This window comes from Haemaphysalis longicornis, unplaced genomic scaffold (genome assembly GCF_048455015.1).
Source record: "Haemaphysalis longicornis isolate Haplotype H1 unplaced genomic scaffold, Haemaphysalis longicornis Haplotype H1 scaffold_10, whole genome shotgun sequence".
Taxonomy (NCBI): Eukaryota; Metazoa; Arthropoda; class Arachnida; order Ixodida; family Ixodidae; genus Haemaphysalis; species Haemaphysalis longicornis.
The window spans coordinates 118,050,156-118,122,244 of NW_027526204.1; the positions used below are offsets into that span (position 1 = coordinate 118,050,156).

At 45.5% G+C, this 72,089-nt stretch overlaps 2 protein-coding genes across 2 annotated transcripts; both read left to right on the top strand.

Annotated features, from left to right (window-relative positions):
- The first annotated feature begins 36,160 nt into the window (after positions 1-36,160).
- Positions 36,161-42,938, top strand: LOC144160051 (uncharacterized). The gene is made up of 3 exons (XM_077691670.1): positions 36,161-36,466; positions 41,075-41,350; positions 42,621-42,938. Exons 1-3 carry the CDS (start codon positions 36,161-36,163, stop codon positions 42,936-42,938), a joined length of 900 nt encoding a protein of 299 aa, XP_077547796.1.
- Positions 42,939-49,063: 6,125 nt separating this feature from the next.
- LOC144157930 (uncharacterized) lies at positions 49,064-59,037 on the top strand. The gene is made up of 4 exons (XM_077688643.1): positions 49,064-49,337; positions 51,869-52,126; positions 54,661-54,980; positions 58,524-59,037. The coding sequence occupies exons 1-4, from the start codon at positions 49,068-49,070 to the stop codon at positions 58,837-58,839; spliced, it is 1,164 nt and encodes a 387-aa protein (XP_077544769.1). The 5' UTR covers positions 49,064-49,067; the 3' UTR covers positions 58,840-59,037.
- Positions 59,038-72,089: the final 13,052 nt, after the last annotated feature.

The following is a 72,089-nucleotide window of genomic DNA, read 5'->3' on the forward strand; positions in this document are numbered from 1 at the left end:
TGAGTCCGAGATTGTAAATCGAAGAGCCCCATTGTTTTACTTTGGCCAGGTGGCTGAATCGGGTCACAGACATACAGACAGACAGACAGACAGACAGACCACAATTTCTGGGTTTAAGTAGCCCAAGAAAGATTATCGGCTTTAAAAAACGTTTCCTGTGGCCGGTATCCAACCGGAATCCCCCGAGTTTAGGAAGCCGGCGTCTCTCCGACTGCTGTATTTTCACGAAGTCGAAGTGAACGCAAAGCAGCAGGTGCCGATTCGCGCCGTACAACCAGAACCGAAAAGTTAGGTCTAATGAGTAAACACCCGAGAACTGCTGTGGGTATTCAAGAAAAGTGGTCCGTACCTCCCTAACACCACATACTCGCCATGTGCGATTGCCCAACTGAAGAATTCATCACAAAAGATCGTCACGTTCAACCACCATCGTCGCTAGGCGGATGGTTGCATGATTTTAGCAGCGATGTTTGGCCGGCGAACGTGCTCAAAAAAACCTCGCCAAGCGATGATGTAATTGTGCGAGCCGGCACCGCAACTTAACCGTACCTTTGCCTCGCCGTGCTCGGGCGGAACTCGTGTCTCCACCTGTCGGAGCTGCGATACAACTGGCACAAACGCGGCTTTGAAAATGCGTATACGCCTCGAGCTTTGCGATCGCTGCGCCGCCTGCCGCCGCTTCTCCGCGGAGTTGACGGGATTAGCGCTGCGGGGCCCATAGGGGCTCATGCAGTGTTTTGGTTCTCTTTCGCTTTTTTTTGCCCTTCCAAGCGCTAAAAAACTTTTTATATGGTGACGTCTGTAAGTAAACAGTACGTTTAGGTCACTTCAAAAGCCGCTGCGTCTCGGTAGGGTGCTCAAACACCAACAATAGCTTTCCGGGAACGCGGCTCTGCGTCCTTCTGGGCCGCTGTTACGGGCGTCGGCGACGGCAGCAGCATACCACCACTGTCACCTCCGAATACGTCCGGGACAAGTGAATTTTTTTGTCGCCTCATTTAAACCTGATACTGGCACAGTGAGAGGTGTGTTTTGTTTTGTAGCGCGGACAACAAATGCGGCCTCATTACGAATATATGCGTCGTAGAAAAATATATTTCGGGGATGCGATTACCCAATACCTGTTAATAACTTGTGCCGTTTATAAGAATATAAGCCACGCAAAAATGTTAAGTATATTCCAAGGCTCTGCGTCGTGAAAGATGTCCACTCATGCCTTATAGCAAGAACCAAGAAAAGTGAATTAAATCACTGAAAAATTAATGGCCTGCAAGTCCGGAAGAAACAACATAGCGGTACAGAAATGAAAAAAAAAAAACTCAGTGCAGCTTCTGAAATGCTGAAGGCGTTCGTATAAAGTTAAGCGGGGTAGGACTTACGAGACCAACTAGTGTGCGAAATGCACTGCTATTTCGCGAGACATGGGGATGGGGGAGGGGAGGGGGACGCTTACGTATCGTTCTGTACGATTGCGGAGCGAAATCAAGGAAAGAACGTTTTAGTAATCACACACAGAAGCTACTCGTTCACGTCACTCTAGTTTGTAGACTTAAACTAACAGCTGATCCCTCGGCGAACGCATTTTTTGAGGTATACAAGTTCAAAACTGATAAAAGGTGTCGTGAGTGGGATATCTGATAAGGCCTTCTGATTTCTGTTTGTGCTAGATTCTGCAGGCTCCCCGCGTCATATGACTATGCTTCGAAGAAACGTTTAGTCGCGAACGGGCATTATACCGTAGAAGCCCGTCTCCGGCCTGCTCGCGGTGGATATACGTAACATATATTAATGTTTGCGGGCGCTCAGCTCACGACAAGACGCCCCAGCATTATTTTTTTTGTCGTGCGCTGATCCCGGGTATAATGTTGGATTATCCATCGTAGTTATTTCGTAGAATGTTCGCGAAATTAATGTCCAGGGTAGTGATCTATATCTTAGGTATGATATTGCCAAGCATAACTGGCGTGCTGTCAGGTGTGAGCGCTCCACTAGGTTATATAAGCGCACATAACTGATTTATATCGTACTGTATAGCCATGGCATGACCATCTGGGGATAATATGCTTACGGAGACACTGTTAGTAAATTTCAGGGCAGTGGAATCACCATCATCTCCATATGCATATCCCGGTTTCGCGACGCCAACCTGTGACGCACACTTGGCGCTTGTACAGACCGAATGTACCAGACTAAGATCGCGTCACACATATTTACACTCTCGTAAACACACCGCATTTGCGAACAGAGTGACTGCTCCACATAAATATGTGTTTCCAACGCCTACAAACGGTAAATCTCAGTCGTGAACGGGCCCCGAAAGCAACGGCGACAATGGGGAGCGGGCCGGCGACTCCCGCGGCTGCTTTCGAAACGGACCGCTAGGGGGATTTCAGTGGCGCCCCTACAGGCCGCGCTCGAGGCGTATAGGGGAGTGTCGCTCTACTGCTGGTTTCGACGAGCGGGTTAGTTGCAGGGTTGCGAAGAGGAGATAGAATGCGCAGACTGAAGAAGCCATAAAGTAGAGCATCGATAACGTGTAATCAACTTCTTAATTAACATCCCACATGGCAGTCCACACAAGCCGAACGTTGGCCACCGAACGAGCTCAAAACGTTTGAGCAAATGCTCGTCCCGCGGCGCCCTTACTTCTCTTGGAGGTTCAACGCCAAGCCGGTGGCTTGCGATTGTATGGAGATGACAGGGTGTTCATTGCTCTTTCGGGATGATAAAGACGACACCACAGAGAAAACTTCACCAATTCTTGAAAGATAACCACGCAGAAAACAATGACGAGTCACTGAGCCTAACCATGCATAAATATAGCTAAAAAAAGAATAAGATAGGTGGGCCCAACAGATTCCCACTTTTCCCAGTCTTCGCGCCACGCGTACAAAGCTGCCCCAGTTTTTTAAATAACAGTAAAAGCCCTAGACAACTTACTAAACAAATTTTGTCTTTAATAAAAGTCACCCACAACACTCCATCCTTTTTTTTTCAAATGCTGACAGACTTATGGAATGCATCCAACTGCGTTCACTGACTATATTCCGTGCCAAGGTATGGCGATTGAAGTAAATTAAGCATACCCTGCTTAAAAAAGAAGGCAGCGCACAGGCCTGTGCTTATTTTACATTTTAGATAAGTGGCAATACTCGTCGATGCAAAGAGCAACTGCGCTCCCTCGCTACAGCATGTTTGCTCAGCCAGACCGCGTTCGAAAATATGTCGCCTACGCAGGCAGGGTTGTAAATAATGCAAGAGAGCGAAAACGAATGTGCATCTACTTTCCAAGTGATAGGCGGGGCTGTACCCGGCCAAGTTTTAAAATGCGTCTTAGAGTCCACTCAGCAACAAAGTTAGCTGCACCATTACGGGTAGTCTACAGCCATTATTTCGATTACACGCTTTCTACCCTCGTCATGCGCTCCTATTTGACCAAGCTTATCTTGCTCATGAATACATTTTGAAGAAGTTGGCCTACTTTGACTGTCTGGCCTCACCAACAACCCCAGCTATCGAACGGTGGAGCAGTAAATGCAATACCTAGGCCCTTGTTGCTGTGGACAGCATCGAGCCCCGCAAGACGTCAACCGAAAGATTATTTTTGGAGCCACTGGTCATTCAGACAACACGTGACTCGCAAACGCCCATGATCACCAAAATAAGTTTTCGACTAATTTATTCCGCGCACTCTTTTGCATCGGTTTTGTGTCTCGGGCTTAACTTTGATAGGTGGCTTGCAAGCATGCCAGGCCGCCAGTTTTTTTATATTTGCGGCGTAATCAATATATGATGGTTTTCAAATTCCAGATGAGAAATCACCTTGTATGAAGAAGCGTCTTAGAGAAGCGCGATGCAAATATAAAATTTGTGGCAGCTCGGTCAGAGAAACGATTCCCACGTGCCTATAAGATTCCTGAAGTTATATGTCACGTAGGCTTATCCGATTCAACAGTTAGTTTCATTGTAATTGCTCTTGGGTAAAACACACAGGATGGAGGCATCGCGTGGGCATTTCCAGGAGCAGCGGAAGTGTGCTTGTGTTTGTTGTTCTACAAGGCAGACAACTTTAGTTCTTGTGAACAGATGGCACGATATCTGAACACGAAGTTGGCAGCGTGCCTTGTTGACTGAGCTGCGTCCCACACGGGATTCCAGGTTTTGCTTTCAGCAATTTGATCTCAGTTGAGCTTTCGCGATACCGCACTGAAAGGTTTCCGAAAGGATCGCTCATTCCATCTGTCGAGCATTATAAGATATTTCGAAGAGAAAACAAAACCTGTGCGGAAAGTACAAGATCACTTAGAGGGGTGGGAGGTGCACCAGAAACCAATGATGCGAATAAACTAGACAGTTTCTCGGAGTGCAAATTTTTCTAGTTAACAAGATTTATCGAATATTCTGGAAGAACGTTGAAGAGAAGGTTTTGATGAATAGGGAATTACGATATTTAGCGTGGCTAACTTGTGTACGTGTCATTATTAAGAAGTAGTTGTATAACTTATAACAATAGCTAGCCACTAAGATCCTTGATCAGAAGTTTTATTTAACGCCAGCCGATTGCTTAGCAGCTGTCTATATATTTTAGACCTCTTTCATTCCTTAGGCCATAACAATAAGGATCCCCTAATGTTCGTTATTGCGTCTAGTAGAAAATTTGTTTTCAAAGAAGTAAGTTTATAGATGGCGATACGCGAAATATTTTTGAGCGCATCAAATAACTTAGACATGAGCGTTCCATTTGGCGTTTTAAAATTTTCCTTCTTTTACCCAAGTTCCCTGCGTAATAAAGAATGCTTACTCCTAAAATTAAAACAAGAACGAAACTAAAACAAGTGCAGTGAAACTTTTCTCACCAAGCGTTTTCTCATTCATACTGGAACACTGCATTTATTGATCCACTGCGAAAGCATCGCTGGACCGTAAGTACAGAAATCGGTGCCAGTAGTAAACACTGGTAAAAGAGCTAGAAAAACATATTATAGATAGGAAACGAGGAGGACGATAGAAAGTCGGACAGGAAATATAGATTCCAGAAACATAGAAAATATTTGCTAAAAAAGAGGAAAAATCTATTCCGAAAAAACACCTATTGTGCGTACGTGTGGGGGTGACACTTTTCTAGGAGTCATCGATCGCAATCACAACAAGATGGTCCTTTAGACGGTCCCCAACTCAGTAGGCGGCATAGGAAATCTTTTCCCAAAGTCTGCACCCGGAAATGCTCCTCCACCCGGCGATTTCTTCAGCACAGATAAATCTGCGGCTCGGAAGAAAGGCAGCTAGTCAGAACGCCGTATGCACTGGTCATTCGGTAAACAAATTGTATCCCTAGCAGTTGCTATTCTCGCTGCTTTTGTTGGTTTCTCCCATCTTTCGCGCTTAGAAGCGCGCAGTTCGGTAACCCCCCCCCCCTACTTTGCGTGGGAGTTGAAGCAAACCAACGGCATCCGCACAACAGGCATCGACATTCTATAGTCCGCACTGGTGTGTCGCCTTACCGATATAGTGCACGCAAATTTTAAAGAGGAAGTCAGTTAGATTCGTCTAAGAAAGAGCACGAAAGATGAATTTTACTCTCGCTGTAAACCTGGTTTTGTCGGTCACTAGGCACCCCGCTCCTAAAGCAGCATCTGGCATTCCACCAAGAGGAAGAACCCCTTGCATTCGCCACAGATCACAATGTTGAAATTCTACCAGTGACACTTTGTTCACCTTCTGTCTTGCCTCTCTCTCTCTCTCGGGTTTCTGAACGTATTGACTCCTGTGTTTAGGTTCTCGTGAGCCTAATCATCTCCCTTTTCAAATCTTTAGGCCTAATGTTTTCATATTCTTCCAACCTCAATTTCAAAATGAAACTAAACAATTCACGTACCCAAATACTACCACAGGAAAGGAATGTGAGGGTGAGAGTTGATGGAGCCCTTTATCAGCAGTTTCGGGTTTTAGGCAAGGCACAGATGGCAGCAAATCGACTGGATCCAGCAATAAAGGGTGCTCCCAAAACTTTCTGATATGCTTCAAGAAATGTGTTCCACCTCTCCTACACAAGACTAAATAGCTTCTTTTTTTTAATTATACTTTATCTATGAGCTAGCGGCAGCGTCAAAAAAACAAATTCGGCGGCACAGCATCGGAGGCCACAAGAAACGACTCTACTTGAGGACGTTGTTAGAGGATGCCGCGGAAGTTCATTACAGCGGGCAGGGTGGCATGAGGGTAAATTTAGCATCTTTGGTGCTGGACGTCTCGTAGAAAGCGCTAAATCGAATGGCACCTTCATGTTGACAGCTGCGCTCGTGTCGCGCTGCGGTTACGGTCACCCGAAAGAGACTGCTCAAGCCTAACGACGTGCATCCACAGTGAGGCCAGCTAAAAGAAAAAGGGAAGAAGTGGTGGGGGGCTTCACATATTGGCTGCCCAGTGCAAATAGGGAAGCCTCGATGCCTTCTCAGCGGTATTTGCCGGGAAGTTACAATTCAGGCATTGGGAGCAGCCCTGGAAGCATTGCCACGGTGAAGCAACGGCCAAATGCCTGCTCGCTATACGAACACCAGCTGGCCACCATCAAGAAGCGAAGGCAACGGTAACTATCACGCCACGCGCAGACCAGCCGCGAGATTACCACCCGTACTGTATTCGGCTGGAGGCAAGCGGAAACCAAGCAGAAGGCAACGGATAGGTTAGAGGAGAGTATTGTATGATAGCAAATTTTGGCCCGGTTTTATAACAGCTGAAGCTGTCGCGTGTCTGCTATTTTCTCTTTAATGTTCGGGTTGGTGCGGTTTTCTGTACTTCGCCTGTCATGCCTTCCGTTAACCTATTAGAAGAACAGCGGAAAAACTACGATTTGGCCGCGTGCGTTTATAAGCCGCAAACCGTTTTATGTTGACCATCTGGGGACTTTAAACTACTCGTTTCAAACTTCAGTGTACGTTTTCGTTAATGTAGTGGCTAGTCTGCTACACTACATTTTCTGTACTCTCGTATTGTTACGAGAGCTGCGAGTTTGTTGTGTTGTATTGCAGAGAACTTAAGTCGCATAGAAAAACACGACTGCATTTTATATTGATAATCCTTTTCCGATCGCACACATTCATAATACCCAAAGAACAGCGAATAAGAGTACGTGATGATTGTCGATTTTTCAGAGCACTACAATTATACTCAGTGGCCCGGCATGCGTTCAAAATTAAAAAAAAAATGAGTTTAGCTGTTTGAAAGTTAAAACCCATATTTGAGGAATTTCATAAAGCTGTATAACAACACAATTACTTATGTTCACAAAGCAGCTACTTAAGCTTTTTCTGTCGGGGCGGTGGGTAAACACAAAATTCCGCTCGCCATGTTTACGAGGGAGAAAGTGCTAGGCCAGTGATTGCGAGGGAAAATGGCGAGGAGGGAAGTTACCGGCATGTTCAGAGAGGCATGTTCATTATTGTTTTTGGGTTTTTCAACCGCCATAAAAATGTTAAGAAATAATTTGTATCCGCTGGAGCTATTAACTTTTCGTTGTAGATACTTTCGAAGATTAGGATGTTCCCCTAGTTGCACAGCTAGCTTTATAGCTTTAATTACTGCATTAAAAAAAAGCCCGAAAGTTACCAAAACTGTACTCCTTCTCTCGTCTATTCGATTGCCAACTGTCAGTACGTCTGCTCTTCTAGTGAGTGAGCGCATGAAATCGATAACACGCCCCTTCAAGCGTTTCTTGACGCAGAAACCAATGCAACCCGAATCGATTGGCGCGCCTGCAAAGAGAACACTCCGTCACTCACAAAACCCCCTGAGTTCCTTACGCGCGCATGTAACCTTGATAAAAGAACTGGTTAGCGTAAGGATCAAAACTATTCAAGAAAAAAAAACTTTGAAGTTTTCGCCTCCAACCAATATATTCCGATAAAATTACTATTTTGAGCAATGTGAAGTTTGTGGAGAACGTTAATCATTCTGCTGTGTGACACTGGAAACTGGAAGACTTGATGGGTGGCTACCACGGCAGTTTAAGTTATCCAGAATTTATTCAAACAACAAATTACTTAGTTTTTTTTTACAGTTTCGGCCGACAGATGTGATTGTCACACAGCAGTCCGATCAGTGAAGATAATACAAACGGGCCTCTGGTGTCTGTTAGTGAAGTGTAGCTAGTCCTCCATTTGAAGCGATCGCAAATGTAAAGATTCAGGTAATGAGCAAACATTCATTTGTCTGACATTAACAACAATTGTGGGGAAAATTTCGGGACGTTTGTGAGCGATGTTTTAAATTGGGGACGCACAATTATGACGCTAGAGTGTAGAAGGCGAGGCAAGATTTAGGCGCTCAGTGAGCTTCTTTGGACTTCAGGTTCAGTGCTTAATTTCTTCACCGCAGTACAGACGTCTATGGTTGTGTTCAAACCTCACGCCTTAATCACTCATCAGGTCGCAACGGTCGACCTGTCATCATCATCACCGCAAATTGTGATATTGACGTTTGTTTAAAGTGAACGTCGGCCTGAAGGCCATGCCAACTTCATGGGATGGCACCCTCTGGATCGTATTGTACAAAAACAACTGAGGTCGTTGGCGCACAGGCAAACTCTGACTTTATGCCTTAGCTGAAGGAACCATTTATTGATGGTTGATTGAAATTTTCGGCTGGTTGTAATCTGGATATTCAAGATCAAAATTTCATCATTTCATCGACCATTTTGTGACGCCTTGTGCAATAAGATTAGTTGGGTATGATCTGTCGTTTGCGAAAAGTTTTATGCCATGAGCGCCTTTATCGATTGCGTTGTTTTTGAGTGCCTCCTTGAGGGCGAAGTATCTGTTTAGGTCATCACTATAATCGAACTAGTTGCACGAAAAATTGTAGTGTTTTCCCCTTGTGGCCTTTTGAACTTCAAATATAGAAGAGTGCGAGGGAACCCGTAATTTTTAAAAGTTTTCCATAGCGGACACGCCTATTATTTGTTTGATTGATTGTCTGATTGTAGGGTTTAACGTACCGACGCAGCGCAGACGATGAGGCGCGCCGTAGTGGAAGGTTCCGGAATACTTTTGACCACCTGGGATCTTTCACGTGAGCCGAAATCTCGGAGACATCATTTTCTTGCTTTTGGTGATTCAATTCACTGTTTGTTTTCAATTTATTACCTCAATCAGCGCAGTTTGTCCTCGCATTACTTCCATATGGGCAGCAATGTGATACCACAACAGGTTCACCTAATGAATTGCTGGACCCGTACTTCAAACGTTGAACTCCATTTCCCGACTGGCGAATTTGCATGCCACATTCCAATGAAAGCCACGCAAGCACATATTGTTTTGCCATTAAATTATTACCACAATTTTTTCATTTTACTGAACACCCAAAAACACGTGGCACGAGAAGCGAGACCTACGCTAACTTTTGAATTTCTTTTAAGCCTTTTTTTATACATTCCCTCCCACCGCAGTTGCTTGTTTAATCCTTCTAGGTCTTAAGAAATATGTTCCAAATTTCTTTTCTCTTCCTTTCTTATCGGTGAGTAATGATGATGCTTTACAGGAAGCAAGCTTGTTAAATCTTATCACACAAACATCGATATGTTAAAGTGGAGGCTTTGCGTGTCGAAGCTACAACTGGGCGTCAATTCATCTGGACGGGCACGGATTGTAATACATAGGGATGTATATCGTGAGGTCCTGTACCATGAGCATGTGTATTTTGGAACAAATGGCACTTGTGTTTTTTGCCTCCGTCTTAAAAACTGCCACCGAGCTGGGTAGAAAGCCCACAATGTCGCGCTTAAAAGATAACCGTCCGAGCTATTGCGCAAGCGTGAAAGACATCATCGATGTGTTCCAAGCAGCCTACATTCATAATGTGATAATCACGCGCATATTGGTTCAGTGGCAGTTGTCTCGCGAGCAATTGCTGGACGAGAATGAACAGATCATCGCGATGATGAGACTTAATGTCAAAGACGTGCAATGGCATGAGCTAAAAGTGGCATCATTAGTTTTAAAACAATATTGTGCTCAAGGCCAATTTGCTTTCAGCAAGCAACGCTCACGTAGCCGTGTTTTCGTTGCGGTACCGCAATTTTCGGCATATCGACAAGTCATCAGATTGAAACTGGCCCCATTTGACATGAAGCTATATCCTGGAAATTGTGTGACAGTTCAATTGAAAAACTTTCTGAATATTCAACTGCCATATTCAAGGGGCAATAAATTCGTGTTGGCTGCACATTATTATCTGTGGCACAACACCGGGCAAGTATTTCATAGAAGTGTATTGATACCGAGCAAACAACACTTTACTTCGCGGAACCCCGCACGGGGCACCTTGAGCAATCTTGGTGACGGTGTGGGCGACACCGCGGACCCCGTGCCCCCATACTCACGATTTAACCGACCGTGGTAACGAGTTTTAAGGTGAAAGGCAGAAACCTCAAACGGTGGCCGTCGGAGCCCAGGTCAAGCTCCGGCGGATGGGCTCCCTGTTTGTTTACCAGGCAGGGTGCTCCGGGACCTCTCAGGCTATCAGGGTAAGGTTTGAGAAGAAAGTACCCCCGTCCCCAGCTTCGTTTACATGCCATATGGTAAATCGAACCCCCCCCCCCCCCCCTCAAACATGATCGGCCCCTGAAAAGGGGCCGCACCGAAGGTTCATTTCCGCCACTCCCAACCCTCAGTCTTCCAAAGCCCGATAACTACCCCCGTTTTTTGGTGTTGGAATCCAGTGAACAAGAAATGCCTCTTGCATCACAGTCCGTGTTCCTAATATCGAAATTTCTGGAGGGCATCATTGGTGACAAATATAAGGCCAAAAAACAAAGAACTGGAGAAATCCTGGTTAAAGTACACAACCAACAGCATGCCAAGATCCTCCTTGAACAAACTCGCATAGCCAATCTTGAAATCAGGGTGACACCCCACCGGAGCCTGAACAGTACTCAAGGTGTCATCTCTGAACTAGACCTTATGAATGAGACAGATGCTGACCTGCTGGAGGGCCTGGGAAATCAGGGCGTGACAGCTGTGAGGCGCATAACTATGAGGAGGGATGACAAAGTAGTTTCGACCAAGCACATTATCCTTACTTTTGACCGGTCCACACTCCCAGAGTACGTCAATGCAGGTTTTGTACATTGTAATGTCCGGCCCTACATTCCAAACCCGTGCCGCTGCTTTAAGTGCCAGCGGTTCGGGCACGGAACCAACTCCTGCCGTGGTCGTCTGACCTGCGCAAAGTGCGCTCAGCATGATCATCCATCTGATAATTGTCCATCATCAACCCTCACCTGCGCCAACTGCCAGGGACCCCACGCCGCCTGCTCTCGAAAGTGCGAGAAGTTTAAGCAGGAGAAGGAAATCATTAATGTGAAGGTCACTGAGAACATCAACTTCCCAGAGGCGCGAAAGAGGTTCGCCTCTTTCCCCTGGGGAGGTACGCCGACGCGGCTCGCCGGGGGGCGGAGCGGCGTCTGGTGTCCACAGGGACGCAGTTCAGCGAGTCTGACCTGGTCCCTTCCTGCCCCCCCCCCCCCCCCCGCCCTGGGGCGCCTCAGGCAGCCCAATCCGTCGCCACGCCGCTTGCTGAGGCAGCAGCGGTTGTGGTGACAACCTCTTCTGTAGGGACCGGTGCCGCTCCCGCCTCTGCCACCCCGTCCTCCAGTGCGTTGGAGGGTGCCGACCGGATGGACACCGGGGGCCCCGCATCGGCTCCCACCGCCACCGCACCTCCCGTACCACCTTTGGTGTCCCGGACGCCCTCGGCGGTGGCGGCTCAAACGAAGGGTTCCCGAAAGGGAACACAGTCCGAGGGGTCTGGTCCGCCGGGCCCCCTTCTGGCATCCGACGAGGAGATGGATGTCGCGCCGTTCCTGCCTGCAACGCAGCGCAAGGAGTGGCCTCTGATGTCCAAGGCCACAGAAAGGCCTAGAAATCCTAGAATAACAGCCCCGAAAGACGACACACGAACAAAAACACACATACGCACTCCAAGTATTCTTAAATTTAAATAATAGGAACTGAAAACATCATCCAATGGAACTGCAGAGGCCTCCTTAAAAATCTTGACGATGTGTATGAGATGCTGCATGCCAATCAGCCAAGTATCATGTGTCTCCAGGAAACCCACCTCAATTCTAAACAAACAAATTTCTTAAATAGGTACATGGTATTCAGAAAGGACAGGATTGTCTGCACACACTCTTTAGGAGGTGCGGCAATTATCGCCCAGAAATACTTAGCCTGCCAGCCTGTCACTCTGAACACTGTCCTTGAGGCTGTAGCAATCCGTACAATAATATTTAATAGGTTGATAGCGATATGCTCCATTTACATCTCTCCTAATTTTGCACTTCTGAGCTCTGATTTCGAGGCACTGGTTGACCAGCTGCCCGAAATATACATACTAAAAGGCGACCTTAATGCGCACAACTCCCTTTGGGGCTCCTCTAGAATGGATGCCAGAGGTCGCCTGATAGAGAAATTTCTTACATCTTCAGGAGCATGCCTTTTCAACAAAAAACAGCCGACATACCATAACTTAGGACACAATACATACTCGCATCTTGACTTGGCTATTGGTTCTGCAATTCTCTTTCCGTGTCTTGAGTGGGGCGTGGGCACGGACCCATATGGTAGTGACCACTTCCCCACTTCCCTAACGTACATAGGTAAAGGCACATGCAGTCCATCTTCCCAGAACAGGTTTAATGAATCAAAAGCAAACTGGAGTACATTCACAGAAACATCTAAACTACACCACACAACCATAAAACAACTACACGTGGAGGAAGCAGCCCAACTCGTCACGGCACACATACTCGACGCCGCCGAAAAGTCCATGCCCCAAGCCTCCAGTGCGTCTCGCAACCCAAGGAGGCCCTGGTGGAACGAGGACTGTAGGCGGGCGCGAGAGGCCCAGAACAAGGTGTGGGGTGTCCTTTGCCGGTACCCCACGCCAGATAATCTCATTTCCTTTAAACGGGCAAAGGCTCCTGGGAAGCGTGTGCGTCGTGAGGCGAAACGGGAGAGTTGGCGCGCCTTCCTCACTTCCATCAACTCATACACCGACACTCACGAAGTCTGGACACGAATACGCCTGCTAAAAGGACAACAGACACACAGCCTGCCCCTGGTTAGCACAACAGGGGACACACTCGAAGAGCAGGCCAACACGCTTGCACAACACTTCGAACGCGTGTCCAGCTCAGCACACTACACCAACAATTTGATTAAACTCAAAGCATCATGTGAGAAGAAGTCCTTGCGAGACAGTAATAGTCCAACTCATCCTATAACACCCTCTTTTCACTCCATGAGCTGAAGGTCGCACTCGGTACTTGTAAACCTTCAGCTCCAGGTGCAAACAGGATTTCATACACAATGATACAACACTTACATGCAGACACGCTTGAAACACTTCTTCACCTCTACAATAAAGTATTTCTTTCGGGGCACTTTCCATGCTCTTGGAGGGAGGCCATAGTAGTGGCTTTCCTAAAGGAAGGGAAGGACCCTTCCTCTCCCGCCAGTTATTGCCCCATTGCCCTGACAAGCTGCCTGTGTAAGCTCTTAGAGGAGATGATAAAATCGTGTACTTCTTAGAGTACAATGGTCTTTTCAAGAGCTGCCAGGCAGGCTTCAGGGCGGGGCGATCTACCAACGATTAACTCGTTGCATTAGAGTCTTATATCAAAGATGCTTTCCTCCACAAGCAGTACTGTATGACGGTCTTCTTTTATCTTGAAAACGCGTACGATACTGCTTGGCGGTACGGCATTCTCAGCTACTTGAAGTCCTTTGGCATGTCGGGTAACATGATGAACACGCTTGCCAGTTACCTGTCTGAAAGAACGTTTCGCGTGCGAGTTGGAACTGCACTCTCTAGAGTTTATGTGCAGGAAAACGGCGTGCCGCAAGGTTGAGTTTTGAGTTGCACTTTGTTTATTGTAAAAATGAACTCTCTTCGGAAGGCGCTGCCACCAACCATTTCCTGCTCAATCTATGTAGGCGACGTGCAATTATCCTTTAAGTCTTGTAACCTGTCTATCTGCGAGCGCCGAGTCCAGCTTGGTGTTAACAAGCTAGCTGGCTGGGCAGATAGCAACGGTTTTAAATTTAATCCAGTGAAGTGTACTTGTGTTTTGTTTTCGAAAAGGCGTGGCATTCGGCCGGATCCAGACATCAAACTCAATGGTGTCTCAATTACAGTCAGAAATAAACACAAGTTTTTGGTGTAGTCCTTGACGAAAAGCTCTCGTTCATTCCACATATAAAACAACTTAAACATATATGCTTAAAGGATATGAATATACTGAATGTTCTCTCCCACTCTTCATATGGTGCTGACAAACAACTTCTTTTACTTGTTTTTACTAGCCTGATAGGTTCACGATTGCACTATGGAAGTGTTGTTTATGGGTCAGCAAGTAAGACATCCCTCAAAATGCTGAACCCAGTGCTTCATCTGGGGCTCCGGCTGGCATGTGGCGCTTTCCGGACTAGCCCGGTCGAAAGCCTCTATGTGGAGTGTAATAAGTGGAACCTACAACGTCAGCGAGCATACACAGATCTCCTTTTTGCGTTTAAAATTTCATCTATGCCACACCATCCTTTTAAATCAGCTTTTTATGATACGTCTGACTGCACTAATCCTAAACCGACCATCGTTCTCTGCGCCCTTCTCTTACAGAGTTAGAGAGGAAGCGTCAGAGCTTTCTGTCTCCTTTTTAGACACCATACAAAGTTCTCAAACAGATTTTATAGCACCATGGCATCTCTTCCCTGTCTTATGCGACACATCTTTCACACATGTAGATACAAACCGAGCTCCCACATGTGCAATTCTGCAGCACTTGTATTTGCAGCAGAAGTATCAATTTTCTGAATTTTATACGGACGCCTCTAAAACTGCCACCTCTGTGTCCTGCGCGGCGCATGAGCCCGGCCTTAATGTCACTAGAACTCTTAATAGTAATACCAGTATCTTTACGGCAGAGGCTCATGGTTTACTTCTTGTTGTTAATCATATCTTTCAAAGTCACATCCCACAATACATTATATATACAGACTCCCTCAGTGTCGTGCGAGCATTGTCGTCAACAAAGCCTTCAAAAAATCACGTTGTAAATCTAATAGTTAAGGGTATTATGTCTGCGTATGTCCACAAATTTGAACTAGTCCTTTGCTGGGTCCCTGGCCACTGTGGTATAGCCGGGAACGAAGCAGCGGATCGAATGGCTGCTGCTGCTACACTCTTGAATACAGTAGACATAACCACATTACCCTACACCGACCTCAAACCGCACATCCGACAACAACTTCGCAAAACATGGCAAACACACTGGAGCGAACAAACAGACAACAAGTTACAAGTAATAAAACCACACTTGGGAGCATACACCACCGACACACGCAATAGATACACTGAGGTCGCCTTGGCTAGATTACGGATAGGGCACACTCATGCAACACACTCGCACCTTCTCACTGGATCTCCAAGACCTCTGTGCAGCAGGTGCGGAGAGGCCCTATCCGTGATGCACATCCTCATACAATGTAAGGCACTCGACACTACACCACGCAAACACTTCCCTCAACTACACACACGACATATTCCACCACACCCATCATACTTCTTAGGAGATGATGCCATGTTTTCTGTTCAGCGCACCTTTAAGTTCCTATCAGAAGTTCACTTTTTACAACTCATCTCATATCACCCATACCTTTACCCCTGGTCCTATACCCCAGCCACCTTATTTATCTTTTAACCACTCTTGTTCTTCACCCTGGCCCTTTACACCAGCCGTGCTCATAGTTTTTAACTGATTTTATTTCGTGTTCTCTCCTCATCAAATCACTTTGTGTTTGGCGCTCTTTGCCCATGTCGGCCTTGCGCCAATAAAATCAAGCCATCATCATCATCATTACTTCGCGGAAAAGAGAAGCAGACTGACAGTATGCAGGATGCTTACATGCTATGGGCAGTGAAAAGATTTGAAGCCACTGAATACATTGTTAGCGTGGTAAGAGGAGACACAAAATAGGAATAATGGACGGAATGAGAAATAGTCCCGCGTATTTCTAGAGTTCATCTCATGCATTCCTACATTATGTCAAGTCTCTCAGTGGTAACAATATCTCCAGTATTAGCTAACCAATATGGCCAACTTTTCGCACTTATTTGGCAGCCATATTTTACTGTATGAAGTGGGACCATGGTCACAGAAAGTACACGTATGTATTTTTCTCATATTTGTAAATGTCTTTGCGATTTTGAAAGACTGCAGTTTTATCGCAAAAGGCAGACCTCCCGCAGAAGCCCATGTATTGAAAACGGACAGAAATTTCACAATTAAGTAATCCCTAGTTAACTGTCGAACTCGGATATCTCTAAATATTGGTTCTGTCAAAGATTTTTCGCCGTGCATTTACATCCTATAGGTGCCGCGAACTTACCTCCTATATCTGGAACCATTTTTTCGGGGGACGGCGGATATATCGAAATGTTAACAGCGAGGACACCAGGCAAGGTCTGCTAGAGAAAGCTGATAAGAACGCTGTTGTGAACGGCAAAGTTATGCTGTACGAGGCCAATTCTCCCGCTACCGGAATGCTGACCGACGCCTACATCGTTGAGCGAGCTGTGGATGGTGTAGCTGATCATGATGACGAAGAGGAGCTCCCAGAAGTGCCTACAGGGTCAGAAACAAGAAATAGGTTGCGCCTGCTTCGCTAGAAGGTAGAATGGTGCAGTGGCGACGAACAATTGATGTGTTGCAGTAAGCAGCTCCTGAACAGGCGAGAATGACGCAGTTCATTCTGCAATATTTAAAACTATTTTTTCACGTGGGCATCTTTGCCTTCATTACGAAAGCTTTAGCGTGCCATGGATCTTTTTTTACCAGCATTATTCAGTAACCGGGTCACACATTTTCGACATATCGCTTCACTGGAAAGTCCGCTTGTCTCGAAACTTTCAGTAATTTTTACGACTTCGAGTTAACGGGGGATTACGGTATTTACGATCTCACGATGCACTACGTAATTGTAAAAAGTAGACGAAGCTCGGTATAAAGAAATATTCGCCGTAGCTGCTCACTGTCAAGTGATTTGTTGAGAGATAGTTTTGAGTAAACAAGGGTTACCGCCGTATGTTCTCATACTCCTGCCATAGATCCCCATGTATTGACAGCTCACGAGGACTCTGTAATACTTAACACTCCATTGCGAATTAACTAGAGTTGGCAAGGAAACTACACCCGGAGCAATCACAGAGTCATCTCAGTGACCAAATATGGTATATATTTTGTGTGATAAGTTTTTAGACAAGACGTAGAGCCGTTTTCTGCTGGTCATTCGCGATAAAATTGTTTTAACACCGGAATTTTTTTCCAAGCTGCAAGTTTGGTGTTGCAGAAAAATACCGAGAAAATTCCGAGCGCTCATAAGCGAGCGCCTCGCGGCGACCGCCCAGTTCCTGGCTCGCGAAGTGACTTTATCAAAAAAACTCGAGCGATGTTGTCAAGCGCTACCGCACATGTAATGCTTGGTATAAAGAAAGCGAAGATATGGATGCATATGTCGTTGACTACTACTAGCACAGTGCAAAGCAACAACAGAACATTTAAATAAACAATTTTAAACAAGCACAAATGCGTGGTGATGTGTCCTTCGGTTCTCAGGGGTAAATAAATCCTGAAGCTTCGTTATGCTTCAAGCCTAGCGCGACTTAGTGTAAGCTTCGCCAGTTGAGTTGATGGACCTCAGCAGAACTGAAGTAGACTCTGTACCCACCATTTGCCGCGCGAAGCAGGCGACGACGTCTTCGATGCATATAACGACGATTACTGAGACCGCAGCTATGCAAATAAGCAGCTACTGAAGCTAAACAATGTGTCTGATAATGCTGCCCAACAACAGCTCTACCCTTCAAGGCTTGCGCGTGAGTGCAAGCGTCTATGATTTCTTCGCAAGGCGTTCTTGCTCGCGCAAAACAAAAAAAAAGAAGACAACCCTAGCCATAATGCGTTCGGTGTGATGGAGGATAAATGCGGACTTTTATCAACAATGCAAAATTCACGTAATTTGGCACAGAGTGAGTTTACTGTACTTTACCTCGCTTTCAAAACTTTACTGTTTTGAAAGCGAGGCTATTGACCCTCAACGGGTGACCCTAATTTATGGGTGCAACCCCGTGGATAATTGGCCTGCCTGGAACACGCCGATAAGCCATTAATATTTTCCCCCTGACGTGCCACAAGTCAATTTACTGCACGGATGGTGAAGGTATTCCGCGCAATTAGCTGGCACGACTTCATTACACGTAGCACAACGTATTGTACCATATACGTTTTTGACTGCTTCCATAGCTCCACTACGCGCCTTGTTCTATTTTTTTCTAATGAGGTCATACGCTTTCCCGAAACAATAAAAATACATCATTATATTTTTACGAAACGGAACAGAAGTAAAAAACGTGATATCAAACTTGTATCAGAGGTTCATGGCACCGAATGTGGGCAGCTATCAGCTTAATCAAAAGTGACAGTAGCTTTTGAAACTTTAACTCACTACGATGACAGTGTTCGGTAGCGTTGAGGATGCACGAAACGTGCTGAAGTAACCCTTTTTTAAAGCGATGTGAAAATTAGCGAAAGTACTGGCTTTTTTGTTCCCCCATTATGAGCTGTGCCCCCACATATGTTTAAATGACGCCACACATAACGTATATACCAAATTGTTAAGAATCGGGCTGATAGGTGAAGCCATAATCAGGACTGTCGGTTGAAGTTTCTTCAGGGCTGTAATGCACGCCGCAGTAGAAGGAAATGAAACAATTTCCAGCGTCACACGGGGACCAGTAACGACAAATGCAGGATTGTATTCCAACGGACACTAATTTTGTCCTCCACCAGCGGAAAAGCAACACCCTCCGATGACTTCTTGCTCAACCGCACTCTTCTTGCCCAGCATCCGTGTTATAGCCATGGAGCTACAGCTTAGGGGGTGAATACAAGTTAGAAATAAGTTTTTTTAACATACCAGAGCTTTTCACCAAAATTTAGCTGAAACAAGAATGATGACAGTAATGCTCACAAACTGGTGTGGTACGCGTCCTAGTTCCAGACAAGCGAAACAAAGTGAAGTTATCAGGGACGGTGAAGCCAAAGATATTACATACGGAGAAGACAATCCGAAAAAAAATGAGAATTCACCGAGGTTGGAGATGATATGGCTTGTAGGTAAAAAAGAAGCTCGGATGCATCAGAAAAGGAGCAGTGCGAGGATTGTGAAGCAGTTCCTTCTCGTGCATAGCCAGAAAAAAAGCTGGATAGTTGTGATGGTGGCAGTGATAATGACTCCGAATATGCATTAAGGTGGAGGTTTCCACTTTCCGACGTATGTGTGTTCGAAATTCTTATTACAATTTTCTTTTACTTTAAACACACTGTCGCGAAGCGATGGTGATAATAAAATACACTTCAGGAAAGCCAACTTGATATTGATGATGATGTTGATAAAATCCATTCTCTAAGCAAGGTTGGACTTTGATGTAGTGCTTTGGGAGGTGTGAGGTTAGATGTTAGATTTCGACATAGACTGAGTTGAAGTGGACTTTGGCTTCTTAATTCTCAGTTTAGATTTGGGGACTTTGGTAGGGTGGACTTTGGACTTTGGCTGAATAAGATTGCATGAGAGAATGCTTTGCGTTTTAACCATCTTTGTCTCGAGAAATGGGCTTTGATCACTGTTTGTACCTGCTTGAACATATCCTTTTGATGAGGATTGCGGAATGCCCAACTCGTAAACTAGTCGAAGGCATACATGGCGTACAGAAACTAGATATTTTATAGGGTTCTAGAGCAAGCCGGCTCTCTTGACCAGGGCTTGAGACACACCGTTAGCGCAAAAACATATTCCACTGGTGCAGTTCTATTAAACCTCACGTGTTGTTTTGTTCAGATAAAAAATGGGTATGCCGCATTGTTATAAAAAGGTATACGCCAGGAACTTTCACTTTCTCGTGCTTCGAATGCCAAGACTCGCAACTTCATTCACAGAACCTATCTCGTGCTGCCCTTATTCTGCAACGTGGGATACAAAATAAAAGTGTGCAAATAATGTCGCTATCTTTTGCAAACGCTAGACGTCAATTTGTACCCATCAAGGGAAAGAAGCGGGCGCCAGCGTAAGGAAGCCCTTAGTCCCCATCGGCGGGTGATAACCAGTGCTCACTCTCCTGCGCATACGCAGAGCCTCGCTGATTGACCGGGGAACATCATAAGCTGCTGGTAGTACGTTACACATGTAGCTTGTTTTCGTCGTGAAACGTTTAAAACTCTTTTTGAGCACTTCTTCATCACACTTCCTGTGCTATAAAGAGTTTGGTAAGTAGGTATACCCCATTTTTTGTTTTCCATTGAACCCAGCCAATTTTTTCGCTTAGTGATAAAGCAGCAATAAACAGTAGTAGTAAAGGGAAATAATGGGTGCGCATGCGCAACGTAACTATCTTCGCCGAACATGCGATAAAACGCGTGTATGTTCGGCGAAAGGTTCTGGAGTCACTCGCGTAAGATAGGATGGTCAAATTAAAGGCTAGAAGGCTAGGTAGCGCCACTGCTTGAAGATGGCAGCGCTCTACAGAAAACCGGGCATTGTTCTGCTTCTTTCATGGCGAATTGGGAAGGTATCTTTCAATCACATTGATACAATGAGTTGATTTTCCAATTGCGGCTATCAAATCGCATGTCACGATTAACAGACCTATAGTTCCTTATAACGGGATGTCAGAAATTCGGTGGTGCTGTGGTGTACAGCGACAGCACTTGAACGAACTGAAATGGAAACGCACACAAAAATGCAACCACCATCTAAGAAGAAACAATGGAAGGCAACTGTACAACACGGAATTAACGCCCGTTTCAGGAAAAAATATGGTTGAAAAGCAAATCTCCTCCGACACAAATGCAAAGTCCGCAATCCACTCAGCCAAAGTCCGAATATAGCACAACGCTGAGCTAGGCACATATGTTGTCAATATTTTCTATCCATCAGTTGGTAATTGAGTCATCTGATTCTGCTGATTCGGTTAGCTCCACGCTGCCGTTGATTTGGACTGCAGCTGATTGGATTTTAAACTTTGAATTTGCATCAGTGACAGCCTCCCGCTTGATCACCATCATCATCATTATCATCAGGTGCCCTCGTGTTGTGTAAAGTTGGATCTTCTGCAGTGCGCTTTGTCGGAGCATCTCCATCACTGAGGCAACAATTGCGTTTAGTTAAAACGCAACTTTTAGCAATAAAATAGGTTGCTACACTTTAAAATACACCGCATCGAGAACCCCAGGCGTTCTTTTGGCGAATGACGCGAGCTTCACAAGCTTCTTTAGATGCTTAAACTATGGCTATGCAAATTGGTGTATATTAGAATTCTTTTGAGCGTTCTTGTTCTTTGCATCTATGACAGTGGGACAAAGCTGCCTTAGTCGTCTTGTTTGCCAGTGCCTGAAGCGGTCAGCGTGACGTTTTCGCGCAAAAGGGACGACTCAAGAGATTGAAATACCTGCATACAGAAAATCTTTACAGAAGGATCGAGTCCCCAAAATGCTCTGGGCGTTTCATCCGCCTGTCATGCTGTCATATTTCATCTGACGCCAGAAACAAAACCGCCACCCCAGACGCAACATGGCTGGCTTACACTGACATGTTTGCAAGTGGTTTTTAGATGTGCATTTCTTTATTCTTTCAGGCGCCTTCTGTCACTTCCAGTGACTCTGAAGACGCCTTATCTGGCTTCGCTCTGGACTCAACTTATCTTGAGAAAAATCGCCGAGGGCGAGCGCGCATTTCGCGTGCGCCTCACAATTGAAGTTCAAACCTTCCACCACACTTCATCGGGGTGAAGAACTTGACGCCAACAGTGCATTCAGAGTAGCACGTGTGGTTATTAGAGCCCCGTTTCGAACGTCACACCGCGCTAGCAAGGGGACATGGGAAGGTGAAACAGGCTCACACCGAAAACCTGAGCCACAAGCCTATGAAAGGGACGTGCAGTCATTTATTCCAATGCAGACTGTGAGCTAATACCCTCCCACGAACATTTGTTCGGTACTTTTAAATCATCGTTTCTACATCTGTTCCAACCCTACAAGTACGAAAATTGAGTGGAGTAGGATCTCGATAAACGGAAATCGCTTAAACAGAATTGCCGCTTAAACGGAACAGTTGCCTGGAATTTGGTTGGTTTCGTATTCAGATAACGTAAAAAAAAACTATCGGTAATCGGAACTAAAATTTCCGCATCACCGTGTAAACGGAACCAGAAATGGAACTTCTGGAAATGGAACGAGTGGCAAAAAGCAAACATGATTGACCCGGGTACAGTCGAAACGAGTGCGAGAAATAAAATATAATCGGTCGTCACTTGCAGTGTACCATAATTCTTAATTACTTCTCTTAATGACGCCTGAGAGGATTACTGATTTATCCCGACAGAAAGAACATGAAATTTTCTGTTTCACGCTGTCTTTATGAGGCTGCTGCATCGGCTTAGGAAGGCCGTTGATGTGATTTGTGTTAAGACATCAAGTTTCTTGCAGTTTTAACACAACAACTGCATGAGGCCGGCGGGAGTACACCTCGTCATACATATGCAGTAATCCTACCCGTACAACGTCAGGTGATTGTCTCAGCGGCCAAAACCACAATGTGTTTAGGAGGTATCAGAACTACATAAAAACATACCCGAGCATTCGCGGAAAATTTGAAAAGCTGCAAAGCGCTTTTGTTTGCAAATGTACGCGGTTTAACAACTGGGCAGTAACAGCATGTATTTTGAAGCAAGAAGTGGCATTGTGGCCAATTTTAGGGGTATTTTCACTTTAAAAAGTGCAGTACATGGTAAAGGTTTTGAGCGGCCGCCATAAATCTGGATTAAGACATTTAGTCTCCAAGTATATGATGTACTTTTACAGTTCAAAAACGTTAATGAAGTCACTTTACTAACAGCTTTATGATCCGTTCTATACATATTGATATTGCGTGGCAGTAACACATTGTGCGAATCCCTCCGAGAAGTTGCCGACATAGTGCATCCCTCTAGAAGGTCGGAAAGAACTCAGCCTATCAGCACCCCGTTAGGGGCTAGTTTTACTGCTTCTTGTGGTCGGTACATTCGGAAAGGTGTTGGGGTGGACAAATAGGAGTTCTGGCGGGTCACGCGAGATACGGTTTTAAAGAACCAGGGGTAACTAATTCAAGTGAAAGGAGGGCAAGTTCTGAGGAATTTGACTGAAGCTTTAGTATTTCACGATGAACATGTCGTGTTTGCACAGTGTAATGCTCGCTACGATGAGGGCAGTTTTAAACTTATTCTTATATTACGCGTACTCCTTTTGCAAACTGATCCTTTTAATCAGTCGTAAGGTCATTCCAACAGGTGTCACAGGAGCTAAGCCGTAAAAATGCGGCACGGCGTGAATGTGGCGCTTAGGCTGATTAGTAGGCCCGTGCGATGGTAAATAAATATATGGACTACAGCCTAATCTCTGAAGGGGTAGCTTGAAAGGCTGAGGTTGTTGTCGCAGTAGTAGGCTCGAATTCGCTTGAATAGAAGGTAACTTGAAGTGGTAGGCTAAAAATGCTGTTCACTAGCGCCTCTGCGATTTGTAACGCCCTCGGGTCATCGTGGAATACGAAATAAAACACCAATAGGACGCGCTTAGATACACTGAGATTCATGTGGTAGAAACTCGAAGTTTTTACCTCCCGTCCCCTTCACACCCTTCATCTGTTTTCGCGTACAATGCAACTCTCTAACTACAAAATATGGACAACAGTGTCAGTGAGGTAGTACGGCTGTTTGCATTCGGTTACGCTACACAACGGCCAAATGAAAGAGGCTATTTTAGACGACTGTTGGACCGAATTTAACAGTTCTAAGAAGATGGCTCCAATATTCAGCCCGATCATTCACCAGGACGTTCTGTGCATGCGTTTCGTAGTAAGCTGAGTATTCTAGACTGCTATACTCAGGCTTTTCAATGATTCCGCTTGCTCTAATTATTACTTATTTGGAATTAAAATACGTAAAGCAGAGGCACAAAAACAGATTGGCAACAAGCACCCCAACATTTTTGTCCCGTCGCTCACGGCACAACTGTTCCTTGCACGACGAGGCTATACCCAGTTTGACCCCTGCCAATGTATTGGTTACTTTCATCTGATTGATAAGTAGTCTGAAAAATACCGACAAGTATTAACTGCGCACTGGCAATTTCGCACCCCTTCAGCCCCCTCCGCCCCCCTCCAGGTATATTTCACCGTTCTTTTAATTGTAAGCGCGATTACCAGGATTGTTCAATCGCTAAGAAGGAAATGAGGACATACCACAACAACAGGCGCTTGAGCAATAGCGGCCATGAGGTAACCCCTTTCGGAAGCATAAAAACACCACGAAGTGCATAGGTATTGTCAATATATTAAAAGCAGAGCTGTTTAGGTTTTCAATACTTAGCTGTTAAGCTGTTTTCAATCGCATAGGCGTTGATTTCATAACGTGAGAACCTAGGTTCATTTAGACCACGGGAAGAGTTGATTTTTTGCTGTCAAGTAAGCTCAACATAATATTGTTTACCGCCGCTACTAACCCAGTACCCCTCGGGCCTTTGGGGTGGGCCACCCCAAAGCTGGGCCACCCCAAACACCGCGTAAATGACCGGAGGCTGGGATAAGAAAACAGTGCGATTATCATTGGTCCTAACAGTCCCAACGTCCAAATACTTTTGAAATTGTTTTAACAATGAGCTACCGGACGTTGTTGCATCTTTTAAATATAGTATCCCTCTTCATCCATCTACCGTTTTACCCCTCTCTTGAGGCTTCCCCTCGGACATAGGCTATTATTAACTATGTCTCCGCTGTGATTCAATCAGCACAGTGCAACTCGTTTTCCTTGTTATTAACCTCTTCATACCCAACTCCGCCAGCAGCATGGCTTTGTTCTTCTACTGCACATGCGTCGCCACTCCATCTGCGTTCTAATTAGCACTGCTAATGTCAACCCACTAATTTAAGCAAATTCTTGAAGCCGCATAAAGTAATGATGCAGGTATAAGTAAAAGGTATCATTGTAACTATTTTTTTAAAAAAATAGCACGCGGTAACATTACGCAAAACGCTGACACACAAGAACAAAAAGTGTGGTTGAGCCAGACACATTCGTTGTACCTGTAAGCACCGATGTGACGCAAACGCCACAACTGCGCTAACACAATTTGACAATTTGTAGCGCAGCCTTCGAGTACTTTTCAAGACGACACTAAGTCGACGGAAATCCCGGACTTGCATTAGTTCGGAAGACACGGCGGCTGCTTAGAGCCACAAGAGCTTGCCGAAATTGTAGGGTTACTACGTCTGGCGGGCATAACGATATCAGCGAGTTAAGACTCAAGACACGGTCCGCGGAAAAAAAACACAGCAAGTGCACTTGAATCTGTAATCATAGATACTGGTGGTATCAGGAGGTTGTTGAGCAAGAGATGTGAAAAATTGACAGCCCCTCGAAAATTTTCTCACTGCTTTTCCCGCACCGCTCATCTAGCGTAAGGCTATCCAAGCAACTGCGAAACTAATCGTACAAACACTTTATATCTACAAGAAAACGCAATCAGCCGCTGATATGAAATTTCAGTTTTTTTTTCTGTTTCACATTGATCCTTGGCCTACGTTACACAAGAACCCTCGGTTGCGGCCCCCATTTCTGGATGCCATTGAGCACGCCGAAATTATTTATGGCAAGTGCAACGTCTCACGATTCAACGAATATTTTTTTGCTTGCAACAGAATGTGACAGCTCCCCTTTTATGCGGGGATTCAACGATTTTGTGCAATGTTAAAGACGTGTATCTCGTGCTACAGAAAGATTTAGAAAATCAATAGCGACGACAACGAGTGTACTTCTTTTCGTGGGCCGACGACTCTTTCGAGAAGACAGCTCGCTGGATTTTCGGTTTAGAGAGCTGACAAGAGCAGGCAGCGCGTCCACTCATAAGATACTTTTTTAAAGCCGTGTTGACTGCCTATATCTTAGACGTTTTCCAATAGTGCAGCTGTTCTTGCACCCGTTTTAATGCACATGCGAGTGGTATGAAATTAAAATGAAAGAGAAAATAACGAGGGGACGAAGCAAAAAATTTCTGTAAGAAGCTGTGATAATGTGATAACCAGAACGAATTTTCTCTATTTATGTGAATGTTTTCGTATTTACAAGAGTACAAAAACAGCGCTTTTTTTCTCAGTGTAGGTCGTCTTTTTTCTTTCCTTGAGCATGCCCTTTGTGAAGTAAAGTCACGATATTGTCATATTATCGATCAGCTTGACTTTTAGACGAATGGTAAAATGTAATAGTAGTTTTTAAGCGTAGTTTTAAAGAGTCTAAAACTTTTCGAATTTAATATACCGTGGTGAAAGTGCAAATGGCCCTGTAGATTTTAGGAGTGGTTTAATTGCCTGTGAAAAGTTTTGCCTTTAGTATACCTACACTGGTACAGCTGTTGTCTCATACTAAGCCACGTCAATCTTTTATCACTGTGTCGATTACCAAATTATTGCTCAACCTTGGCCTTTGCGATTTCTAAAAGTATTTAGATAAATCACAGCTATTCTATTCTCAGTATACGTCGCAATATCAAGACAATAGTCTTTCTTGGGCTACGTAAACACAGAAATTTTGGTCTGTCTGTGTGCCTGCCTGTCTGTCTGTCTGTCTCTCTGTCTGTCTGTCTGTCTGTCTGTCTGTCTGTCTGTGAATATATTCAGCCACCTGGCCAAAGTGAATAATAAACTGCACAATAGTCTTATATACCCACACCCTCACCAAAACGTTTATATTCCGGTGCTAATGTTCATACTTGTCAACATTCTTGAACAAGAACAAGACATTACGCAAACATAAGGCATAAAATCAATACATGAGTGATGTTTGCAGTGTTCCTTTATTATAAATTCACGGATGCGTGGTTTTTGCAACAGCAAATGAAATACTCCATCAACTGGAGAAAACTGTCGCCTGTTGTAGCCCGCGCTACGTCGCGGCAATATAAAAAAAATCCAAAGGCAACAGCAACGAAAGGTTCCACTAGATAGGTTCCACATTTCGATTGGAACTGTCGTAGAGTAGGGCAATGTGGTACTACAAACGTTGTAGTAGGGTGCCTCGATTCACGTACGTCTCCGCCGTACGGCAGCGCTGGCATCGTGGCACCCGACTTGGAGCGGTGGAAGGAGGTAAATTTAAATTGACTTGAGCAAACCTCTAGCGTGTTATCTTGGAAGGAACGAGAGGGAGAGGAACAGAATAAGAGGTGAACGGGAAAGATAAGGGACGGATTTGCTCGCGAGAGGCACCAGTCGTCTATCGTCTTTCTTCGACATCTGCAACGAAAGGAGCAGATACGCGGTCTTTTTTTTTGTATTTGGGTATTTGGGTCTATTTATTCTGTTTTGATCTTTAACGGCGCCGAGAATTTGAAAATGATAAATCGACAGGTTCCTACATTGTAGAAGTGCGATTTAGAAGCATCCGGTAAGAAAATTTATTGCCTGGTGGTGGGTTTCAAATTCTACCCTTCGAAACCTATGAAAAACGAATGGTAGCAACTTAACGGAGGAGTAAACTCGAAAGAAAAAAAAAACATTCATTCAGTTAAAGGACCAAGATATATGTCTAATATTTTTTGAGAGCTTCCAACAGCCAGTACGCCAGATAACAAACTTCCGTAAGCCATTTAAACACAAACATTGTTAAATTGTGTAGAGTTTACTATGAATCACACGATCGGCAGTTCTCGCTCGCACCAATGGGCATCTTCAAGAACTTCTACCACGGTATTTTTACGTCGCCGTTCCGTACAACAGGCTTTTTGATCTCTGAAATAACGTGTTTATCAATGTTGTCAATATAACGAGATGATCGCAATGCAATGGGAGCCGCCGGGGCCAACGATGAAATGCGAGGCCTATTATCCTGTGTCGTGTGTCACAGCTATCATTCTTGCTGCACGAATCCCTATCACTACGCCGAGTGTAAGGCAAGAAAAGAAGACTAACCAAAAGCATTGGGGGTGGAGGACCAACGACCAACGACTCACATAGTTCAACGACTCACATAGTTCACATAGCGGAGGACCAACGACTCACATAGTTCAACGGCCAAAAGGACACTTCGGTACTTCGCCCCGACGTTCCCTCTTTGTAGCAACAAAGCCATCTCTGCTGACGGGACAAAGCTAATCTGCGGCCGCAGAGGTGTATTTGAGATGCCATCAGATTCCGAATCAGCAACAAATAAAACGAAAGCGAAGCTATGCATGCGGGACCTTTGTTTGAGCGCGATCGTCTATTTGGACAACGAAAGGTTAGTGGCCGATTAATTACAGGGTCAAAGGGTCCTGTGATGGGGCAGCGCGGCCGGTCCTCCTAGTTTTACTAGCGACTCGTATGCCTGGCCGTATGATTTCATCCGGTGTGTGCCTTAATTTGGGGTCCATCACGGGCTGCCAAGTTTCGCAGGTGTTACGCTGCATTGTAGTACGTTTAGCATTGTAACCCTGGCTGCCGTGGTGCGAAGTCAAATACATACGTTTTTTTACCCCAAAACAAACATTGGGTTTGCGGAGCTAACCCACCAGGGTTTAAAGTTGCATTCAGGATCGGCAATAAGACACACGTCGGAGTGAATGTGCTGGGCGAGTGGAAGCGAAGAAATTCGATATCACCAAAAGTAATCAAACGTGCACATAAAATAGAACAAAAAGGAATGGCGCGCTCGACGGTAACAGCCTCGATCCTTTTTTTTTAACTTCAAACCGGGATATTTCTACAGCATGCCTGCCATATCTTACCTTTAGTTTATCTTACCTTAAGTTTACCTTTCAGATTGTTTTTTTTTTGGGGGGGGGGGGGAGGGGGGGAATTTCCGCAGTTTGAGGAAAAAAGTATTTACAGCACTCAGTGATGTATATGGCAGAGTACTGCCAATAAAACACACCAGACTCTTACAGGTTCTGACGGCTACTTGAGACGCAAACAGAACAAACGGGAACATGACCGAACTGAATGCACCGGTTCGGCAGTATTAGCTCTACAATAAATAATTAACTCTAATTTATGATCGCTCCAATAACCTTGACACTACGAACTGCTCGGTTTTCAGAAAATCATTCGAACTTAGCGCAAAGCTATTGGTAGTTTGGTGTTCAACTGAATCTGCAATCAATAGAAGATGACTGAGAACACAGCATATGGGCTACCTATACCGTAGTGTGTTTGTAATGTTTCTGCATGTAAACCCCTGCTACCAATTCCTTGGTACCAGCACAGCGATAATGACAAAAATCTTTGAGGTACAAAGTTTCGGCCACGACGACGTACAGCGTCGAGCAATTAGCAGGGACGAATGCTGATTTCTTGAAAGATGCGCATTAGAAGAACCATTCTTAGCAGAGTTTATTTGGCAGATTTGCTTGAGGAGGTTTGTGTTTAAAAAAAAGTTGTAGGAGAGGCCCTTCAAGAATTGCGTGCATTTGAGGAGTAGTCGATATAGGAGAGTTTACAGGCACGTGTGTTCATGCACAATAATTTTGCTTGGGGAGCTTTGGTTTGAGAACACACTTATCGGAGAAGTGCTTCATGAATTGGGGTCTTTTCACGAGCACGCTTAGTAGAATTTTTTGAAGACACGTGTGTTTCCGTGGAATGGTTTTCATAGATGGGACATTAACGTGGGTAGCCTTCATGCGGAAGCACTACGCAGGGTCAACTTGCACAACCACACGTATACGCTGGCCGGTAGCTGACAGTTGCGACAAGCCTCGTGCACCAACTGGAACTTGCAGCTTCCCAATATCACGCATCGTGGCCGCTACTGAGACCTAAGCGACCGACCCAGCCCAGCCAGCATAACTGGCTTCGGTTGCGTGCGTGTGTGTGCGTGTGTTCATAGTAATGTTAATGATGTGCGATGTTACCTACTCCATGAACATCACACAAAAGCAAACGATTTGTTGAAAAACTGTTCCTGCAGGCACTGTAATACCACAAACCTATCCTGTAAGGTATGTTAGCGTTACATAGGTTAGAATTGTACCACGAAGGTTGGGGGTTGGAGAGTGCAGTAAAACACTTAAGTAAAAATGCTTACGTATCGAGTAAACCAAGGACGGGGCACAATATTTCTTTCTTCTGAAGGTGTACGTGCATAAAGCGTACATATGTATGAATTACTGTTGTATAAAAGTGGTGTTGCAAGAGCTATTTTCCCCCAGGAGTTATACCGATCCGGTAAAAAACATTTATAAACATAGTCTCCGCTCAAGAAATATCCTATTTCAGTTTCCCTTTCTCGTTCTTGTTCTTACAAATAGGTTTATAGGTGAAGTCTGTAATAGGCGTGGTGAAAAAGGAGGGGGAGAGTGCGGAAATCTGTGATCAGCTCGTGCGTTCATCTGCTACCGACAAGGGTGAAAGTGATCTGTAATTGATTCGAGCGCGTACCATTCGAGATTTTCTGGAGACACATTGGAAGATGCGTGCTCCTTAATTTTGAAATACTTCACGAGGGAATGGGAAAAAATGCTGTGAGAGATTTAGTGCACGATCATAAGATCGCAACTGAACGGAACGGACTCATTTACCTGCAGAAGTGAAATTGCATCCTGCGCAATATTTTCCTCCATTGTTATTCAAAAACAACCGCTTAACAGACACGACCTTGTGGACAGTAGCTTCGTAATTGATGCGCAGGTGAGCGAAGGAGTGGTGTGTATAAATTGAGCACTACGTTGCCCATCCTTAGTTTTCAACCGAACGGACACGCTTTCGGCTTACCGTGCAATAGGCCCTAAAATACGGTGATTATGAAAGCAAAGCGGTGAGTTTAACTCTACCGTTTAGGTTAGCAGGCAGAGCACTGAATAAAATACTTGACGCACGGAAGCAGATTGTACGTTTTTATTTGTCTCTGGTTTGCATAAAGGCAGCCTTAAGAGCAGCGCCGTAATTTCGTGGTGGCCAACTAAGCCTCCTGGATTCGATGGTAGTTTATTGACCAGAAAAGGAACAGCACACAGTGTGCATACACTTTTAATCAGGAATATCTTACGCAGTACTATCCTATTGCCTTAAAATATGCGTGTGCTTAAAAGGATACTTGTGTTCTCCGAAGTGGCTAAAAAAGTGGGAAGATGCAATTAACCCTAAATATATATAAACATAAAAGGCTTCGATTACTTTCCTTTGGATAACTGTCCTTGGCGTGAAAAACAAAGCCAATGTTATCGAAATGGCACAAAATCTGAGAAAATTGATTTTGAATCTCCTTGACTACACCGGAGCACTTCTTTCGAATAATCTTGACAATGAAAAAGGCAAACCTCACATTTTTCGCTCACTGTTCACACACTGACGTTTCTAGGCTGAGCCGCGAAATTCCAGCGGCCGTACTTCAAATCGACAACTGCTTCAACATTTGATTCAGGTCGCTTGTCATGAAGCCTGCGACCACGTAACTGTTTTCCGCAACACACAAAAAGTACTTTTGAAGCAACTGTGGGAATGTACTTCTTGCTTTCAATTAGGAGCGAGAAATGGTGTGTTTGGACTGTTCGCGTAAACAAAACAACTGCTCTGACTTTTTGGCCATCAACTCCTGCAGAGACGAACTCGCTTTCACGGTCCGAAGGCGCAGGCAGCCACTGAAAACAATTATTTTCCACAGCGATGGTGACAGGGGCTTTGTTGCCAAAGAGAGCACAGCTTCGTTTTCTGCAACGTCAAACAAGCGGGAAGAATGCAGTGATGCAGAAAGCGTTAAAGAGGGCTGCACGTAATGAATTATGCACACACCGCGAAAAGCGCATAACTGTTATGTACAAGTGAGTTTTTCAGGGCAAGCGGAGATATATATTAGAGATGGCAAAATTACTTCTAAAAAGTAATTAAATTACATTACTCATTACTTTTCCAGAATTCTCAAAATTGTAATTAAATTACCTTAGAAAAACAGGTGGCCGAAAATAATGACATTACATTACTATTACTTTTCAAAAGTAATAAAAATACCTTGAAATTACCAAACAAAATTCATCACTCATACTCTACCAACTCATATACACTTAATTTACACTCATATACATATACACTGCAATTTCAAAAATATTTCTTTATACACAAACTTATGTACAGGTGCCGTCAGAAGTAATTGGAGCACGGGAGCTGTGGCCAAACCGTATAGGAGCGCCGGGTAGCTGCACCGGTGGTAAACGAAAGGAGCAGAACAATCATGCGCGCCAGCCGGCGGTGATAGCCCATCTATAATTCTCAACCCACTTATTTTAACGCGGCTTCTACCATTATTCGCAGCATACTGGTCTCAGTGATGGTGCTGATAGCAGAGGCGGTATCTGGCAGCGTCGCTCATACAATTTGAGCGCACGCTAGCTGCAAGAGAAGTGGCACAATCGCAGGGATCCAAAGTGATAATTTTTGTTTTTTAATATATTTAGGTGGGTCTGCTATCAGCGCCACACTGAGACCAGTATGCTGCGAGCAGCGCTGCGAGCAGCGCTGGAATCCACGTTCGAAGAAGTGGGTTTAGAAGCATAGAGGGGCTATCGGCGTCGGCAGGCACGCATGTGCGTTCGACTCCTGTAGAGTACCGCCGGTGCAGCTACACGGCGCTCCTATGCGGTTCACTCACAGCTCCCGTGCTCCAATTACTTCTGACGGCACCTGTACAGTTTATTTACATAGGTTGGTGTACAAATAGCGGCGGAATAAATAAAAGCGGTATAATTGGCAGCGGGCTTACACCAGTGACCAGTGTAACGAAGCCTTGAACACAATCTGCACGTTTTTGTTTAACCCGATTGACTGTCGCTGCTGCATCTCCGGAACACATGAAAAGGGAACGAAGAGGCATGAGAAAACAGGCAGAGCTCTCATCGAAGCGCTTTTCCTTCGCGTTCATAGAGCTCCAATACCCAGACACTCTCTTGGCATTGGAACACTACTTGGTCAACTTTTCTTTGTCAACTTTTTATGCCGTAAGAGAAGTGGGCAGGCTATATTGTAGTAAAAAGAATTGGGAAAGTAATGAGTAAGTTCCATGAAATTACCGGCCTGAAGTAATTTATTGCATTATTAAACTACCAACACTCAAAAGTAATTCATTGCATTACTCATTACTAAAAAAGTAATTTATTTACTGTAATCTAATTACTGTAATTTAAATACTGCTAAGTCTGATATATATTTATGTTGTTTGACATTGGCTAACAAAACTACGGATCATTGCAGAAGTTAGCCACAAATCATTAGGAAAAACAAAAGATCACAGAAACCTTGAGCACTATAACATACTTCTGTTATATATTGTATTATCCCATCGCTAAAGAGGATATAAACAGAACCTAGACAAGACGCAACGCTCGTGCCAGACCCACTTGTCGGTGCGACGACCCTGCTACATTATATCACCCGAGATGGCGCGGCCAGTGGTGGCTACCAAGAAAAGTTCAGCGACAAGCGGCTGTAACCGAAGTACTCGGGAAGATATTTCTCGTGAGGGAACAGCGCTGAAGACAGTAGAGAAAATGCGCAGCGAGAAGGCACACGCTGTAACTGCAAGCTTATAACTTCTCGTAGCGTTGATGTTAAAACAACAGAAAGTGCGTCGCGACCCTTGGTGCGCCGTACACTGAGTCTTGTCATCTTGTTGACTTTCTTCCACGCTCCTTCCTTCCACGCTCTTTATTCCTCGCTGTTGTATAACCATTTTTGTTCTTCTTTTGTTAGCACTTTCACGATGCAGTATTACACCGGTGGTCAACATCCAATTCACAGTTTAATCAAAGCTTAAAAACCGAAGCAACATGAAAACATTTAAGGCCACTCTAAGTGGACGAGACGGAGACTCGAATCAATGGGCGGTAGTGGTGGTCACCCCAAAAAGTGTTCGTCTTAACCGAAGGTTACGTGGAGGGCTGTTCATCTTAAGCAGGTTTGTTTTGAGTAAGTCTGTGGGAAACCAAGCAAAAATGTTCCCATGCTGTTCGGCATAAGTGAGAATTGGTTTTAACCGATTTCGTCTTAACGGTAGTTCACTGTACTTGTTTTCTGCACATTTTTGGTGACCCATTTCTCTGTAGGGCAGGTTTAGCTTCACAAATTTAGGGTAAAGTTACGCTTTAGCCTATTTTCAATATTTGAAAATCACAAAAAAAAGATTGCCAACCTTGAAAATGAACGAATTTCTTCTAGAACACATTGCAACCGCGTTTGTCAATGTATTCAGAGTTTTACTTTATATACATTAGTCACAAATTTTGAATATATAATAAAAACAGTATTTTCTATACGATTGAAAAGCATTGATGCCGCATTTATCATGTATTCAGAAAAGGCTGCAATATGAGTGAAGAGGTACCCTTTCTCTGTAGCGTAAACCACCACCGGATGTCACCACCCCAACCATTACGACGCGATGACTACACGCTGGACACATTTCCCTCTCGTGACGAAGATATTGTCGCTCTTGTGGCAAATGCATTGTCACAGCAGAACAGGATCTGGATGGTGGGGGGGGGGGGTGGTGATGTTTATTGACGGGTGGACCTAGCCTTGCGTGGTATGCCGGCAATATCTCACCCGATGAGCACCTTTTACCGCTATGCGCGGGAATTCACCATGACTCGCTGAGGCTTGTGAACCTTGAAAATTGCAGCATCAAACGAAAGATGTCCCTCCCCGTGATCCCATGGCCTTCCGGGAAAATCAAATCGTTCAAAGAGGCATGCGGAGCGGCTTGCCTTCGCAGTTCTTTAAACAAAGCTAACCACTCCTCCGCATGCTCTCGGCAGTCCAGCCGCGCACCAGTTGGCTCGTGAAGCGACATCGTGCACTCGTCTTCTGAAGGTGGCCCCAGATGAACGGTGCAATTTAAAAACAATCATACAAGATCATTTCCGCTCTCTTTGGCCACCACAACATCGACCTTGTGTTACCAAAGGAATGAAGAGGACAGAGGCAACCTTACTCTTCCGCATCCGGACCAACTCAGCGCGGACACCGGCGCGGCTTCATAAACTGAACATTATTTCTTCACCTTTGTGCGGAACGTGTGGTGCTACAGGCAACAAGACATAGACATGACGGACGTATTATTTGACTTAGGAGTAGCACTGTTTTAAAAATAAAGTAGTGCAACCGGCGTCTCAACTGTCTGCCTAATGTTTTTGTTTTCTTCAGCAGCGCAAACCAGCTAGAGAGGCAGAGTATAAACCTTTATTTGAAGCAGAGGAAGCGCTGATGTTGGCTTCTGTTGATTTTCTCTATCAGGCAGCTACAGAAACAAAACCAAATTGAATATTTTCCTATCGCGACCCCTTCATTCCTTGTTCATCTTGCGCAGGTGATATCTACATGTTGTTTCGTTAGATATTAAGCAGCCGCATTCTCCAGGCACGTTTCTTTGAACATCAGATGGCTTCCTTACGAACGCCGCTTCTTCTTTTTTCCCCTCAACACCTCTATTCCAACCGGTGAAGTATCTTATCGGGGTTCTTTTTTTATCTGTTTACTCTTGTTTTGTTTCCTGATACTCATTTCTGGTTACTCGTTTTACCATTCTCATTATCTCCATGAAAGTGGACATTTCATGTGTGCTGTAGCTACAGTTTAACATAATGCGATTCTTAGGCCAATCTCTTGTTGCATAATCACTTGGCCAACTGTCGTTGTCGTCGTCTTCGTTTGCACTAACCATTCTCATTGGTGCAACGGGCATGTTTGTCGCGCTCTTCACTCTTTTATTGCCGAATCAGGTCGCTTGCATTGTTAATTAATCGCATCAACCAATTCCTAATCGTTTATTGAAATACCTGTTGGTACAGCAGTGTTGAACTTTTTGGTTCCAAAATTTTTAGCATCACTGTACCCTGTTTTCCCTTCGTTTGAGGTAAATTACTAAGCTTTTAAACAGTGAAACCCAATCACACTTGGCCAATCCCCCGGGGTGGGTACGCGGCATTTTTGTTTTGGCTCCATCCAACGAACCAACCAATCAAAACCTCAGCGCCATTGGAAGCCCGTGCAAGGAACAAGCCAGAATGCCCGACGAGAAGTCCAAGCACTCGAAGGCCCCAACCGGGAAGTCGTCCAAGCATGCCCATAGGCAACAGGACGCGCAACCAACCAAGGCATCCAAAAGGCACGCCACCAAGGCTTCGCTACGTAAGATGTCTCTCGCGAAGCTGCATCGCGGGTCTCACGCAAGCGCCACAACCGTTGCTGAGACACATCCGGAAGCCGGCCATGCGGGGCCCAGCAGTGGAGTCGCAATCGGCGCTACCGCCACGACTTCGGCAGGTCCTGCGGTCGCGACGCACTCCGGCCACCAGTTTGAGCCCATCAATGTGAGTTGAATACGCCGAAGGCGGGTGTTTTTCAGTGTCTGCTCATATAGCCACTCTAAAGGCGGTTGTGAAGTAGGGCCAAATGAAGATTTTTATGGGAAAACGCGTAGAGGTTGAACAAAAAAAAGACAAATCAAAGGGCAGCGGGTTGTCTTGGGTTGTCTTCTTTCGGCTTGAGAACTGTGTTTTGGAGTCGCGGGTCCCGCCTTTACAATCTCCGACAGTTAATAGCATGGGAAAAAATGCAGCTTCTCATGCATATGCGAGAATAGAGTTAACGTGAAGCTTTTGTTGAGGAATACCTGGGTTGAACTGAACTGGCATAAGACATTTTTAGTGCTATTGTGCGTTGCGTGGTTGGCAGATCGTTTGGGTGTATAAGGGCTTGGAAATGCATTACGTAAAAGATGACATTCAAAGTTTTAATTTGACTTGCGATGACACCTCTATAATTCGAAGCGCAGGGATGATGTTATACACAGAAACTTGGGTATGCCCCAGCCCTTCCCCTCCTCCTAGCTAGTCGCTTCCTCCCCCCCCCCCCCCCCGCTTCGTGCACCGGTACCAGCGGGTCCGATAACCTTAAGCTAGTTGGCAATGTCGGGTCTAATATAAAAAGAAGCAGCAGCAGGGCCCTCGAAAAGTAGCTGAAGACCGAAAGTAAGTTTCGATTTATGACTCACTAAGCTATAATGACACGGGTTTGATATCGGCCGCGGTGGCAGATTTTATGATTCAGGCGAATGTCAGCAACACCCGCGTTTCGAGATTTATGCAGGTGGCCAAAACTATTCCGGAGCCCTTCACTATGGCATGCCTCAAAGCCCAGGAGGAGATTCGTTGCGTTAAACCCCACAATCAACCGAATCCATTGACGCCTGAATTCAATCAAATCAACCAAATCAATCAACGCAAAATCAATCAGCGCGTGCAATCACATATGCACCAGGGATTGCCTCCGTTGCACTATACGGTCTGACACCATAACGGTGGGAAGACTGAGGTGGTGCACGAGGCTTATTCCGTTAAAACGATGTTCTTGCACCTACCTCTTGTGTGACACAGGATAGTGGCCGTACTCCACCTTTCCTACCTGCGAGAAGCGAATCGTTTTCCAGTGTGTGAGACAGGTGCCAGTAATGACGATGGCGGCAGAGAGAACATTTGCTGTCGGGCGGGCAGGCAGGCAGGCAGGCAGGCTGGCAGGCAGGTTCGTTATAGACAAACCGTTGGATTTGATGCGTGCTCTGCTACAGTCACAACCGCCTCACGTGGGGCGCAAAATGACAGCTTGTATGGGTCAAATAACTACAAAGAGGGAAGTCACAACAATCTCAAGTCAACCCCGCCCGCCAAACACAGATCCACGCGCAAGTTGGCCGAAAAGGGCATACCCGACATCTGCGCTTGTATTCATGGCCACATACACCCTTGTGCACGTGCCCAAGTTCAATGGAGATCGCAGTCTGAAGACAATTCATTAGAATGACTGAGAAGGGACTGATGTGACCAAGGAATGACAGACTTGGTGCCGTGTTTTAAAGCAAATCTTTCTACCTCTACCAGCCAACGGTCCTTTCGCTGCGTGCCCGACTCCCAACGCGGCGGAGGCGTGGAGGCAACAGCGTGGGGGGGGGGGGGGGGGGGGGGGTTCACTCGCGGAGCACGTTGTAGATGGCGCGACGAATATACCCAGCGTTCCCCTCGTGGAGGTACCTGCTCGCCGGCGGGCGCATCGGCGGTACGGCTTTGTCGTCTGCTTCAGCGAAGGTTGTTTTGGGTCTGCGTTGGCGCAGCTCCGCGCCGATTGCGCGCTTCCTTCGCGCGGCTTGATTAACTTGTTCGACAGCACCTCCTGGGTAACCCGCAACCGACGGAGTTAAGTAGTCGTAAGGCAAAGATACGTTAGGGATTGGTTAGCAGGGCGGGAAAACAAAATGTAGAGACCACATACAGACATCTGGCCGCTAGAAAAACGCTACCTTTTCCGCACAGCTTGCCATGAATGGGACTCCGTTTTCTAAATTGGTGAATACCGATTCGGGTCTGTTTTAAGAGGCATTACAAAAAGCGAACGGAGCAACTGGTTGTGGTAAATAGTGATTATAAATGTTCCCTAAGTTTTCTCGCAATTCTCAAACTTACTAAACTAGTTTTTGTCGGCATAAATGGGAATCACTAAGATCACATGCCGAATTGTTTCGGTGTCTGCGCTTGTGTCGCGCGGTGACGTAGCCCAACCTAGCACATCAGGATGGCTAGGTTCCGCTGTCTCAGCCTTCGATAGACGCTCCCCTCGTATTTCTTTCTGCCGACGCACGGCCGGGCTACAGCGACGGCCGCCGCTCTAGCCCGGCCGTGGCCGATGCTGCTGAGGTCGGGATGCCGCCTCCCGCGAATTCCAGGTAACGGCTGGCAGAATCTTTGGTTTCGGCCTTTTATACCCACATGTGTGAATTCAAGAGACGTCGCATGGGTAATTGTTGTGGGTGGCGATTAAAGCTTTGCTTTCCAATCACCTGCAGAGCGTTGATTGGAGCGATTTGTTTTTAATTTGGTCGGAACAATGAATCCTTAACGCGATAACAGCGGTTTGGCGCAGACAAATTCTGATTGTTTGGCACAAAGCATGGACTTACACGAGATATTAAAAAAGAGGGGACCTCGGTCCAACAGGTGTAAAACAAAAATTATATAAACGGAGTACTAGCATTAAAAGAGCCACGGAGGCAAAATACTGGTCTTAATATTTACAATGTATCGTTTGTCCCGATAATAGTAACGCCAATTTTACCGCAAACTTCAAAAAATCTGGCACTCCTCCGCCTATCGACTACTTTCTCGACGAATCGACGACGCCGACGTCGTCGTTGAAAGCTTTACGTTCATTTATCGTAGTCGTACGACTACGATAGTTGGACTTGAAGCTTTCTCGTGACGGATCATCGTCGTCTTTGCACGATGGAGTTTCAGATTTCTCGCTCTAATTTTGCACGCGCGTGCACCGCTCTCCAAAGACAAACGACTTCGACCATGTCGAAATGGAGCAATCGGGTAGACGCCGCCTTCATAAGGCAAGGAACTCAGGTTCGATTCCGGCCAGAGAGAGCGTTCTTTCTTTCTTTTTCTTTCACGTCGCCTGTTTACACGTTCCAGGCACCATCAGAGGAACGCAAATGCTTTGCTTTGAAATGACAGATATAGAAGAAAAGCTTTTACATGTGGCGATTCCCCAGCTCCTTTCTCACGATATCTCCGTGCCGTCACAGAATATTATTTGGGCGATCGGTGGCTTCTGACCTCAGCCACCACCGAAATATACGATTGGGCAATTGTAGCCGGGCTTCTACTTCCGGTAGACCGCATCATTTGAATTATAACGCGTGGTTAACACACAGATAGCTATTTTCAGTGCGGGCCTATATATCACGTCATATCACGTCACATCACGTCAGTCTAGCCTCAAATTTGAAAGTGTCTAAATGACGATCGTGTTCTTTTCGGTTAATAAGTAAAAGCTCGTTAATTCTAACTCGAAGGGGACCATAAAATTGATCGAATTAAGCGGAGTTCGAATTACCGGGCAGGTGCTAGAATGAATGGATCTCTCGCCACATTGCGTGGGCAGAACACACAGACGCTACCTCCTGACTCGTTATCGCGAATTAGGCGCTACTGCACGTTTATTCCGCACGCTACCTGATCGTAGGCTCAGGCAAGCGACCGTGGCTCAAAGAAATCCTGCAACGGCCTGCGCCGGAGCACTGGCGCCGGTAGTACGTGACCCGCTGCAGAAGCGAAATAAGCTGTTGCAGCAGTGTAGCGCGCGCGATACTCTGTTGTTTTTTTATGTTTCGTAGTTTTTCATCTCTAGGCAGTTTGGTTTGTTTTGGATTTGCAACACATTGTAATCACTCTGGGGCGACTTCTTCTGCGAGGAGCGATGGAAACAAGGGAACCCCAGTTCGAATTAACCGTTGTGGATACCGACGTTTTCGAATTATCGAGAGTTTTCCCCCATTGGAATATACAGGGCTTTCCCGGGACCCGGGCGTCAGTTCGAATTAACCGTAAGTTCCCATTCAACGAGTTCCAATTAACAAGCTTTTACTTTACCATCTTCCGGGCCTGAAATACAGCTGAGAGACTTACTAAAAGCTGGCTAATTTATGAGCAGGAGCCTGGTTGTTGAAGCATTTACGTCAGCCAGCTTAATATTGTGCGTCACGCAACCATCAAAGCAGGTTCCCAAACCCGCCGGCGGCATCAGAGAAACCGGTTCCAAGACATGCCGATAGTGGGTGCAGTGGTCTCGTAGGAGCGGGTTCCATCCCTCTAGTCAGGGTAGGTAGAAGGAAGGGAGTCCCCCTCTGCTGACCAAATTAGCTGCCGATTCCATCGCGCCATCCGTACAATTTGCGTGGCGACGGCGCTGCGATTCTCGGGTGAGCGCCCCTTCACGTTCAAGCCGACACCTAAGAACCACAGCTCCGCTCTGTCTAGAGATTTAACATTGGGTGGAACTTGGGTCAGGTTTTTTCGTATTCGGGGTCACTATAGGGCGGTGGTTTTTTTATTTTGAAAACAAAACAGTCTTCCTTTCGACAGTTGGACCTCCCGCCGCCTAGGAGAGTCCGGAGTCGGCGAAAAATGAAGCACACCTTCGCCAAAAGATGCACCGAGATCTCCGTTGTCGTGGTCGCCATCATGGTCCTGTTGGGTCTGGCCTTTTTCGTGGCGGGTCGCTTCCTTGGCAAGAGGACTCCGGCCTTGCTGGTGTGCACCACGGAGGTGTGCTCAAAGTACGCCGACATGTTCGATAACAACATCAACGACGACGTCGAGCCGTGCGACAACTTCTACCGGCACGTCTGTGCACCTCAGGTCAGTCGCTATTCTCTACACGGCTGACGTAATAGCGTTTCGAGGAAGATGGTAGCATGAAGGAAGCGGTACCAAGGAGAGGACCTGCAGTTACTGTTTGTGAAGGCATCCCTGCTGTTTTAAGTCGTTAAGAAGTCAATTCCCCTCTCCAATCTCCTCCGTGGCGGGTGCATTGCAATCTACGCAAATGTTTTAATGGAAATTGCAGCTGATTGGAAACATGGGGCATGCAAACACTGAAGACGAATGTAGAACACGGCGAAATAATATGAATATCAGTTGCACTCGTCCTCTACTCCATTAGCTATATTACACTCCCCAGATAGCTATGTGGAAGCGCAGTGAAACAATTACGTGCCATTTAGCTAGATTTGGCTGACGCGGCTGCATATCGACCCCCTAAAAATAATGTCAATTTGGCAACAATTTCTGCAGGTGGTTTGGAAAATAAAATTCCAACCGCAGTTTTTTTCGTACATTGATAGTCGTGGTGTAGCCAGTCGCAGAAGACATTAGAATGAACTGTAGCCTTTTCTGCAAAATCCATAACGTGCAGAAATCACATGGAACCATTTCAGAAAAGTGATACTAGGTAAGTATAGCCAAGGCCCCGTAAGGTACCTGTCAATAAATAAATAAATAAATAAATAAATAAATAAATAAATAAATAAATAAATAAATAAATAAATAAATAAATAAATAAATAAATAAAAAAATAAATAAATAAACAAATAAATAAATAAATAAATAAATAAATAGAAAATTAAGCGATAAATAAATAAAATAGACGCAATAAACACACTTCACATATTTAGTTATATTTTCGATTAATTAATCGCCAAACGTTTCTCGTCACAGGCTGCTATCCGGCCATCAGAGCACAGCTTCTGGCGAGGTATCCACCACCTTCCTGCAAATTAATAGAAAGATCACCCGTAATTTATACGGGAAGGAAATCAAGCTAGCACCTCCGAATAATAACGGAAAAAAGTTATCACAATATTTCTCTTGAACCGAGTAATGAGGCAAGCGCAATTTTCTTGCCTACGCTAACTATGCTCAGCAAAGCAAGTGTTTTGGTTCCGTCCACCCTCCGCGGGTGATTTCTGAGTTATTGAGCAGAGGGTCATGAAGATGCAATGTTAATGCATCCCGATATGCGTACCTACGAAAACATTTCTTTGGACAACATATGGATCGCAGTGCGTCTTTAAAAATTCGCGCATGTCTTGCTTTCCGTGCTATTTTTGCGGCGGCGACTCCTTTTCAGGTGAGAAAACAAGCGAAGGCGACCTTCGAAACGCTCAGAGACAACCACTTCATCAAGGTGTGGGAGTACTTGGCCGGGGTGGAAGTGCCGGACAAGGGAGGTAGCGCGCTGGAAAAGGCGGCGCGTTACCTGCAATCCTGCCACAGTGTCCTAAACGTCACCGACACCCAAGAGGTGAAGGACGTGCTCAGGAAGGGGGGCATTACCTGGCCCGACCCCGCCAGTCATTCCTTGGACTTTCTGGACGGCATCTTCTACATGTCGGCCCGCGTCTTCAAGCCGGTGTTTTTCAGCGTAACGGTACGACTGTACAGCTAGCTCAACTGCCCACGCAATCCCTTGTTCAAGTCTAGGCTGGTTGGTAAAGTATGACCCGATATAAACTACAGGACAAGGTTTGATCAGCTATGAGTTCACCTTGTGGCCTCTATCCCAAAACGCGCCACTTCCGAGAAAAAATGAGCCTTATAATAATTGGAAAACACATGCAGATAAATGCCCACTATAAACAACGTCACCACAAGTGAGGATGAACACACGCCAACGGTGAACATTAGGCATAGTTAGAGTTGTCCCTAACGGCACCCTCACGTGCACGTCGCTGCTAGCGATACACATCGCCTATCTCATGCAACGCATGTTCGACAATAACCAACTGTATTCTTGCGGACCGGCCACGCTGACTCGACTCAAATCGGCATTGTTTTTTTTTCTAGGGCGCCCAATGAATCACAGCGGAACGCGTTTAAATCTCACAGTTGCGAAAACGTCTGGATGGACTATACGCAACGCGAGAATAAACCCTAATTTTACGCGCATAGCACTGGGTGTTTCTAAACAAGGACGTAAAAAATGGCCGCGTATCTGCTCCTGTCGACGCTGGCCATCACGAAGACCCGAAGCTCTTGGCACATAGCTCTCTGACTTCCAAGAGGTCAAAACATAGGTCAAGTGGAAACAAAACAGCGGCGCTGTGGTATCATCCTCCTAGTCAATGCACCGTGCTTGGGTAAGCGTTGTCATATGAAAGAAATCAGGCTCTTGGCTGACGCTGGGCGACAAAGGAAGGGCGAAGAGCGGTATTTTGCTGCGACGCCCGTTATCCCCAATATTTGGGCAGCTCATGGGATTATCGTGTCAGAATGCCTACATTTGTTCATAGCTGCGACAAGACGCCATAATTGGCATCTGAGAGGGAGAGCGCCTTTCAAAAACCGCCGAGAATCGCATAAAATTTCACGTCCTCTTCGCGTATAAGGTTTGGTGGGCGATGATGAAATGCTGACCATGATGACACTCATGACGCCGCAACACGGAATACGATAACGCTGAGAGGCTACCTTCACGCGTGGTAGAAAAATACAATGTAAATATATCGTCAGAACTCGGGAAAATTCTGCGTTCTTTAAAATAATTGCTTAAAATGTTAAAAACTTTCCCCCTTGATTATCTGTTTTTACCGCTTTTAATGCCGGCCGGTTAGGCTGAATCAGTAACACACCGGACCGTCAGGCAATGGATCAGTGATCATTTTAACACACTACAGCTGTGTGTATACTCTGTAAAATACATTTTCTTACACGACCAATCTTCGACAAAAATTTGTGCAGTTGGAATGGGGGACAATTCCTTATTATTGTTAAAAAAATTGTAGGCATTAGAAGTTTCTTTATTGCTAACTCGTTTCCATTTTTCTGTAATAACGACTCTTGGTGAGGCCTGCCGAACGTCTTCTTTCAGGTGAAAAAAGCCCAGCAACCCCCGACCGTCGAGCTGAGCCTGGAGCCCGAATTCACATCTGTGCTCGACATGGTGTACCGGCGCAAGACAACGAAACGCCTCCAGGGCCACTTCAGGCTGGTGTACGCGGACTTCGCTTCACCTGAAGTGGCCAAGAACGAAACCCGGCGCTCAGAACTCTTGAACGACGTCGATGAAATTGGAGCTCACTTCAAGAACGTCTCGAATTACAGTTTGTCGCGCCATAAGTGGTGAGCACCTTTGTTGTTGCGGAGAAAGGCATTTAGGGGACGTCTAGGACGACCTACAGGTTTGCTTCACTCCAGATATCCACCAAATTGCAAAACCACCATGCCATTCAAATAAAGGCCATGTATTACACTTGCGTGGCTAGGAAAAGGAAAAAAATCACAGCCCCTTTCATAAGATAACGATGGTTAAAACGCGAAGCTTTCTCCAGGGCACCCTCAGTCAAAGCCAAAGTACAAAATCTAGGCTGCCTAAGTCCAAAACCAAAGAACACTTCAACTCAGCCGGAGTCCAAAGACGATGCCAAACCCCAGACCACCAAAGCTCAATAACCTTTTACAGAAGGCACTTTATTGTTGTCGCTGTCGTCATCATAATAATAGTCATCATCATCATCATACCTAACCTCTGTACTGCCAAAACACATTTTTCGTACCACGAGAGGTCCGGTAGGTGTCAAAGACATCCCAATGTAATGTGTGGTGATGATTGATGTACGCTCTGTGGAACCCATTATGTAAAGTTGACTTTCCTTTAAGCGTTTTATTCTGACATAAACGCCATCAATGAGGCATAGAAAACTTTTCTCTAATTGATTAGGGTATTATCACAATGCTAGGTCATGCCAGGGAGCAGTGAAACATGTGAGGAGAAGGGTTCAGAATACCTGATACCCACCTTGTGTCCATGTGTCTTGAGGTCCTCAACAGGGCACCTCGCGGCTCACACTCCACACGGGAAAACGTCCTGCACGAAGCAGTCAAAGAGTGACAGGTCGAGGTCTCTCTTATCAAGCAACCTCTTCCTTGTCCGCTGTACAGACGTTCATTCTGAGTGCCTACGCGTTGGCCTAACCAGGGCTTCATTCACGCGTTGCACAAATTCTTACGACCGGCGCCTGCAACGCTTAAAGGAGCCATGAAGACAAAATACAAGTTGGGTTTATTAGAAAGACTGCTTAGTCCAGATAACAATGATACCAATATACCAATATTAATATAGCAATACTATAGATACCAAGTTTTCCATGACGTCACAGAACCTTGTTTGTGTGATTGGCGGCCGCCTAACTGACCAGTCGCGAAGACACATGACTGGACCGCTGTAATGGGGCATCTAGTTCCGTTTAACAACATCTCTTGAATGCTAACGTGCGTTTAACGCACTGAAAATTATGTTTTATTGTTGGCCCGTATGACGTCACTCTTCGCCATGAGACGTCACTGTGGCGCAAAATTTAACAGTTGTTTAATTCTTGCACTTTTTTTGTTAAAAAACATCTTTTGCGGCTGGGATGGACCTGAGTGAGACACTGAATCCTAGTTCTTTCAAATTAAGCGAAGTTGCATTTTCTCTTCATGGCTCCTTTAAGCCTACACAGTGAAAACAGCTTCGAGCTACCACGAGCGGACTCTGAATCCTTTTTAAAGTAAAGCTTATTTCGCATCGGTCATAGCGACCGTACGTAAGAACGCATTGCAGGAAAGCCACCTTTACACAGGGGTAGGAAGGGAATATTGGGATATATACATGAAGGGAATATTGGGCTTTCAGAAGCCCTAGGATTTAAGGGTATCAGAGAGGAAGTTAACTTCAAGGCTGTCGAGGGGACGAAAAGAAGATTAGAATGCTGGTGGACGAAAAGCAGAGAGGGGAATATTGCCTAGGACAGTTACCACCTGTAACAGGGAAAAGAAAGTATTTAGGGCCTAATAAGCTTTAGTGCCTGCCCTAAGCAGCGCTAGTATTAAACCAAGAGTGTAAAACATGGTTATATTAGTCCTTTTTGGTAAGATGACATGTCATCACCCCGCTTCAAAGGGGAAACCAATAGGAATCATCATCATCATCATCATCAGGACACATTATGATGATGGGTTTTCACAAAGTCACATAAACAAACAAACAAAAAAACACTTCACGTGGTCGCAATAGAACCCGCGCCCCTCGCGTAACGAAGACGAGGTCTACCCGCTTGTGGCATTACGGCACGGTCGACGCAGCTTGCATTTTGTACTTTGACACACGTTGCAAGGAACTGCTAAATAAATAAATAAATAAATAAATAAATAAATAAATAAATAAATAAATAAATAAATAAATAATAACAAATGCACAAAAAACAAACAAACGAACAAAAATATTACAATTATAAGCAAAAAATTTATTGGAAATTATAATAAATAGATTCCCAAAAGATCAATTGCTACACCCACATAATTTTGCGCAGAGAAAGCTTCCCGTTTCAGTCAGCTTTCTCGTTACATGAAAGGTGCTTTGATTTGACATTGTTCTGGGCGTTCCCGCTTTAATTCACGCTTTATAAGAAATGCTTGATCGTCGGGGTTTAAACATGAATGCCCTTTGCTAAAAAACTAATCTGATGTGCAACGGCCGATTCATGCAAAAGCGCTTGGAGTCCCACAACTTGGGGCGTTGAGGTATGGTTTTTGCAAAGTGGAGAACCGGTTCTGTAACGGCGTCTGGCACACGGTCGGCGCTCCTCGCGTGGGCACAATGGTTTTGCATTCTCTGTATGCGTACCTTCCGTTTGCTGATTTAATAACTCATAATGTACTGGGGCCGTAAGGGAATCATCTCTGCCAGATCTTTGTAGGGGAGAGCGGGACGCGTTCTGGGTTCTCGCTAGAAACCGTCGCCAGTGACTCCACAGGCGAGTAGAATGACACGTGTTTGTTGGTAATGTTGAGCGGCACCATGAATATTGACATCGCGAGACCAGGTAGAGGAGAATGAAGTACGCCTAACTTGCGACCAAGATTTTCTAGCCACCAACTTTTGAAGCAAAGCTTTCTATGCGTCAAAGAGCGGCGTTCGTCGCGCGAAACGCAGTGCAGGAATCCAACTTGCACAATGGTTTTCACAAACCGATGATGATGATGAGCGCACGCACATTTATCGTTTCAAGAATAAAACACAAGCCGTGATCCCAATTGTACCTTCGTCCCTCACGTTACGCAGCCGACGTCTATCCGACAGTGCCATTCAGGCATGGACAAAGCAGTTTGGAAGCAGGAATATAAAGCCTGACGAAAAACCTAAAGCTGTTAAACTCAACGTCGATTATCCCGTGTGGAGCAGTGATTCGCCAAAGGTTCTTTGGGGCGCTCTCTTGACCAGCTTCGGTATCAGCATGTCTTTACCGAAAGTAGTCAAGGCACGGTGCCTCAACATCGGAGATCTCCTATAAATAGATACTGGATTGAGGTTTCCTTATTTTGGTGCGATTAATTTCTTAATTCATGATTTGTTTAGTATTTTATAAGACGTTGTTCTTATTTCCGGCCTAGCAACGGCATTCTCCGTGGCAACGGCGCATCGCAAAGATCACCTCCCAACACATTGCATATGACTAACATGGCATGTGTGGCGCAATGCGATTGAAAACGGCTCCGTTTAGATCCAAACCAGGGGAAGCAGGGATGTTTCCGTACCCCATGTTTGGATACGTAAGACCACGTGACAGGGGTGGCTTGATACCATGACCCCGTAAAAGCTACGACGACAAGCCGCGCTTCTAAAGTGTTCCGCACCTATAAGTGTGAAAGCCCTTTCGTCTAAAAAACGATGATAAATGAATCACGAAGCGTTCTGTGAAAAGGACGAGAGGAATTGGTAAAGGCCAAGAGCAAAGCCTCAACGACCAAAGCCTAAAACGTCAACAATCAAAGTCCAAGTCCGAACGACGCAAAATCCAGCCCATCTACGAACAAACTTCATACCTCAATGACGGCGTAAGAAACCCTTTGAACAAAGCTGAGCACTTGAACTACTGTAGCAGATAGAGGAAGCGGTGTTTCATTTTTAAGAAACGGGAAAAATTAGGTGTCCTCGCTTTAGCTGCACTTTGTGCACTAGTTCACAAAAGTGTCGTGCAAGTGCAGCGCCAGTTATTTCAGTGCGAGCGCAGCCGTACGCTAGCGCTTTCCGTGCAGCGGCCGAATCGAGGCAAAAGTGCACAAACGTCGTCTGCTGCGGTCCGTGTTTGCGCGGTCGCGTTTTTTTTTTTTCGAAATGGCGTCACCCTGCACTCACTTTGTGTTTCGTACAAAAATGCAGTATCTTGTTGCGTGTGACGACCATTCTCGTCAAAAACGGGAAATGCTGTCGTTTCTACTCCGTTTACTGACACAAGTATCATGCTGGAGCCGGCTCCTACGATGAGTACCATAAAACGCAAAAAAGCCCGCTGCACCTTGCACGAGACGAGAACTCGCACAGAGGCTACTGTAGAAGTGTAGAACTCGTGCAGCACGGCGTCAAATCGAGGGCCGAAGTGCAGGTGGCACTAGCTGCACTGGCAAATCGAGTGCGAGAGGGATGCACCACGTCAACTGGTGAAGAAAGTGTAGCCAAATCAAGGAGACCAAATCTTGAATCTTAACGTTGACAACACGTCTACACGCTTTTCTGCGTTTTCGTAGGGAGCGTGCTCAAATGAAGCCTGGCGACATCACAACCCTAGCGCCCTCCACCACGTACGCGATGTGGGAAGCGGCCTTTGCGCGCTACTTCCCCGACCAGCCTTTCTACAGCGTTGCTTCTATCGTCGTGAACCACGTGGAGTACTTCAAGGCCGTTTTCCAGACCCTTGCGGTGTTCGGGGCATCAAGGATGCTGAACTACTTCAGCTGGCTGTGCGTTCAAGCACTGGTCCACTACACTAGCATCGAAATGCTGTCCAGCTACTACTCGAGCATGCATGAGGTATCCGGCATTTTTGAAAAATTCTATGGAAATCAATGTATTCTTGAGCTGCAATCAATACACATAATGGAGAAGACAAAAAATAAGGAGATGATAGTCCGGCACAGTCGTTTAGTTTCCCGAGGTATAGTAGACTGCCTATAGGAGGTAAGAGTCAAAAGGGCCATAAGAACAGTGTAGAAGTTTGGTTTATTAAAAAGACTGCTCTTTACCCAGAAGAATGATACCAATTTTATTGAAAACATTGAACACATAGTGTAGATATTGAAGAAAATCTGTGAAGGAGTGGAGACGCCCTAGATACTTTTTACCAATTTTTCTATGACGTCTGTTTGATTGAATTACTTCAATGCTAACGTCCAATTACACACTGAAATCTATATTATGCTATGCCATACGACATGAAGCCTGCCCATTACACGTCACTCGAGTGGGAACTTTCAATGTTTTCAATATTTCTCCTGCTTTTTTTTTGTTAGACAACGTCTTTCGTTGCTCGAATGGAGCTCAGAAAAGTGCTTAAGCGTAGGTTTTTTTTCAAATAAACAGTGTTCTATCTTGTTCATATTGTCCCTTGAAAAGGCGAAAACTGGATAGCAGGCCATTCTTTGTGCTGCTGCTCCTGTTTATGCCACGTGGATAGCCTGTCATTTCTGTTGGTTTACTTGCCGCTCACACAGAAGACGGGTCAGAAAGATTACGCACAAACGAAGCACGCCTCATTGGGCTTTCCGTCGTTTTGCACGAGAAGAAGCCGCTGTTCTTTTTGTTTCTGAAAAGCCGTGACTTTCGAATCTTTCGGCGTTCAGCTAAAAGGCGCAAAGCTCTTGTAGGTCGATCTAGCGTCACTAAATAAGCTACGCTTAATAGTACCGCCACTTCGTGCATCCAGAAGCGCCTGGGGGTCATTTTGTTGCTGGCTTGCATTGTTGCCATTTCTCCCAACGCAACCGCCATTGGTTGAGACGGTCAGAGTATGACTGGCCGCTCTAGCGTCCGCGCAACAGAGAGAGAGAGAGAGAGAGAGAGAGAGAGAGAGAGAGGAGTGGAGAGGAAAGGAGAGGAGAGGAGAGGCGCCCCGATACAAAATGGCTGCGCCCATATGTAACGAAATATCACGTGGTGCCGACCGACAAATGAAAATTCCGGCGACACATACCAATGACAGAAAAGAGTGCCGATACTCTAAAAGCCTTTATTTAGTGTCGTTAGGTCGATCCTTTCCTCCGTCTGCTGAAGGTTATGCGTCAGGCAGGGGTGGGCGCAGGCTCCCAGACCAGGGTTTTTTTATATAAGAGTTGCGAAACTTCCCATAGGCCCAATCCATCAAAAAGTGGCCCCATGATTGGCCCACTGTTTTAGATTTTTTCACTACAGTGGCGCCATCTGTTGATGACTAAATAACTATACTACGTGGTCACTCGACGAGCTGGGCGAAAAATGGTATTTGGTGCTTAAGTAAATCATTTTTGCCGAAGAAACCCAAGGTGTTCAACCACGCAAGTTGTTTATATGCATTGGAACCAAAAGTAGTAAAAAAATGCGTCCGTGTGTTCAACAAGATGCGTTGTCGCCTGCGCAGTGTCGTCTGCTGCGAGTCATGTCCGGTCTTCCGGCGGCAAGACAGTTAAAAATCACATTGGAATGCTTACGCATGCTTGAAAGGATTATTTAGAGCCACTTGATCAGATACTGAATTAGTTTTGGCATACAGTGCGATGTAGGCCGAACAAATTTAGTACTTCAGGTCGGACCTGTGTTGTGTTGGAATGCCCGCACAAGTGCCAATTGGTCGAGGCCGTTGCGTAGTCGTAGAAACAATCGCAACAAAAACCGCAGTTAAAGAAGCAATGAATAACATAAGAAACTACAAAAAATAAAGAATTATGTACATTTAAAACGACATTTAATATTGAATAGCCTGTTTGAATAATTAGTTTGTTTTTTGGATAGTGCGTGTGGTTGCCGCAGTGGCGCCACCGTACCCACGATTCAAAGCAGGGGGGACCCAGGTGCGGGGCGTTTTTTGAGGCGTAGCATCGCAACTGCCTACATCGAAGAGCTCTGTCCCACATGAAGGAAAGAAAAGCTTTCTTTCCTCCATGGTTGCAGACTTACCCGCGGCATCTCAGAACCCGGTTTCCAGACACACCGATAGAGGGCCCAGTGGTCTCGCAAAGCGTAGGGTGCCTGGATGCGCGCGCCCGCCCGCCGCGCGCATCCAGACACCCTAGCAAAGCGGGTTTCTCTGCCTCCGCTAGGGGAGAGAGAAAAGTACAAGAGTCTTGCGACTCATCTCTAGCTGCCGATCTTTTTGCGCGAACCGTAGAGTTAGGGCTACGAGGGCGGTGCCTTTCTCGTGCGAGCGCCTTGTGACGTCCTAGGCAATACAGAAGAAGCGCAGCCCCGTTTTTTCTGCAAATTTTTCGCTGGGTGCGAATGGGTTTATTTTTTATTGAGATCGTATAAAATAGCAGAGTTGTGACGTTTTTAACTGCGCGCTTCAATTGGCCGGGGTGGCCTCTTCGCAGGCGATAAGGAACCACAAGAAATACTGCGTCGCGGACACGTACAGCCATTTTCGCTTCGCAATCAACGTGCACAGCTGGCAGAACGTCCCGGAGTCCTCGCTCCAGTACGTGCACCGCCTTGCGGACACCATTTGGGAAGCCTTCGGCAAGTCGCTTCAGGACAAGGGCATGAAGCTGACTGGACACAAGGAGCCCCCGCCCAAAGAACCCTTCACAAGCAAGCTTTTCCAGCACCACACACTGTGCAAGCCAGAAAAAGTGAGAGCGTGACAAAGCTGCTGCCGCTACGCCTACTAGATGGGAAACCCATGCAGTATTTCAATTCCTTACCATTCATAGTCCTTTGCATTGACTAGTGAAATGAGGAATGCGTGCGGAAGACAGAACATCCTTGTTTGCAATTAGAGAATGAGCATACTCAGTTAAACATACTTGGGGGGGTTAGAGTTTTATTCCTGGGGACACACATGGGCCTGTTGGTTTCCCTCCAGCAGAAGCCCAGGGTTTAAAAGCAGAGGGGAATTCCATAACATTTGCAACTTCGCTGCAGACTTTTCGGAAATCTTTTGAATGTGTGGTATGCACACCAATCAATAATAATGATGATTATGATTGTGATGATGGTTACTACATTGATGAGATTGTAGTTTCAGAAACTGCAGTGCACTTTCTACGGCGTGTCAAATGGGTAGTTTTATCACATCGCTGCGCCCCAGCTTTTCCTACTAAATCTTGAATCCAAAACCTATATTTTATATAACAATCCACTTTAACCATCGGAATATTCTTCTAATTAAAGCAATAGGTCATATATTAGGGCAAAGTGACCGTAGCAACTGCGTGGCACTTGAAATGAATTTGGAAGCGCCTTCAGGCGTGACATAGTCGGTATCGTCAGTACAATTATGGTGAGTATATTATTTACTCCTACGTGCAGAAAAAGCAAAGCTTAAGTGACACTACAGTTAGTGACAAGGTACAAAAAAACGAACTGCTAATTGAGAATTAGCCTTGGAAGACAGTTCGTACGTTCTGCAAAATGACTCAGTCCTATTGAGCCTTGTAAATCTGGCAACTCGATCCAGCCCTTTTGTTCGGTTTGATTTGATTTGATTTGATTTTCATTTCTTGTCAAAAGTAATGCAAGGCTGAGACAAAAGGCGGATGTGGCCTGACAGAGGCCTGAGCCAGTCAATTCACAGTGTGCGTAGTAAAAGTGCTCTTCACAAATTTATTCGTAATAGCACAATCATAATTAAAAAATAGCACATAAGAACCATCAATAATACATTTGCTATGTATTATGCAAATTATAGAGTGCTACGTTATACAAACCATGTTATACAAGCAAGAGTGCTATGATCTGTGTAATCTCGGAAAGACAACAGCTGGCCCATCCTGCCCCCCCTTCCCCCCTGCACCATTCCGGAGCCCCTTTTTCTCTGTGAACTAGTGCGGAAAGGTGGGAAGTTGGTACTGGGATAATTGGGCATCATGTTTTAAAGCACAAAAAAGACGGGAACTTAGTGAAGAATACGGACGGGACAAACGCTCGAAACAAGACGGGAACTAAGAGAATACCGATCGTACAAACGCTAGCGTTTGTCCCCAAACGCTAGCGTTTGTCCCGTCTATATTGTATTCTAAGTTCCCGTTTTTTGCGCTGGAAAACTCGTCCCAGTTATCTCGGTGAACTAAGTAATTGCCAAAGTAGATGAAACTCGGCCCTAAGTTAGAGATGGGTTCGCGGACACTTGTCGCTTATTTTGGTTCGGGTTAGCTTAGACAAAACACGAGTAAGAGCCATTTTCTGAGACTGTTCTTCTTGTGTGGGCAGCCATGTGCTGACCGTAAACAGGAATTATGTAACGTTTGCAACCTCACGGTGAGCTTAATATTTGTAACAAGAAAAAACAAGTCGCCGCTTTCATAGAGCCGTAGTAATGAACTACTTTGGTAGATGTTTTTACGATCAATTGTGCCCTATATTATGTCAGGAGCGAGCGCGGAATAGTCTTTTTCGACGCGACTTCCTTTGACGCGTACTATATGCGGAAAGTGAGACATACATAGTTTCACTCTAATTCAGCCATTGCATTTCTTTTTCAACTCGACTGCGAAGTACACAGATCTAGACTACTGCACCCCAGATAATCCTCTCACTGACCACACCGGCATTTTCCGCTTACAATGTCCGTCACTGCGTCGTTATCAGCCTGAATTACGGTTTAATCATAAGGACCTATTACGACGCATTTTTATTCCACTCCGCATTCAATTGTCAGATTGATTACCACTGTTCTTGGGAAGCTAATATCCGCCGTCAGAGAGACGTTCGCGTCAATTTCCCAAAAGAGGGGACGAGAATATTACGCACACCCTCACCATCTTTCTCGTTTGATGGAAAGACCACTGCCCCCTATGATTCGTCACTCTTCAAACGACTGGGCAATGTAGCGCGAGTGGCTTGGAAAGAGACTGTAGCGCCACACGACTTAAGGAAATTCTTTGAATCTGGCGGGAACGAGGGTCAGATGTGAACCCTCAGTACCATGACGTAGTCCTCCTCTGTGCAGCTAAAGCCGGCGCGGAGCTCAAGAATCACCTAGCTGGTCTACTCTTAAAGAATCCAAAAGTATGTTGCGTTTCGAGCAATTTTGTAATGAACGGTATGGGTGCGATGTTGTATGTTTACGGTTTTTGCAGGCTAGCATGTGGCTGTGATAACACGCTAATTGTTCCGCCCGTTGTGATATTTAAAGCCAAACTACAGGCGGTCCTTGGGTGCGCAGGTGGAGGCGTTCTACTCCGCCATTTCCGACCTTTCGGAGAAACCGCTACACAACCACATTACGGCCACAAAATCACTGGACAGCCGTACCTTGGACCCGACGTTTGCGGACATGGAGCTCGTGAAAGATTTGGAAAAGTCGGGGCAACTGCGGAGATTCGTCCTGAAGCCGTGGAACTTGGGTCCTCCGTGGATTGCGCCAGATGCGCCCCACGCCTTGGCCTTGGGAGGACTCGGGGTTGCAATGGCCGGGGTGCTATACTTCCAATCCGTGGAAAGGCAGGGCGCCAGCGCCAGCGCCACACATGCCGCTAACATGAAGTAAGTACCCGTCGGCACCGTCGGTGGGCTACTTTTCGGCTGTTTTAACGTGCAACTTCGCATACACTTGCATAAATTTCAAACGACTCATTCCGGTCCAGAATACGCTTCATGTTTTGAATCTGCATGCAGTGGCATATGTCGGCTAATTGTAATGACAACAAATGCAAAAGAAACTAATTCAAAAATCGTCGAATTGTTGCTGGCCGTGGATTCCGTGCACAAAATAGGTGCCTGAAAATGCTTTGGTCCTGCAAATACATAAATAAAACAAGTTTAACGAGCAGTATCACCCAAAATGCGTTGATATGAATAAATGAGTAGCCTCATATGCTGAAGCAAGCGTTAGAATTAATAATTTGCGAGTTATGTGGTTAATAAACCATACGCACTGGTGGAGCAGCATTTTCCTTGCTGACGTAAGCGTGTTTTGATTCGAATAGAATTGTAAGTTACGGCCGGCTAACGAAAAACGTAGCCACATCTTCATTTTCGAATGCCCTACCTTGCGTGTAGGGCACCGCTTTTTTAGAGCGTAACTCTTAAGCGGCCGCTCCAGTGGTTTAGCGGCCTCCCTCGTCGTCGACCTCGTTGTAACCAAGAGAAGGAGGAGGAAACCGAACGTAAAGAGAGGAGCAAAGCAGGAGGGAAGTATGGCAAAAGCGCGATAAGGAAGGCGGTATGCCGCCTGCGCCGCGCGACACGGGAAACGCGGCAGCTACTCGCTACAGGATAACGCCATGTTAGCACGGGCGGCAATGCATTCCCCGATGGCGCGATCACTTCGTCTAACGCTGCACATAAACGATCTGCACGAGCAGAGGCTCAGCGATGCCGACGCCATAAATCGCGCCGGCGAAGCAGCAGCTATGTGCCATTTCCGAGAAGAGTTTCGAGTTCGCGCTGCGCTCAAATATTGCATTACGGAGTATGGTGATCGTCAGCTAATCTTTTACAGCTACTTTCATGCTATTTTATTCCTGCTTCCAAACAAAAACTGGTGTACAGGTGCCGTAATTACTGCGACGAAACATTGGTCAACAACTACATAGAGGGAAAACTTTTTTATTTATGAGCGTAAATGCTTATGGCCACATGGGCGTGGAGGGCAACAAAGAATTTTCGATTTTGATGACGCCTGTAAGGTGCGGTCATCAACGTCATTAAGGTCGTTAAGGGTTACAGAGTGGATCCCTAGAGAAGGCAAGCCTGGCAGGGGGCGGCAGAAAGTTAGATGGGCAGATGAGGTGAAGAAGTGTGCGGGGATAAAGTGGTCGCATTTAAAACAGGACCGGGATAATGGGAGAATTAAGGGAGACGCCTTTGCTCTGCGGGCGCGTAGATAGAGTATGATGATGGTGATGATTATGATGATTATGATGATGACGTAAGGCACGGATTATTGTTAGGAAGTGATTAGCGGTTTCTCTTCCAACAGCCCCTTGTAACACCTTCATTGTCTCGGGATCGCAGAATATGCGACTACATGCTTTCATTCTTCGATTTTGCTGCACCTCTCGTAAAGCGAAAATCAAAGTCCCTTTCTTAAGACACCACTGACAAGAATGTTCCAAGCTAAGATAACTATGTAAAAAGATTCCTAATTATATGAACGTATCTGCCCGAAAATGTTAACTGTAATTTTTCAATATGCAATAATATAAATCTGTTTTAATCTTCGCGTGCACGAGTAAGCTCAAAATGGATGCCTCTTCAACATCGGTGCCAGTATAACGTCATCTGCTCTTGGATGCAAACTGCCCACGTCAGGGCCCTTGTAACGTGTCCATCGCGTCGACGGTGGTTCACGCCGCGCGCTGGTCCGCCGTGCTTACACGCCACGCTTTCGCTGGTTACGTCATGCTGCCCCGGCGCGTACAGATGTTGACCACGACCGATGTGGGGGCAGGCACGCGGCCAGTCCAGCAGTGGTACGACAAAGACGGTGACGCCACGAGCGCCGTCGTGTAATGGCTGCCGCCTCGGTGTTTGTTTTGCCGAAAGAGAAAGCCACACGAATAAATGGAGGCTTTAAATAATTGTATGTTGCAATCAACCGTCAAATCCGCAATTGTGATTGGTCGGCTAGTACACGGAACAGCAGCGAGAAAAAAAAACGTCACACGGAATTTCGTGTCAGTACTTTTGTAAGAGAAATATGTTTAAAACTCGAAGCTTTCTCCCATGAACCCTTAGTTAAGGGTAAAGTCAGAAATCTAAACTGCTGCGAAGGTATCGAAATGGCACCACCGCATAAAAGCCGGCTTCTTAACATGAGAGAGACAGACTCAATTCCTACCATGGGAAGTGTTTTATTCTTGAACAGACCCACAGACCGACAGACAGACAGACAGACAGACAGACAGACAGACAGACAGACAGACAGACAGACAGACAGACAGACAGACAGACAGACAGACAGACAGACAGACAGACAGAAAGACAGACGGGCGGACAGACCTGAATTTTCTTGTCCGGCTAGCCGAAGACAGACTACCATCTTTAAAATGCTCTTCCGTCAACATTTAAAGAAACTTTCCACTGCCATTCCCCAATTTTTATGTCTGTATGAAAACGCCTTACGACGACATAGCACGTGTTTTTCCTAGAAATTGAGTCCCCTTCCCCTTGTGAAGAATTATACACGCACTTGGCGCAGTCAAACGAGCAAACACGAGAGCAGGGTGTTCGTAATTAGCGAGTGTGCTAACTCCCTTGTTAATTAGCTGAACCAGACTTGGACGGGCTAGAGTCTTTCTCAAGTGAGATAACATGGCAGGGCAAATTTCTCTCTGGTAGAAGCCTATGTGTGGATAGAAGATGGGAATTCCACAATATTCGCGACTTTGCTGTTAACTACAAAATTACTAAAAGTAGCTGAAACTTAGTAAAGTGCTACAACCATCCTAATGGCCAATTTTTATACCATTTGTTTTGAGATATGTTCGGGAAAGGAAGGATAACAGGCATTTTCTGCAGCGATACTCCCTCTGTAGGCGGCAATGTATTGACAGCAGCAGCAAATTCCGTGGCGTTTACAATTTATTTGTAGAGAGGTATTGACAAGTAAATAAAACTCGCACTATGATTGCGTAGTTTTACGGCCAATTTGGGCACGACCTTTTAACGTACTTAAATTACATTGACTTCAATTGAACATTTTGCTCCAGCAGGGAGGTTAAAACTTCTTGCTGACCCGCCGCGGTGGCTCAGTGGCTAAGGCGTTGCGCTGCTGAGCACGAGGTCGCGGGTTCGATTCCCGGCCGCGGCGGCCGCTTTTCTGATGGAGGCGAAAAGCAAAAACGCCCGTGTGTACGAGATTTCGGCGCACGTTAAAGATCCCCAGGTGGTCAAAATTAATCCGGAGCCCTCCACTACGGCGCGCCTCATCGCCTGCGTTGCGTCGGCGCGTTAAACACTACAATCATCATCATCAAAAATTCTTGCTGAACGCGGCACTGCCGACAGTCGCATTGTTGCTCGTAACGCAGCCGTATAGAGCTTTGCTGTGAAAACCGTCATTCCGTTTCCCAAACTGTGCAGGTGCCTGGCGCCCAATGCTTCGTATAAGAACCCTCTTGAACGGAACATCCCTGGACTCGCCGTGGCCCTCCGCGTTGCCTATCAGGAGTACAAGGTGGTGACCAGAGCAAATCGCAGCTTGGCTCTCGACCTGCCCCCAGTGAAAAGTGACGCCGTGGTGTTCGCCTTCTTCTGCTATCTAATGTGCAGCCAAGAGCCGGCCATCGAGTCCCTGTGCAACATACCTCTCCAACACTCACCTGATTTCTCCGAGGTCTACCAATGCAAAAAGGGGTCTTTCATGAATCCCGAGAGCAAGTGTTATCTCACTGTTTAGCAGCCGCAGCATGACTTGTACTTTTATAAGTTTGGGGCTGCTGCGGGAATTAGACTTCTTCGTATTAGTCTCAATAGCCATTGAAGCTTCTCTCTCTCATTCGTGCGTGTAATCTGATCTTTCTTCTGCGTAATCTTTTTTTTTTTACAGCCGAATTGAACTCCATTCGAGAGTACTACGGTAGGTATCGTAAGACAGGGGTGCGTGGCTTCAGCGTTTACGGTGTCAATACCCCGAGATAGCCTTTTGCATCCGGGGTGTCAGTCATTTAGTCCCTACCCCTTGACTAACTATTAGGGCGAAAGCGTTCATTGCCCCCGCTGTGATAAAAACTAGTTGTCGCCGTAGTAGTTGTAGTTTCCCGGTCAAGGAAATGACCCTGTTTGTAAAGAATAAAACAATTCTGATCCGTTGGGATTTGGAGTTGTCTTCCCATCAGCAGCCCATTGCGTAACCGCTGAGCTATCACCACACGTTCGCAGTGGTCGAGCAAAAGCCTCAGTCGTCGTCCTTGTTTTTTGTTGCTTGACATAAAACCACTGAGGGGTTTGCTTAGGATTCGTGTGCTTTGAGTAGATAGTTGGCGCGCTTCACACAATTCCCAAAACAGTAAAATTGGAAGCGTAAACGTTGTAGAGTAGCAAGTGCCTCGTGTTGTGAGAGGGAGAAACTAAAGTCAAGAAAGATGCAATCATGGTGCAGGAGAAAATAAGCAAGTACAATTATTTTGCGGCAGAAAAGTAACAGGAAATGTTCACTGAAGCACAGAAGAAAACGAAACAGAGTAGTGGTGAACGGTCTATGGGTCGACCGGGCCTCTGTCGGGTCGACTCGATGGCCATAGAAACCAAGGCCCTCTGGCGGGCCGTGTCAGAGCTAGTCAGCCCAATCTCCCACTGCTCCTGGGTGGCGAAGCTGGGTGTATTAGGGGAGTGGGGACAAGATTATAAGAGGTGCAATGCGGTGAACGGGCAGTCGCAGTGTTGACATTGACGGGGGTAGATTGTGGGTGCGATCTGGTGGATGAGTACGTGATTCCAGAAGGTACCGTCCTGACGGCGACTATATATAATGGCTTGCTGGTTCGTTTAGGTGGGGCGTGGAATGTATAGATGATTGGCATAGCCGTTTAGTAAGTTATAAGGGCGCTCTACGTATCATCGAGAGGAATTTGAACATTTTGGGCGTTCGGTTGGTGTGGTGGGGTCACTTGGCCATCTAAGGAAAATATCCGAGTTTGCAAAGCTCGGGCTACGGCCTGGCCCGCTTCATTCCCCGGCAGGGCGGTGTGTCAAGGAGTCCAGATTAGAATGGTGGTCTTGTCGGGTACATGTTGGAGGAGAGGAATGGCTTGGGGTGGGGCTGGATTCGCCCTAACGAGACGGCATGCTTGGTGAGAGTCGGAGACTACAGTTACGTTGGGAAGGTTGGCGTGGGTAGTGGCTGCAAAGTCGATCCCGAGAGCTACCCTTCTGTATTTTGTTGGCTTGCGTGGTGGCGCTCGTAGCGATTCGGCCAGCATGATTGAGGGTGGGTGACAAAACTTGTGCGTCGAGTGCAGCTGTCGTAGGTGACGTCAGTGTAGGGGACCTTGGGGTTGTCCTCTAGCTTCTTCGTGAGGGAGCGCAGCCGCGCTTTCCGACGACCTTGATAGAAAAATTAAAGGCAAGTAAGGGACGCAAATACTATGTGCGTAAAAAACTTTGTTCATAAGTGTCACTAGGCTTTTGCCTTCAAGGCTCGTATCAGACTTATCTGCCTCCGAGAAAAAGCTGAGAAGGTCCGAACAGACATCTTATGGTCGGGCTTATGTAATAAGCCATCCGACATAGTTAAGGTACAGCAACGGGAAGACTTCTGCTCCCAAAATGAGAAGCATCGGTAGCACGGTAACAAAATTGTCAAGAGATTGCCCTTCATTATTCTATTTTGTGAAAGCGGTTGGCCCCAGACAAGTAAAAAAAAGCTAAAATCTTCCTCGGGGGCCCCCCAATCTCGTTATTTGGTTTGAAGCCGAAAGTGTGCTAATCCTTATTAACTCCATTCTTTCCATTTTATTGTCATTGCGTCTCAGTTTTCGCTTTCAGTTTTTTTTAAGCGAAACGTCTTACCTCTACGCCCGAATGGTTCGTCGCGATGGTTAGTGTCAACAGAAAACTCCCGGGAACAAATTTTTAGAAGTGACTGACACCACCAGGAATCGAACCTTGAGCGAATAGAGAAATGTAGCGATAGCCCGTCGTCTTACCCATTGAGCTACGAGCTCACACGGAGACGGGGAGACAGACGGTGCACTGACCGACCACATCTGCAGGTTTGCCCCCTGCGTTCTGGCTGAATGCCACGTGATAGCGTCACTCTATTTCCTGCACCGTTGTGCGCTCCGCTCACAGCATGGGTAGAGGCCATGTGCGTGCCTTGCGCACGCGTTAACCGTTATAAAAATTAAAGGAACCTCACACCAATGCATGACCCCTCACTTGTCCTCGGTCTCTGCCGCCGATCTCGTCGCCCCCGTCGGAGGCGGCACAGATGGAGGAGAAGTGAGATTGTGATTTATTCAAAAGTTAGATATTGAGTTGTTATAATAGCGTTAATGAAGAAAATTCATAGAACAAAATTTTCACAAACCAAAATATACAAGAAATAGAAAGGGATTTTAGGGAAGTGAACTGACGAGATGCGAAATATGCTCATTAGAGATAACCAAAAAACGAAGAATCAAATGAAAAAAATTCAGTTCCCTTGCACTCTGTGAAGGAAGATGACCAGCAAAGCTGTTGTGCTGAGCCTCAACGTGGACAAAATTATGCTTTGAGGGGTTTGTAGTTCAAGGGGTGCACGAAGCAAAATACGCTTGTTTGCAATTTGCGAGCGAGCATACTTCCTGGGTAATTACCTGAGTGAAAGTTTATTGAAGTAGAGTTTTATTACAGCAGACAAACATGGAGCTGTCCGTTTGTATCCGGAAGAAGACCATGCATACGAGAATTTCTCAATAATTACAACTTCACTCTGAACTGTGTAATTTTGAAAAGTTAAACTCCTCGCAGCGTGAGAGTCGTCTTTGCGGCTAATTTTTACACGATTTATTTCACAATAGTTTCAATAAAACAATAGATGGAGCCACGTTCTGCAATGATACTCCTTCTGAAGATAGACGTCCTTTACGGTGCAAAACCCAATGTGGGAAGGTGATCTTACAGAGACCAAGCTTACAACGATTACCTTAAAGCCAGCTTCACTTCTAAACACAAACGCACTGCTGGGAGCACATTGTTTTCAGCGGAATAAAAGCCGTCTTTTATTACCCTTTGAAGGCCCTAGGACTTTTTTATTCTTTATAATTTTTTTTTTTCATACGCTGAAGGTGTGGCGCAGAGTTTTACAATCCCGGGGATTTGAGTGGGCGACTCAACGCGACCCTGCACTCGCGTGCGATTCTTGTCTATATCGCTCTGTTGCCCTAGACGATCTGCTGGATCCTAGCCATATACAGGTTCGCTGTAAAATACCAGAAATGTAGGTTGGAAACACGCTTAAAACATAACGAGAACATTCCATTCGTGTAACGCCCTGATTTTCCCAAAAAAGCATAATTGGCGGAAGTACAACATTTATTAGTTATGAAAGCTTAAATCCAGATAAATCACATAAGGAAATTAAAAAAAATCGGAAACAAAAAGAAATAGAAAGATAATCTACCCCGCTGTCCACACAATAACGATCGCAGAATAAAAAGCTTTCCGAAATCGAGTCCACGGCAGACGACCCATCCAAGAAGCGAGGGGACCCTTTTATGTATGTTGATTAGTATGGTGGTCACCCAATTCTTACCGTATGTGTACGGCAAGTTGGTGTGAATTTTGTACATCCATGCACCCTTCTCCAAATTCGAGCCGTTTTGACCGTACCGGAATAGCGCGATCGGGTTGACCTCACTTTACAACGTAAAGGGCCAAGCTTCCATTCCTTCCACGGTATAAGTTTTAGTACTTCTTATATTCCCCCACGATCATCATCGAAGTTGCCAAAGAAAGCTGGCTTTCCGCTAGTGGGTTCTGGGTGGGCTGCAGACGACGTCAGTGGGAAGCTATAGGCTTTTTTTGAAGGATAAACGTTTTACAAAACTATACTTACGAAATTGAAAACATGTATTATATAGAAGTGCTTCAAAAAACAAAGGACAACTTTAAAAAGCCTAGCAAAAAGAGCACTGGACAAAATATTAGGAATTTGCGAGAATGAACCAACCGTGTAATACCAGGCATTTCCACGAAAATGCATAACTGACGAAAGGAACATATGTAATTGTTACGGCATCGTTAATGGCGATACTTTAACGAGAAAAATTTCAATATACGAGAAAAACTAAAGGTTTTATAAAGCGAAATTTCGAAACGCCATGCCGACAAAATAAATATTTGAATCTCAAAGATCTCCCCATAAATTAAAGAGTAAATAAAGAAATGCCCAGAATAGGATGGTAAGCAGGTTAAAAATCCCCCAAAAACTTGCAAAAATGAGCTAACACCATAACGCCTTTGTTTTCCACAGAAATTCATCTTTGGCGGAAACAGCACATTCAATCTTTATAACAGTCTAAATAAAAATAATGCGTCGAAAGGAACTTTAAACACAAAAGAACAATAAATAAACAAATAAGAACTGTACGAGAATGAACTGGCGAAAGAAAAAAAATGCATAATGCAGATCTCCAAAAACGAAGGCTTAAGTATAATGCTGGGAAAAGACGGCAGAAATCATATCATAGACGACTTAAAACCCGCTGCCCCTCCTCCACTGTTCTCTTTTTGCTGCGCTGCTGGTTTTAAAAAAACCAGCGCTTCGAGGATATCATTATGCTTCCGGCGTATACCCAGGAACAGTGTGCGTGAAAATAGGATTGCAGCACTTTACTCAATGTTGAGGCTTTGAAGAGGAAAATGAGTCTTCTTTTTCCTACTGCGCGACGCATCGAACCACGAAGATTACTCGAAAAACAAGCTGACCATAATTAAACTCGAATATGTCTTGCGGAACAGAAACCATCCTGGTGAAATAATTAAAACGATGCAGGGGATGGTACGCAACCATGTCCTGCGTGTGCTTCCTTAACGTCATTGTGGCACTACTGCGGGATTTTCTGCTTTTTAGGGACCGCCCTGCCGAAAACGCGTACCTTTGCACTTGCAGAACAGGGCGTACTTTGAAATCCCATTCCTCAACGGGAATGTGAATGTTAACCATTGTCAACTGGTTTTAAAAATAATGTGAATTGATCTCTGATGAATTTAATATACATGAACATTACCATCATTCGTTCTCCTAATCGCAAGAACGCCATTAGCAAGCAATAGTGATGGTGACCCCAAACATCCCTAATGTAATGCTGCCAAGATCTTGATATCCTGTTCAGTAGCTTAAATGAGCCACGAAGACAAAATACAAGTTTGTTTTATTCGAAAGATTTCGTGTCTTATAGTGCCCCCAGCGCTTGCCCGGATGCAAACGATGCTTTATTCACTGAGAAATTAATAAATTTAAGATAAAATTTTCTTTTTCCCGCTAAATCGTGTGTTTTCGTGGTCTGCAATGACATCACAGGCCCCGCCAGCTCTGCAGCCTAGGGTGCCTTGATTCACGCGTTCGCCGTACAGGGTGTAGACACGTATAAGCTGGCGCCGCCATTTTGGGTTACTCGCTCGCCGCCGAAGCAAGTCATTGTATCAAAACCGCGCTAAAATTATCGCCGCTACGCGGTTTACTGGCGAAGTTTGAATAATCTTAACTGTTTCGCGTTGCTGGGTTTTGTGAGAAACTAAAAAAACAACGCGTTGAGCACGTTGACTATGTTGCGGCGGTACGGACCGCTCAAAGGGTGTCTCCACCCTGTACGGCGGCGCGGGCATCGAGGTAACCTACTGCGGCGGTCGCGCGTCTGTTTACGTTACTGAACCTAGACGACGCCACCGTACCGTGCAAGCAGCTTTCTGCCTTTGGTTTGTTTTTTACCGTATTCAAATCTGGCTTGTTTTTGTTATTGGAGAAAATAATCGTTTTGTGAAATATAGTGCTCGCTCGACAAATATGGTCACGTGAGGCGCCGTTGCTTGCGTCATTCGGCCAGTGTCGTCTGAGACAACCACAAAGCCCCGCAGTGCTGTGCGGATAAACCAAGCATAGTGCGCGAAGTACCAACAGCAGTACGCATCAGTACTTCTATGTTTACATGTGCTTTCGTAACTTACACTGTTTGTCCCACCATACTGGTTGCTTTAAAAAGAATGCGCCCTGAATTTAAGCACAAATAGCTCGTTCTGCAAGGTGATAAGCTCAGCCTAATTTGCGCTTGCTTTTGCCGGCCTGTGCCAATCGCAGAGGAGGCTGGTATGACATCATAGGTTCTGCTGTCGGAAAAAGGTGAGTGGGTCGCATGGAAATTTCCTTTTTTTCCTAATTATATAGCTTTTTTGAGCTAAGTTTACGTTAAAAGTGGTGTTAGTATGATTCTAACGAGGCCATCTTTTGAATGAACCAAACCAGTGTTTTGGCTTCATGGTTCCTTGAAGGAAGAGCGCCGGAGTCAAGGGTGCTGCAATTGCCAGTCGTAAAAAGACTAGAACGTCATCGCGCTGTTCCCGAAATCCTTACCCCTAAGCTCGTGAGGAGGTGACGCACAACACTCCTGTCCATATGAAAGGATAATGTCAGGTCAACCGCTTTTACAAAGTTTTACTAAGATCCCAATCAATTGACTCTATCTGGCTTCTGTCTGGAGCAACCTTGAAGCCTACATCATAAACCATGGAAGATTATCTCTTCTTGATCACCCGGTCTTCAGGCCATGCCGGTTAAGCCAACGTATTTTTACCGCACCACGGCCATATTGGGATACGGTTTCAGTGTTCGGATGCAGCACCAATGATTGAAACCGGATAGTAGTTGGTTGTGTCAGTCTCGTGCTTTGACTGAAAGGAGTAATGTAGTCTGAATATTTTCTATGGAGCAGGAAATATGTTGTTGAATCACGATATCATAAATATACATATTTAATAAGAAACAGGTTATGTTAGGGCGATTTATGCAAGGATGAAGCAATACCGCCTGGGCCGGAAGAAATGTTTTAAATACAAAACTCCCCTTACGAACTGGGTGTGTCCAATCCCCCGTGTGGTTAATAATTGTTACTCCAATCATGCTGTCCTCAGATAGAGCTCAATTTACACGCAAAGCCTGGGAAAGTGTTCGTCAGAGCTTTGGGCGGTGAGCCAGAATCTTTCCACGCGTAAATGGACATCGTTACCCGAGACCAAAACATAAACTACATATTGTTTTTTGCCCGTTCTGTCCATGCATCAAACCTCCACCCCTATTATTGGAAAGCGAAGGTCATAACCGCTCCACTACAATTGTTTGCTGACAACAAAGCACAACTGCCGGATTGTGTCATGACATGGAGATTTCTCTTAAGTGGAAACAGGAAGACTAAGTAACTATTCAGACCGAAAACATTGTGAAGCGGTCAATAAAATCAGATGTATCGGGACGGTGCGAGAAAAAGCAAAGCAACAAACCTATTACAACAAAGTAGGACACGGGCCGAAAAGCGAGAGGTCAATTCATTGCTTGGTATATATGGTCCTTCCGCGTCTGCGAAAATAACTGCCCCGAACCAACCGAAGCAGACGCCACATACCAATCTCGCGCCCTGAACAAAAATGTGAGTAGAAATTGCGCGACTGATGTTGGGAGTGCAGAGTGGTTTGGTTTCTTGCTGTCTTGTATCTTTGAAAGGTCAATTCATGAATTACGTATGCCGGATGCTTCCCAAGGACAAGGTTCACAGTTTTTCACAATGTGGCTGTCGGATTTGTCAGAAAGAAACAGTCTCTGTACTTTTGTGTACATACGTGGTGTGTACATCTAGAATAGTGATGTTTATATTTTATGATGAAATTCTTATTTGCCCTTTAGGCAAGAAACCCGGTGCTGGAAGCGGAATACGATCATTCTGGGCGCGCGAATCGGACACGTGAAACAAAAGGCGGCCAAAAGGAGCAATAAAGCTAAAAACTTAAATCTAGGTTAACTCCTGCGTAGAAAATATTCTGATGTAGCGGAGCTGCAGTACTCTAGTGTCGGCTCGAACGTCAATGGGCGCTTGTCCGAGAACAGCAGCGCGGTCTCAGCGCAAATTGGACTGTTCTCGCAAGATAATCGGCAGGTAAACGTCAGAAGCGCGAGGCTTCCTCCCCCCTCAATCCTCTAGCGTGAGGCGTAATTCTAAACGCTTCTTGAACAGCGCCTGATGTGACATGTGTCTTCGCGCGATACATAACGCTAACTAACGTGACCATAGGCTGGGCCCCGAACCTAACGCCGCCTTAAGCATACCAAATCCACATTTATAGCAAAAAACAAAGATAATTCAGGAAAGTTTGCACTTACTCAAAAGACTTGAATGGCTAAGCTGCTGCCGGTGAGCCTCGCCAAACACATAGTTAGGTTCACCATTTTAGTTTACCTGCGTAGTTGAGTGCTAGTAATCGTCGTGATAAGCATCGAAGATGTTACCGTTTTTTGCAATGAGAGTGCCGGCTGCAAGGTCATCCTCAACATTGTAGGCTTCCACCAGCTCAACTTGCGAAGGTTGCGCTTCGTCGCGCAAGGCTTGAACAATAGCGGAGCAGCATAATTTCTTTATACGTGAGCACTGAAAGACATATGACCACGTATTTCGACAAGCTTGAAATTGTGGTTTTACATGTTCCGTCGTTGCTTTGCACTCTGCTAGTAGTAGCCATCGCCATATACATCAATATCGTCTTGTTCCTCACGCCAAGCGTTACAGTCACGGTAAAGCTTGGCGACAGCGCTGGAGTGTTTTTTTTTGTTAATTCCTCTGCGCGAGCGGCAAACACGGCAGTCAAAGAGAGGTACGCGCTCAAGAGAGGTCTACATTATATTGCTCCTCGTGGGTTTTGCTAGTTTTACTGTTTTGTTAAAGCCACTGCGAGGCCCGGGAACGTTCGGCAGTCACCGCGAGGTACACTCTCAGAAACGCTACGCATTTTCTCAGTATTTTTTTTTTGCAACTCCAAACACTGAGCTTGCATAAAAGGTCCGCTTTTAAAACAACACGGATAGCTGAGTTCTTCCGCATAAAAAAAAATGAGTTGAAAAAAACATGCCATAAAATAAAGTCGGCCTGCTAGGGCTCGAACCCTGGCTGTCACTGCAAGTACCCAGAACTCTACCTAGAGGGCACTTAGCTTTTTTTTTATTGCGGGTTTGGTACAAAACATGCAATACAACTTTTGCATAACCCAAGGTTAAAAGCACTGGCCAAACTCTGCCAAGTGCGGGTGGGTTAAAACTGCTTGAGGGCTACTAGTTCGTTCAATACATTCATCCATGAGGGTTCTTCATTCTGGGAGTTGTTAAACATCTCTTATGAATGCGATACTTTCTTCTAAGTATTCCCTCGCCGAACGTGCGCTGACATCGGCGTGACGAATTCCCATACGCGTTTTCCAAAGAATGCAGGCTGAGGACAATAAACGTATCGTGCAGCACGGCTTCGTCGTTTTCTGCCGGAAGAAACCGTAGGCCCTAAGGATTTATCGGTAGATCTTTCTCTCAAGTTTGATGAGGGATGTTCTAAGGAAAAACGGCATTACTGCAGTCTAGGAATGTATGTTCAGTAGTCTCCGGCTTACGGCAGGTATACAGTCCATGTCCCAGGGGACAGGGTACGTAGCCCGAACGGCGGGATTGTTTTAGCAGCAGCTCAGTATTATAGCACGCACTGTGACATCACAAATGCCACGTGAGGCACTGTGCAGTGCTGTGTTTGAAAAGTGGATAGCGGGAGGTAGAGGAAACCGCCTCTGCGAGAGTACTGCGCCCTGTATCAGCGAGTCTGAAACAACGAACACAACCTACAACCACAAGCTACCACAAAACACACAACCTACACCAGACAGACGAAAAGGTTATATCTAAAACAGCTATGCTTATAAAAAAATTAAAGCCTTTTCATTGAACGGGAAAGCTACCGGAAGTGCAGAGCAGCGATTCGCCATAGTGGGCTCTAGCGCCGTTATACGCTCACTTCTACCACCCAACGGAATTCAAATTTACAGCCTCCGCAGTGCTCGCGCTCCCCCTGCCTGAAACAGCTTCAGCGGGTGTTATGTTCGTTTTGTGCTTGCTTTCCCTCCCGAACGTGCCTGCGTTGCACTTCCATGTTTTTCGTTTACTGCCATAAAACACCAACCCAACTGCGTTCCTAACCAAATGAACGTGGGCGGGGCCAGTTTTTTGCATATATTTTGCCTGAAATGCACCTGCAGATTTCGTTGCGTTAAACAACGATGCAATGTATGACAAGCGCCAGGGGTTCAGAAGTTTTTAAAGCTTCTGAATATATAAATCACTCGGCTTTCGAAGCCTCTCGGTTACGCCGCGACGACAGTCGCTACGACGGACTGCCGTGTGGCTCTACTTTGGTCTAGCGAGAGAGCTACGACGACAAGGTTTGCCCCTAAAGTGCTCTGCAATAAAAACCACACAACCAGATCAGCACCACGACTCTAAAGCACACCGGTTGAAAGTGCACTGGTCAGCTCTATGGCTCTGAAGTGTTCATCTCACCACGTCTCCGGGAAGAGGGTGCTTTGACATGGGGTGTAACATTCGTTCTTCGTCGTGTAAGCACGGTAAGAAAGGAAAGTACGAAAATAAGCCGCAGCGCAAGAGGCATATAATGCTAGTTGAAGCCATAACTCACCACCTTCCTGCCACGTATGCAGAGTTTCTAGGTGTTTTTTATATCGTGTGTAGTTCCTGCTTGGGTGATGTGGTTATCAAACTTGTTTTAGCAAGGCTCTGGTCGGGGCCCCTGGCGTGCGTACTTCTGACACGGGTACAGACTGATTGCATTTTATTCACTTTGTGGACGAAATACTCTGTTACGATCAGCCTATAGGACCGGCGCAGAGCTTTTAAGGTAAGACACATTTTCTCATTTGATGGTCTTTTTTTCTCCCGCGTCAACGGCAGTATGCATTCTGTTACGGTGCGTTTGCTTTGGTTGTGCCATTGGGAAATGAGATTTGCGTGAAGGGCAAGTGTCTGCGACTTTGGCTAGGTGTCTGTCGACCTTCTAAAAAAGATTGAGGTACTGTTTAATTTAGAACTCGTCATATCCAGAGTGCCTCAAAACGTTAGTACCGTTGAAGCAGCAGAACTGGGCGGAAAAAGCAAAAAGAAAAACGCTTTGGGCTATTGGCGACAGACCCCGTTTCAAATGTTTACACGCTGTAGTGCTGAAAAACCTTTACGTCACATTGGAGATTATTTTACGCAAAGTGTATAGAAAATATTGAACCAAAAAATTCTGTTTGCTGTAGTGATTGCAAAGTGCTTGCGACTCCACTTGCTGTGCTAGTTCGTCCAAGCCGCTGTGCACCTCTGCGCCAGATCCAATCAGAACCGAGTTTTCAATCTGGATGTGCGCTGTTTCCCATTGAGTATTGAAAAAAGTTGCCTTACCGTGTATTGCGTTTCTGTAAAAGTTAAGAGCTCCTCAGGTGAACGCTTAAGCAGCAAGGGGCAATCTCAGGATTGCTTCCTATTTCTTTGAAGGGAGCAAGTTGAAGTCAAATGTTTTAAAAAGCCCGAAAAGTCTGCCCACCTACACGTCTACCCACCTAAATGTTGCGCCTTTAGGCACCAGGCTTTTGCCATAAAAGGTGAAACGAAAAACCCAGCTTACAATCCTGCTTTGAAACAAATGTACGTTAGGGCCTGTAAATATCAACTCTGTGCTTCGCATAAGTGGGCGCTATGGGGAGCGTTCGTGGCCCAGACAGGAACACACAGAAAGAAACTACCGTCCGCAAATAAGTTGTTCAGTGATGAAGGCCTGCTGAACCCTACTTTACTTGAAAACAGTATAAAGGAAAAGTTAACATGCGTATTTTTAGGCAAGATTTGCGTACCTGAGTTTTCCAAGTCTTGCTTAAAAAAAATGGTTCTCTACATTACAATAATCAGCGTTCGCAGCGTTCTTTCGTTTTTTTAAGAGCAGACACATGTCTTGCACGCCAAGGACAATAAAATTAGGAACTTCTGCACGCATATTTTGCACACAGCTATGCAAAACGAAGTAGGAAGTAAAACGCCACAATAAAATGCACTCGCGCGACGTATTAAAAAAAACTGAGCAGAGTTTGCGACGTCAAGCATACGTATTTTTTGTTACTTTTGGATGGTAGCACACAAGTTTCCTTTAAAGGCGAAGCGTCACAGGTGCCAAATCAAATTCACCGAAACTTGTAAAGAAGCTTGTTGCGAAATTCCTGCAGCTAACAGCGTATTTGAATAACCAAGCACGAGAAAGTAGCACGTTTGTCAAGGTTTTATGGCATTTTGAAGGTTCACCAATGAACAGCAATTTTTTTGTCCACCTTGCCGTCGAAGGTTACCCCAAAATTGCATTCTTTCTCAATAGCGCAAGCTACAGTTCAAGCTTTTCGTAATTTTGTTATGAAGTCCTTGCAAATTCAAAAAGTATTAAACATTCCTTGACGGTTATTAAAAGCTTAGCATTAAGCTCTATACCTACCCTCGTGTTACTTTTATTGGGAGAAAAGTACGGTTTAAAGTGCCGCACATTAGAGGCGTGTCAGAAAAAATGTTTCCTTTGTTAGTATCTAGCTTGAAAACGTTTTGTTGAAGTGTTTGTTGTACTCATCCACGTGCGTGTTTCAGACAAGGTATGCTAATGTTGGCGTGTGCTTAGAAAAAGTGCCTCATTATACGCTTGGCTTCTTTATTTGCGATGCAAAATTGCCTCCTTTTGTATGCAAAGCGACCGTTCCGAGCACCTATATTAGACCGTTATTTACATACGGTGAATTCCAATACACTTCTTATCCTGACATATGGTTTAAGATAAACAAAGCACCAATTTAATATATATATATATTTCTACGAATTTTAGTTCAGAGAACTTGTATTTTCTAAAAATTCACATTTTAAATGACTTGCATGCCGAGTCTAGGTTACACATTTGAGGCTGCCAAAATAGCGTTGCAATACTGAATCCGAATGTTTCTATGAATCAGGCTCTCTTTACTTATGATATAAATTGAAAGCTGAAGCAAGCTTGCGATTCTAGACTCTTTTGTAAATCTCCCTGAGCAGTCCTGGCTTTAATTACACATTAGGATTGTGTGGGG

Coding starts and splice junctions, on each gene's coding strand:
- LOC144160051 (XM_077691670.1), top strand. CDS start 36,161: ATGCCCGACGAGAAGTCCAAGCACTCGAAGGCCCCAACCGGGAAGTCG. Junction 36,467..41,074: donor ACCAGTTTGAGCCCATCAAT/GTGAGTTGAATA, acceptor TCCTTTCGACAG/TTGGACCTCCCGCCGCCTAG. Junction 41,351..42,620: donor GGCACGTCTGTGCACCTCAG/GTCAGTCGCTAT, acceptor ACTCCTTTTCAG/GTGAGAAAACAAGCGAAGGC.
- LOC144157930 (XM_077688643.1), top strand. CDS start 49,068: ATGAAGCCTGGCGACATCACAACCCTAGCGCCCTCCACCACGTACGCG. Junction 49,338..51,868: donor ACTACTCGAGCATGCATGAG/GTATCCGGCATT, acceptor GCCTCTTCGCAG/GCGATAAGGAACCACAAGAA. Junction 52,127..54,660: donor CACTGTGCAAGCCAGAAAAA/GTGAGAGCGTGA, acceptor TTGGGTGCGCAG/GTGGAGGCGTTCTACTCCGC.